This window comes from Schistocerca cancellata, chromosome 3 (assembly GCF_023864275.1).
Source record: "Schistocerca cancellata isolate TAMUIC-IGC-003103 chromosome 3, iqSchCanc2.1, whole genome shotgun sequence".
Taxonomy (NCBI): Eukaryota; Metazoa; Arthropoda; class Insecta; order Orthoptera; family Acrididae; genus Schistocerca; species Schistocerca cancellata.
The window spans coordinates 477,553,402-477,625,490 of NC_064628.1; positions in this window are offsets into that span (position 1 = coordinate 477,553,402).

Consider the following 72,089-nt stretch of genomic DNA (forward strand, 5'->3'; position numbering starts at 1 on the left):
GAAGCTACAGACTAAGCCTCAGGACAAACGTGTTGAAATTAAAACTGTATGTGAACAGAGGCTGAAAAGGCCGCCAGATAAGCCGGATTTAGAATCAAAGCCGGATGGTTTTTTCTGGAATGACCTGGATATAGACGAGGATTTATTATGGGAAAATAAAGAAACAGTCGAGGACAAGTGTAGACAGATAGTAGTGTCTGTTAATATGCACGACCTACAACTAAACGTGTTGATTGACACCGGAGCAGAATTGAGTGCTGTATCTGGGAAAATATTTGAGTTACTGAAAAACAGACCTGGCATCGTAGTTATGCCAGTAACAGGAGTGAAAATTATCGGTGCTACTGGGAAGGCCAGTAAACCGGTCACAAAACAGATTTTTCTCAACTTCGAGATATGTGGGGCACGATTTGAACAAGAGTTTGTAGTCGTGCCAGACTTAACTACGGAATTAATTATCGGGTTGGATTGGCTATTAAAGTACCGTGCAGTGATTAATTGCGAAAGCAAAACTTTGACATGTACGTCACAACATAAAACAATAGTAGTTACTTTTGACGAGGCAGGAGACGGTGTGTATAGGCAATACCAGCCTATACACATTGTTAACTGGCCTGATGGTATTGACGTAGGTAAGAATTTGAACAACTGTAATGTGAGGAATCTCGGCATTGACAATAGTGTAGAAAGTAAATTGGAAAGTATTGTAGACGGTGTATCGAACGTAACACACGAACAAAGACGAGGCCTGTATGAAGTGATAATGAGGAATAAGAGTGTGTTTTCAGACAAACCGGGACTTGTGGAAGGGTATAAATGCAAGTTGCATGTAATTCCGCACTAACCATTCTTCGTGAGACCGTATGCTATACCGCTGTCCAAAAAGGAAGCAGTGCAACGGGAGATAGATACGATGATCGAATGGGGAGTGATTGAAAGAAGTACGAATCCATACAATAACGGTTTGGTCATTGTAGCAAAACGGGATGGTAGTGTGCGTATTGTGATTGACGCACGCGCCTTGAATAGGGTCGTCCAACGCGAAACAGACAGACCAGAGAGTATGGAGGAGATTTTGCAACGTTTTCATGACGTTAAGTTCATGACTAGCCTCGATATGACGGCTAGTTACTGGCAAATAGAACTCGAAGAAGAATCTAGGTCATACACCGCCTTCTTGTTCGCGGGCGGGTGTTATCAGTATAGAGTACTGCCGTTTGGACTTAATATATCTGTGTCCGTATTCATCAGGGCCCTAGATAAAGTGCTAGGACCGGCTTTGAGTTCAAGATTAACTGTGTATGTTGATGATCTATTGTTGGCCAATGCCACTTGGCATGACCATTGTGACCTGTTAGATGAAGATTTTAGAGCATTGCGCCATGGAGGAATGACTCTAAAGCTAAGGAAATGCGAATTTGTGAAGCAGGAACTGAAATTTTTAGGGCTTGTAATTACCACTGCTGGTATTACGAAAGACCCAGAGAAACTAGTCCTCCACCCAAGTCTAGGAAACAGTTAAAAAGTTTTCTAGGGCTCACAGGATTTTACCGTAAATTTGTAAAAGGAAAAGTGTTTAATGATGAAATTTTGAATAACCTCTTACGCAAAAATGTTCCGTTTGTGTGGACTGACGGGTGTCAGGCCGCTTTCGAGAGATTAAAAGACGAGTTGTTAAGATCTAACATACTATTTCATCCTGATTTATCGCTACCCTTCCATCTGGGAACGGATTCGTCGAATTACGGGGTGGGGGTAGAGCTGTTCCAAGAAGCTGGTAAAGGAGAGAATAAGGAACACCGGACGATAGCGTTCGCGAGTCGAACTTTATCAATAAGTGAGCGAAACTACACGATTTCTGAGAAAGAGTGTCTCGCTGTCGTGTGGGGATTCAAGAAGTTCAAGGGTTACCTAAGGGACCGTAAGGTGATTATTCATACGAATCATAAGGCGCTCACTTATCTGAAGGATTGTAAACTACTTCACGAAAGACTGACTAGGTGGTCGCTGTATTTACAGCAATTTAACTGTGACATGTGTTACGACAATTGTGTAGCGGATGCGCTGTCGCGGTTGCCCGAGTCTAATCAAGATGTATTGAAAGATGAGGCAGATGGAGTGGTCAAATTATACTATTTTAAAGAAGTTGAGGGACGTAAATTAATAATGAACATCCGTAAGAATCTACGTCGTCATCAGAACGAGGACGGTTGTTTAAATATGGTGAAAACCCGATATGACGAAAGGAATCCAGAAGGAGAGAAATTAAGGAAGTATTACAAGATATACGATCATATCTTGTACATACGTAAGGATGAAGATAGTAATATTTGGCGGGTATGCTGGCCCACCAAATACGTCACGGAAATAATAGACTACTACCATTTGGCGTATGGTCACTGTGGACCAAAGAAATGTTCGGAAAAGCTGGGTGAAGTAGCGCATTTTAACAACATGTTAAAACGCGTTACTGACAGAGTGAAAACTTGCGATTTATGTCAGAAGGTGAAGTTTACCAACTGTACGAGTCGTGGTCCTATGCAAAGTATAAGTCCTAACGACACCTTTGAATTACTGTGCGTGGACTTGTACGGGCCTTTGCCCAAGTCATCAGGAAACTTTTCCTACATTTTAGTAGTGCTAGAAGCTTTTCCCAAGTTCATCAAACTATACCCGATTAAGAAAGCTACAGCCAAAGCGGTCATAGCAAGCTTGTGAACGAATATTTTGTTCATATCGGCAAGCCCAAGGCGATTCTATCAGACAATGGGGCACAATTTACTTTTAAGTTGTGGAATGAAGGCATGGCAAGTAATGGGGTCAAAGTGATCCATATTTCAGCTTACTGTCCAGCTGGAAATCCCGCTGAGAGGTATATGCGCGAGCTAGGCCGACTTTGCCGTACCTATTGCCATCACAACCATAGGGCATGGGGCAAATATGTCGCAGTATTTGAGAGAATTATGAATACCTTGAGACATGAGTCTACAGGATTTTCTCCAGAGAAAATCCTGTTAGATGACAGAAGTAAAAGTTTAGTGGAAGAGATAATCATATTCCCTCGACGGATTGACATTAGTATTGGTGTGAAAAAGATCGTTTGCGAGAAATAATGAAGCTAAAAGCCGATGCTCGCATACGTCGTCATGACGCTAAAGCGCGTTTTGCTAAGTTTGCAATCGGAGGTACTTGTAAAAGCTCATGAGAAATCGAGCGAGATAGACAATGAAACCTCTAAATTTAAGTTTGTGTATAATGGACCATATAAAGTCATTGGTATACCTCACACAAATGCTTATTGCTTAGAGTATCCAAGCTCTGGAAAACTATTAGGTAAACGGAACTTTGTAGACTTGAAATTGTACCAACCTACGATCGATTAATACCACACAATGAGTAATTTGTACAGTATGTAAATATAGAGTGTAAGATTTAAACGATTTGCTAGATTGCCATGCTTTTGCCTGACCAAGAGGACATTAAAGAAGTTGTAATTAATAAGTAATTAATTTTACTAAATGATTTAAGAGCGAGGGATTATTTGTCAGTTGAAAAATCCAAGCTGCTAGTTTAAGTTTTCAGCTGAGTCACAGTAGCTGAAGCAATGTAAATATGATTTTGTAAGTACCTGTAAGATTTCATGAATGTGTGTTTCACTAGTCATTGCCGATGTACTTAGATGCTGTTTTAAGTTTCAGGCTAGTACATGCTTGTGATGATGGACAGTGTTGAGATATCCACTGTGATAGTATTGAGGGACTCCTTGAGATTACTCGGTAGTGAGTTTTTCCTAAAGAATTCAGCGAAACGGACGTTCTGGAAATGCCGTTACACAGGCAAGTGAGATCAAGCGTGCCGAACAGGCGGGCGCAAAAATACTGGCGAGGCGGAGACGCTGTCGGCTCTTGTGCCGCTGTCGGCATTCTTTGCACTTGCGGGTACGAAAGGCGGAGTTGTTTTTCTTCCCGGACAGCTCATGTGAAAGAATTCTGTTGTCAATATTTATGTTTTTGTCCATCTGCTGTATATTATTTTCTTGTTTAGCGTTAAGTGGACTCTCATGACGAGAATATTAATTATGAAAAGTATATAAAATACGTATTCTATCTAATTAATTATTAATTTGCGTATTTTGATATACCTGTTGTTTGTGACCATGTACTCTGATTAATTTTGTAAATAGTAGTACAATTCTTGATACTGTTAAGAATTTTGATTTTTTGAACAGCTAAACCATTTTCTATGTTTTCTATGAATTTCAATATGTTGTCAACCTGTTTTCTTTTGTGAAAGATGACAGAGTGGAATAAGATACGGAGTGTCTCCACTCAATTATTATGGTCTAAAAATTGATTCATGGTTAATTAGACGAATGCTAAATTTTGTTGATGTTTTGAGCATTTGCATATCCGCAGTTTCTTTTTTGGGAAATTTTCTGAGTCTGTTTAGGTTACACGAACATCCTCAGACAATGTGGGGCACATGTAACGCCGGAAACGCATATCCTCCTATTTCCATCTATTGCACTGCGAATTTTTTTCCTTATTTTGTCACCTGAAGATATGACATTTCTGTCTCTTTATATATTGTAATTGTTTTACTGTTTGTATATATATATATATATATATATATATATATATATATATATATATATATATATATATGCATTTATGTTGGTTTGTTTTGTGAATATTATTGTATTTATACGCTGGGTGTGGCCTAGGGAATACTATGCTATCGAACGAATACATCGATAGGTCGTGTGGGAACCTAAGTGTTTAGGATTTTTGGTAGTGTTAACTCGGTCGCTTAGAGCGCGGGCAGAGGGAGAGTCTGGCTGGGGTGGTGCAGTGGAGCAGGTGAGTTGTGTGAAGCTCCCGCGAGTTGCAGCGCTTTCGGGGTTTGGCAGCATGTAATTGTGCTCGACTTGCTATGATAGTTTCTGACACGGTGTCGCGGACCGGAAGCATTAGCTGGCGCACATCAAGAGCCCGTTTCGTCTGGTGACCGTGTCGAGAAGAAGGCGCGCCAACATCCAGCTTCTGCAACAGCGATGGTCAACAATGAGTGACTGTCGCCACTTCCTCGATCGACGGCTTCAAACCTTCAATCAACCAACAAGGAAGACTGGAAGCACGTAAAGTTTTAGAACTGTATGGCAGAACTCAGCTTTTCAAACTTTTAAAATTGTTGCATCATAAAACTACAGCAACTTAGCATGAACGTTTGTTGCTCATTGTTCCAATTGCATTACCAAGCAGGGTCCCTTCCCTTTCCGGAATGAGCCCGAGTGTCGTTGAAATTCAAACGCCAGCATCATTCGATTTCACTGCTTTAATTTCAAAGTTCAGTTAAGGTATTCATAGCTGGCTACAATATTTAGATTACACAAGCACAAATTAAGAGTGCGAGTTTTGTTACCGTATTTTAGCTTACCTGTGACTGCAGCTCAGCTTGGTACGTACTAAATTTTACTATTGTTAATTGTTCAGAATCATTTAATTCAAGTTCAAAGTTAAATCTCTTATTTCTAAATTGCGTAGATTCAAGTTGCTTTTGAAATGATTGTTTAAGTAGTCCAAGACTAACTGTATTTTACTGAATTTCGATGTGCTTCAGAAAGAAAGCTCACTATTAGCTTCAGTCACTAAATTAACTTTCGATTTTCCGGTTTTATTAATTCTTTTGCTATATTAAGTCAGAGTGTAGCGAAATTTATTACTTCTGACAAACTTTCAGTTTTCACACTACACGTGTCAACCTTCAGTTGTCACGCTTCTAGTGCTAATTATATGTGTAACGACCTTTCTTTTCAGTTACAATAGTAATTGTCCTTAGGACTGGCGACCGTAATTTCCTCCAAATCTGAAATATCTAATTACCGCTAGTTAATTGTTAATGTTACGGCCGCACATTTACTTTCTTTATTAACTTTACCCCTTTTCAAAATTAATTTCCACCAGTTTCATTAGCATTTTTCCTTTCATTTAGATGTAACCCTTTCCTCTCTCTTTGCCGACAAATTAACTTTGGTGACGATTGCTTTTCCCAAATTTCCATTAGGTACACACGGTTTAATATTTCACTGTCATTAAGGTCGATAAGTGAGTGGGAGGTTACACACTCTGTAAATCCCCACGCTGTAGATACTTAATTGTCGTCAGCCAGGGTACCCGACAGCTCCACTACCTGCCCTCTAGCGAGTTATGCTCGCCTGAGCCGGCAGTCGCCCGCACTGCGTCACGTCTCCAAAAGAGCACAGTTGGCCGCCCCTGTCACTGATGTTGTACTACCCCTCAAGTTCATTTATCTGTATAGTTCTTCGTGTGTGTTTACAAGAAGCAGTCAACTGAAAAAGAGACATCCCAAAAATAGTAAGTAAATTGTTTATTATTTCAAAGGTAATCGCCATAATTGTTAACACATTTATTCCACTTTGAGACAACACATTCAGTGCCTTTATATATAAAACGTTTGCGATCGGTTGCGGAACCATGATTGTACCAACGTAGACACACATGTTTGCAAGGCTGTTTGCACTACGCTGCAGAAATTTCGCTGAGAAGTCCTTACACGACCTTCATACAGTCCCGATCTTCTACCATACTATTCGGATATTTTTGGAACCGTGAAGGAAGATATTCGTTGGCAGTCGATTTGCTTCGAACGAGGAGGTGCACGCCTCGGTATAATCATGATTGCGTAAACATTTTTTCTATGAAAGCACTGACCGTCTTGTCTCACAGGTGGATAAATTTATTAACTGCTATGGTGATTACTTTTGAAATATTAACGAATGTCCTTGCCTACATGTCAGGGCTTACATACGCACGTCGGAGTAGAGCTACGTTGCTTATACGCTGCAGCAACGCCCTTAGACGGAAACTTTTTAACACCACTTGTACGTCAAAACATGTGGTGCTTACAGAGTAATATTTCCCACAGCAGAAGTTGCTGCTTTCTTGTACGATCATACCCTATCCGTCATCGAAGTTTCAGTGAAGTGAGGAACACATAGTGAAATGGGACAGTTTGCACGCTTAACAAGGGTAACATGTGGCCTTCGTGGGTCAATTTCGGTGTATCTGAAGCGCAGAAGTCCGATATCAAAAGCCACATTGCCCACATCATACAGAGTATTGACACGAGCTGTTCCACTGTCCTGTATTTTAATAACTTCATTGAAAGACAACACTTGGACTCCGATGTCGAGTAAAGGAAAAATGTGCTGCAACACAGAAACATCTGTTGTTTTTTTTTCTTCTTTTTTCTTTATTAAAACTACCATATATGTACATAAGCACAAAAACAAAGTAATGAAGTGATGGAACTGTTTCAACACGAATTGTATCCTAAAATAGGCTGAAAAACACATTTCAATATATTGCCATTTGTAAGCTTACAAAATACAACATAAATAGTAAAATGACAATAGCCTCTTCAGTCCAGACAGAGACATAGAACCAAAACGCAATCATATATACAATTGACTGTCTTAACTAGAATGGCAGTTCTGTCATTTGATTCATAACCGTCGAAACTCAAAGTCATTTGGATCATACAAACGGATAACAAGAGATGCACAGAGAAAAAAAAAATTAATGAAAAGTTAATAACACCATTGAGATGTCAGGAGCAGTCCTAGGAACAGGTGTAACCCCTTATTCGTTGTGCATGTGATTTGTGTCCTTCCCAGCGTCGAGAATTACCCTACGACTTGTTTTTCAAAAATTATGCCTAACATGTTAGCAAACATCTTCCTGAAATTTGGGTAACATTTCATCTTCCAGCGTGCCGTTCTCACGCAAGCCTCGAAACTAATGAGATTATCTTCGCTATTGTGGATGATGATATATGTCACAAACTGACCTAACAGCCACATCATGGTGTTGTTCTTGGTAGCGGGAAAATGTTTCGTGTCCGGCCAGAGCAGGATGTCGGTGCAGTGGCTGGCTGGGCTGCTGCGGGTAATCAGACCCAGCCTCTGCTGCACCCATTTCCAATTAATGAGATGACCGCCACAAGTGAAGCGATGGTGTAAGGTGTCGACCAGACCACAGCGGATGCATTTATCACTGTCACATAAGCCGATTCTATGCAACCTTTCATTAGTGGGTATAACATCGTTTACCACTTTATACCACTTGGACGCCACTTCAGCAGTGTGGACGGTTAAACTTATTTTGTCCCAAACTGCTTTCCAATGAACACTCAGGTATTTAAGTTCAATGGGATTCTGGACAATTGGAGATGTCCATCTTTTTAATAAAAGGTGCGTCGCCGGTAAATCCTGCGTGAAATAATGTCCATCAATATAGCTTATATTAAAGAAAAAACTGCTTGACATGTCGTAGTTTGTAATTTATTTTACCTACATCAATGGGTGGGTGCATATCGGTGGGTTGTAAGGTTCGGAAGAGCCGACTAGTTACGCTGAGAGGTTCCTTGTCCAACAAATGGGTGATTCGTTTAATATATAACGGAGTACACTGTCGGTTAATGTCAGGCGTGTTGAGTCCCCCGGCCTGTCTGGAAGACGTCAGCGTGGTGTATTTCACTTTGAACAGATGCCCTTGCCAGATAAATCTATTATAAGGTTTCATCACGTATTTGGCGTGCATCTTGGGGACTGGAAATAGTTGGGCCATACACTATGCTTTACTGTATATATAACTGCTGAGGAGTCGTATGCATTGGAGAATGTTAACGGACCGCCAATTGCTTTCATAGATGGCACCTTGCATTTTATTGGTGACCTGCTTCCAATTATTTGCATTCATTTTTAGCGGGCATTTGTCGATAATCATCCCCAGAGTGGTGGAGCACGGCTGTGTCACTACTACTGTTGTTTTGATGAAGTGGTTGTAACCTCCCCCTCACTTATCGATCTTAATGACAGTAAAAAATTAAACCGCGTGTACCTAATGGAAATTTGGGAAAAGCAATCGTCACCGAAGTTAATTTGTCGGTAAAGAGGGAGGAAAGGGTTACATCTAAATGAAAGGAAAAATGCTAATGAAACTGGTGGAAACTGATTTTGAAAAGGGGTAAAGTTAATAAAGAAAGTAAATGTGGGGCCGTTACGTTAACAATTAACTAGCGGTAATTAGGTATTTGAGATTTGGGGGAAATCACGGTCGCCAGTCCTAAGGACCATTACTATAGTAACTGAAAAAGAAAGGTTATTACACATATAATTAGCACTAGAAGCGTGGCAACTGAAGGTTGACACGTGTAGTGTGAAAACTGAAAGTTTGTCAGAAGTAATAAATTTCGCTACACCCCGACTTAATTTAGCAAAAGAATTAATAAAACCGGGAAATTGAAAGTTAATTTAGTGACTGAAGTTAATAGTGAGCCTTCTTTCTGAAGCACATAGAAATTCAGTAAAATACGGTTAGTCTTGGGCTACCTCAACAATAATTTCAAAAGCTACTTGAAGCTACGCAATTTAGAAATAAGAGATTTAACTTTGAACTTGAATTAAATGATTCTGAACAATTAACAATAGTAAAATTTAGTACGTACCAAGCTGAGCTGCAGTCACAGGTAAGCATAAAAGTCCACGCTAAACAAGAAATAATATACAGCAGATCGACAAAAACATAAATATTGACAGTAGAATTCTTTCACATCAGCTGTCCGGGAGAAAAACAACTCCACCTTCCGTACTCGCAGTACAAAGAATGCCGACAGCGGCACAAGAGCCGACAGCGGCACAAGAGCCGACAGCGGCTCCGCCTCGCCTCTATTGTTGCGCCCGCCTGTGCGGCACGCTTGATCTCACTCGCCTGTGTAACGGCATTTCCAGAACATCCGTTTCACTGAATTCTTTAGAAAAAACTCACTCCCGAGTAATCGCAAGGAGTCCCTCAATACTATCACAGTGGATAACTCAACACTGTCCATCATCACACGCATGTACTAGCCTGAAACTTAAAACAGCGTCTAAGAACATCGGCAATGACTAGTAAAACACATATTCATGAAATCTTACAGCTATTTACAAAATCATATTTACATTCCTTAATCTACTGTGACTCAGCTGAAAACTTAAACTAGCAGCTTGGATTTTTCAGTTGATTAGATCATGATTAAAGTGATTAAAAATTAAATTGATTAATCAAAATTAATTACTTATTAATTACAACTTCTTTAACGACCTTGGTCAGTCAAAAACATGGCAATCTAGCAAATCGTTAAATCTTACACTCTATTTTACATACTGTACAAATAACCCATTGTGTGGTATTAATCGATCCTAGGTTGGTACAATTTCAAGTCTACAATGTTCCGCGTACCTAATAGCTTTCCAGAGCTTGGATACTCTAAGGAATAAGCATTTGTGTGAGGTATACCAATGACTTTATATGGTCCATTATAAACAAACTTAAATTTAGAGATTTCATGGTCTATCTCGCTCAATTTCTCATGAGCTTTTACAAGTACTAAGTTTCCGATTGCAAACTTAGCAAATCGCGCTTTAGCGTCATGACGACGTATGCGAGCATCGGCTTTTAGCTTCATTACTTCTCGCAAACGATCTTTTTTCACACCAATCCTAATATCAATCCGTGGAGGGAATTTGATTATCTCTTCCAATTCACTTTCTACACTTTTCTCAATGCTGAAATTCCTCGCATTACAGTAGTTAAAATTCATACCTACGTCAATAGCATCCGGCCAGTTAACAATGTGTATAGGCTGGTATGGCCTATGCACACCGTCTCCTGCCTCGTCAAAACTAACTACTATTGTTTTATGTTGTGACGTACATGTCAACGTTTTGCTTTCGCAATTAATCACTGGACGGTACTTTAATAGCCAATCTAACCCGATAATTACATCCGTAGTCAAGTCTGGCACGACGACAAACTCTTGTTCAAATCGTGCCCCACATATCTCGAAGTTGAGAAAAATCTGTTTTGTGACCGGTTTACTGACCTTCCCAGTAGCACCGATAATTTTCACTCCTGTTACTGGCATAACTACGATGCCAGGTCTGTCTTTCAGTAACTGAAATATTTTTCCAGATACAGCACTCAATTCTGCACCGGTGTCAATCAACACGTTTAGTTGTAGGTCGTGCATATTAACAGACACTACTACCTGTCTACACTTGTCCTCGACTGTTTCTTAATTTTCCCACAGTAAATCCTCGTCTATATCCAGGTCATTCCAGAAAAAACCATCCGGCTTTGATTCTAAATCCGGCTTATCTGGCGGCTTTTTCAGCCTCTGTTCACATACAGTTTTAATTTCAACACGTTTGTCCTGAAGCGTAGTCTGTAGCTTCGCCTCCAATACCGAAACCTTTTCCTGTAACTTGTCAACTAGTGTGTGTTGCTTTGCTATCAATTCATTAATTGTCACCTTCGTTGATTCCTCTTTGGTCAGATTGATCTCATCTGCCAATCTACCTGGAGAAATGTGCCCAGTAGTATCTGCAATTACTTCCTCTAGATCTGCGCAACCCACACTGCTATCGTCTGACCGTATAATGTCAGCTCTAACCTCATACACGCTGTAATCTATGTGCTTTTCTACCAATCGTGTCCGGCTATCACTAAAATTTTCGCAATCTTTCTCCTTAATACTTTCGCAATGTTTAAACTGGAGGTTTGCGTCGGATGGGTTGGCTACTTCTACCACTATAACTTTCGGTAAAGTCTGCCGGTTAGGGCCAGAACTTCCCGTTACTACTTCAACATCCAACTCCTGTGGGACGAAACACGACGAATCTTGCTCGTGCTCCCCATTAACATCAACTATTTCTAGTAAAGTCTGTCGGTTCGGGCCAGAACTTTCTATCATTTCACAAACACTATCTTCCTGCGGAACGAGACACGGCAAACCCAGCACGCGCTCCCCATAAACACTTCTCCCATACATGCCCCTATAATCTCTTAGTTCGTCGTATAAGCGACCGAACTGCCTTAACCAGACCTCATCCCTCTCTGCATCCCCTCGCTCCATGACGGACGTTTTATCCGACATCTGATCTTCTCTGAACACTTGTGAATCATTATTAAACTCAATCCCCAGTTCCGCGGTGGGTATTACAGCTGCCACTTTATAATCGATTTCCGGAACACTACTTAAATTGTTCTCACTGACAGTGAATGTACTTCCTACTACCGTGTATACAGCTGATCTACTACTTGTGGGCGCACTCCTTTCTCCTAACACTGGCACACTCTCCCGCCGTTGATTATTCCATACGGAATTTTCATAACGGCGACACCTGAGTTTTCTTTTGTTATTGGGCCTCCAAAATTTCTCCACGTCCTGTCGGCCCTCACCGGCGCGGCTAATGGTTTCCCTGTCTCGTCCCAGCAGATACGCTCCCTGGATGCTTCTGAGGCGGCTGATCACACTCTCTGGCGTTATTACTATTCTGCGAAGCCCGTATCACGCTAGTATGATACTGGTTTCCGTCGTTCCTGTTATTATTTGCATTGTACCGATTGTTATTACGGTCCGAACCATTATTGTTATTGCTGCCATGGTTGTGGTATGCATTATTCCCATGGTTATCGTTGTTGTGGTTGCTGTGGTACCCGTTGTTGTTACCACGGCCTCTACCACTGTCGCGATTATTGCGCCAATTGTCCTCGTCCTCAACTCTGTCCAGGAAATCATTGATTGTCCTGTGATAGCTTCCTACGTAGCGTTTTGTGTCATCTGGAAGCTTCCTGTAGAGTTCCCAGACTATTTCGGATTCCGTGCGGCAATCACGCAAATATTCCAACTTGCGGATCCAGCCCTCACAATACTCCTTCATCGAGCCGCGCGAACTCGCATCGAAAGGCCTCGATAAGACAAATTCGCGCCAGACACTTTGCTGTTTTTGCTCTGACCAGTATTCAGCCAGAAACAAATTTTTAAACTCGTCAAAAGTTAGGTTCGTAATGTTGAGGTTTAAGCCCCAACGCTTGGCATCACCAGCCAGCACATCAATAACCGCATTAATTTTTCTCTCATTAGTCCATGATCTGGGTAAAACTCTTTCACAATTCATAATGAAATCCGTCGCGTGTATACCGCCTTTTTTCAAGGGGTCGAACCGCTTCTCTTTCGTCAACAATTCCGAACTATGTGCACAGATTGGAACATCGCTCTGTTTTTCGTCAAGTTTCTTTTCTAATTCCGACACTCTCGTAATTACTTGGCAAGTGTTTGTCGCAAGCGTTTCTACTTCCCTTTTTTTTTTTCTTCGCAGGTATTAGCCTGCTTCGTCACTTCGGTATCTACTTCGGATACTAAAGCCTTTAAAGTTTCCACCTTCTTTTGATCCTCTGTTTTCACTAATTGAACTTGTTCCTTCACCTTATTCTCGATGATCGGAGCAACTGCTTCTCCTACACTTTTCTCGATTCTGCTAATTTCGGAATAAAAACGAGTATTTATGCTCGCAATTTCCGCCTGAACGCCTATCATTTCCTGTTTAAGATTACGGATTTCGGTATTAATAACAACAATATATTCTTTGATTTTGTCAACTTTTGTGTTAACAACTCCAACATTGTTGTTAACAACGTTAATAGCTTTGTTCTGATTGTCTAGCATCCGTTCCATTTTTTTAGACTGAGCTTCTTGCTTGGCAGCCTGAGCCTCTTGTTTGGCAGCCTGAGCTTCTTGCTTGGCAGCCTGATCTTCTTGCTTGGCAGACAGAGCTTTAATTTCTGCCGATTGACTCTTGATTTCGTTAATCAAAACATTCAATAAATCAGTTAAATTCCCGGAAACTACCGGTTTTACTTCCGTAGCGGCTTCCTCTTTAATTGTCCCCCGTATTCGTCATCAAGGGATTCAGATTTGATTTTCACTTCCGATTCCGAAACATTTTCTAAATTTTGGAATTCCATTTCTGTTCTCTGTTGCGTTTCGGCGGTCGCGTCTTTCATGCCAGCCGCCTGCCCCTGAACAATGGGTACCGTGGTGCGCGTTTCCCACTGTTCGACCGATTTTTCCTTACCCAAGTCTACCAAATTTTGGCAATTGTTGCCTTCACTCATTTTAATAATTTTCAATATAAATGCCAAACCTCAAATATAATTAGGATTACTCCCACTACTTATTCTCGCAGACGTAACGGCCTGTACGTAACCAGTACTTTGTTACGAGATTTGCACAATGCAAAATTCGTGTCCAGAACAACCTCAAGTCCGAAGATTGTTCTGTCACCAGGTCGCCACGTGTAACCTCCCCCTCACTTATCGACCTTAATGAAAGTAAAAAATTAAACCGCGTGTACCTAATGGAAATTTGGGAAAAGCAATCGTCACCGAAGTTAATTTGTCGGTAAAGAGGGAGGAAAGGGTTACATCTAAATGAAAGGAAAAATGCTAATGAAACTGGTGGAAATTAATTTTGAAAAGGGGTAAAGTTAATAAAGAAAGTAAATGTGCGGCCGTTACGTTAACAATTAACTAGCGGTAATTAGATGTTTGAGATTTGGGGGAAATCACGGTCGCCAGTTCTAAGGACAATTACTATAGTAACTGAAAAAGAAAGGTTATTACACATATAATTAGCACTAGAAGCGTGGCAACTGAAGGTTGACACGTGTAGTGTGAAAACTGAAAGTTTGTCAGAAGTAATAAATTTCGCTACACCCTGACTTAATTTAGCAAAAGAATTAATAAAACCGGAAAATCGAAAGTTAATTTAGTGACTGAAGTTAATAGTGAGCCTTCTTTCTGAAGCACATAGAAATTTAGTAAAGTACGGTTAGTCTTGGGCTACCTCAACAATCATTTCAAAAGCTACTTGAATCTACGCAATTTAGAAATAAGAGATTTAACTTTGAACTTGAATTAAATGGTTCTGAACAATTAACAATAGTAAAATTTAGTACGTACCAAGCTGAGCTGCAGTCACAGGTAAGCTAAAATATGGTAACAAAACTCACACTCTTAATTTGTGCTTGTGTAATCTGAATATTGTAGCCAGCTATGAATAGTTTAACTGAACTTTGAAATTAAAGCAGTGAAATGGAATTAGCTATATTACTTTAATGCTGGCGTTTGAATTTCAACGACACTCGGGTTCATTTCGGAAAAGGAAGGGATCCTGCTTGGTAATGCAACTGGGACAATGAGCAGCAAAGGTTCATGCTACGTTGCTGTAATTTTGTGATTTGAACAGTTTTAAAAGCTGAGGTCTGCCATACAGTTCTAAAACTTTATGTGCGTCCAGTCCTCCTTGTTGGTTGATTAAAGGTTTGAAGCTGTCGATCGAGGAGGTTGCGACAGTCACTCATTGTCGGCCGTCGCTGTTGCAGAAGCTGGATGTTGGCGCGCCTTCTTCTCGACACGGTCACCAGACGAAACGGGCTCTTCATGTGCGCCAGCTAATGATTCCCGTCCGCGACACCATGTCAGAAACTATCATCGCAAGTCGAGCGCAATTACACGCTGCCAAACCCCGAAAGCGCGGCAACTCGCGGGAGCTTCACACAACACACCTGCTCCACTCGCTACTCAAACCAGACTCTCTCTCTCAGCCCGCGCTCCACGCGGCAGAGTTAACACTACACACTTTGATTCTTCACACGACCTATCGATGTAATCGTTCGATAGCAGTTTTCCCTAGGCAAGACCCAGCGTAAAAATACAATTAATATTTACAAAACAACCAATTATACATCGACATAAGTGCATAAATATATATATACAAACAGTAAAACAATTACAATATATAAAGAGACAGAAATGTCATATCTTGAGGTAACAAAACAAGGAAAAAAAATAATAGTACAATAGATGGAAATAGGAGGATATGCATTTCCGGCGTTACACGGTTATACGACTTGTATGAACTGCTGGTCATAACAATCGTTTACACCGTATTGTTTCTTCAGCTAGTTGTACTTTTACGGTCTTTACATTCATTAACCTTCAGACATCCATTTTAGACAGATGCCGCTTTCACAGGTAAATAACGTTGATGGATTTCTTACGACAGAAGATTCTCCATAGTTTAAAATCATTTTATGTAGTTTTAGCCGCTCATATTTGTGAACTTCCCTTGTTAACACAAACTCTTTGTAACAAATGTCTAGGAGTGATAGATCACAGCAGGGAGGACAACTTTTATTTGAGAAAAAATGTCGGCTGACTCTTCTCGACGACGCTGGGTGTCGTTTAAGACTGGTCAGTCCCTGGGAAACGGTACGGAATAGGTTCTCTGTGTCCCTATATTTCAGTCAAATACACCGCGTGAAAGGCGGAAGGGATGAATCGCTTCTAAAATACGATCAAAAAGTTTCCATTTGATGGCATTGGCGCAGCTTGTATGGGACATAACGTGCGGCTCCGATGTGGGTACATAAGCCACGACGTACAGGCGGGCATTAACGTGACAGCCGGCCGAAGTGGACGCGCGGTTCTGGCGCTGCAGTCTGGAACCGCGAGACCGCTACGGTCGCAGGTTCGAATCCTGCCTCGGGCATGGATGTGTGTGATGTCCTTAGGTTACTTAGGTTTAACTAGTTCTACGTTCTAGGGGACTAATGACCTCAGCAGTTGAGTCCCATAGTGCTCATAGCCATTTGAACCATTAACGTGACATTCGTGTATTTTTGACGTGAGTGCGTTTAATAAGTTAACGTAAACTATGGCGACGTTATTACCAAAGGCGTCTAAAGAAGGCCAACGTGCTTCATTCAAAACTACTAATCAAGTATGAATTTGTGCAACTGAGACTGTACTAATACATCGTTTAAAAATTTTGGAAAAGGGATACTTAAAAGTCAACAACCTGAAGTACCAGGCTACCGAACAAGAAACACCGGTAGACCTCCATAAGAGAGTGAAGAATGTGTATGGGGCAGCATGTCGGTCTAAAACCACTTCTGTCGAAAGGTGCGCCGAGTTCCGTGCTGGTCGTGATTTGACACGAGACACCGGTCGACGTGGGATGCCAGCCTCATACATTATGGACAATAACATGCGGGTCGGTTGATGATGCGCTTATGGCGGACCGGCTTATAACCATTCGTGCGCTAGCATAGGATCTCGACATGTGCTTCGGTAGCGTGCAACGCATTATGCGGCAGCAGTCGGGCTACTGTAAGGTCTGAAGCAGTGGTTGCCCTGTAATTGAATGCCGAAAAAAACCGGCTGTTTCCCCGAAGCACCTGATGCGTTTATATGTTGAGCGTTAGACGTTCCTTTAATAAATTATTTCAGCCGCCGAAAGCTGGTGCCACCACTGGGAACTCGAGTGGAAAGGGTCGAAGATGCAATGGAGTCATCCATCGTCTCCTCGTCCTAAGAAATTCAGCAGTGAGCCATCAGCTGGAAAGGTGATGTTCACACTGTTCTTCGCTTACCGCGGCCCATTGCTATGGGATTTCAAGAAATTAGGTATCTCCATCACTAGGGAACGGAACTGCGCGACTTAAGAGAAAAAGACTCTAGAGCATCTGCCTTACAGTACAGATCTCTCTCCTTGCGATTATCACGTCTTTGGTTCCTCAAGAAAGGTATGATGCGTCGACGGTTTCTGTCGGCCGAGGATGTGGAGCAGTCAGTTACGGGCTTCATCATGCAGCAGGCCACAGTGTTCTATCAAATAGGTAACTACAACCTGATGCTGGCGCTGATAACCTCTTCCCAGTACTCACGGCAATTTTGATTGATTATCACACCGATTCTGCACTATACGGTCTGCGAACGAAAACACCTTGATCACCCCTTACGTCTTTCTCTATTGACAGATTCATTGTCTTGTGAAACTACTGTAACACTGTCTTGGTGCAAGCAGTACCCCGTGGTCTACGGATAGCGACGCTGATTCGTAATCAAGACGTTCTCGGTGCCGGATTCGAAACCCGCAATCTCTCAAATTTTAAATAATAATCCACATTGGCGGCCGAAGACTTCGGGCATAAAAATTCATCCTCATTCTGCCAACTGCTTTGTCAAAGGTGGAGGTGGAGTGGACAGACGTTCAGGGCACTCTCTGGTCCTTCGGCTGGAAACTGCCCTTGAAGGTGGAAGAATCTGCAAGGATTAACGGAGCGAAGATTCAGATGCTGATGGAAAGACACATAACGGGTATCCACAGGACATGTAGCCTGCAATTGAGAAAGTGTCATGATGATCTCTCCAATGACAATAGTTCCCCATTCGAATCTCTGGAAGGGGACTGCCAAAGGGGAGATCACAATGACAAGGAGAATGTTGTTCTCCGAATCGGGGCGAGGAAATTCAGAAGTTTACCGTGTTAGGAAAGCTAGAAAATCTGGGGATGGAATGCATCAGTAAGGTGAAATGGAAAGAAGACAAGGATGTATTGTCAGATGAATTATATCAACAGCAAAAGAAAATGCTATGACATGAGTTTGAGTCGTTGTGAATAGGAAGTGAGGGCAGAGAATATGTTACTGAGAACAGTTCAGTGATAAGGTTGTTCTTGTCGGAACTGACAGTAAACCAACAGCGACAACGATAGCTCAGGTATACATGCAAGAGTCGCACGCTAAAATTGAAGAGATAAAGTATATGGGGATATTTAAAGGGTAATACAGTACGTAAAGGGAGATGAAAATCTAATAGTCATGTGGGACTGGAATGCAGTTGTATGGGAAGGAGTAGAAGAAATGGTTACAGGAGAATTTTGGCTTGGGACAAGGAATGAGAGAGGATAAAGACTAATCGAGTTCTGCAATAAATTTCAGCTGGGAAACGCCGGAGTATGCGGGAATATATCATATTATATCGTGGTCCCACGGAGATTCCGAAATCAGTTGCTGGACTGTATAGTGCGCCCAGTAGCAGATGTAGGCTCAGATCACAATGTAGTAGTGGTGAAGAATAGGCTGAAGTGTTAGAGATTCAACAGGAAAAATCGATACGCAAAGAAGTGGGATACGGAAGTAGTAAGGAATGAAGAGACACGCTTGAAATTGTGTAAGGCTATATATACAGCAATAAAGAATAGCCCAGTAGGCAGTACAGTTGACGAAAAATGGACATTTCTGAAAAGGGCAATCACAGAAGTTGGAAAGGAGAACATAGATTCTAAGAAGATAACTGCGAAGAAACCGTAGGTAAAAAAATAAATACTTCAGTTGATCGATGAAAGGAGGAAGTACAAAAATATTCAGGGAAATTCGGGAACACAGAAATACAAGTCGATGAGGAATGAAATAGAAAGGAAGTGCAAGGAAGCTAAGACGAAACGGCTGCATGAATAATGTGAAGAAATCGAAAAAGAAATGATTGTTGGAAGGATTGACTCAGCATATAGGAAAGTCAAAATAGCCTTCGGTGACATTAAAAGAAAGTGTGGTTACTTTATCAGTGCAACGGGAATCCCACTGTTAAATGGAGAATAGAAAGAGGACAGATGGAAAGAGTACACTGAAGGTCCCTAAGAGGGGAAGGTTTGTCTGCTGTGATAGAAGAAGAAAGAGGAGTCGATCCAGAGCAAATAGAGGGTCCACTATTAACATCAGAATTTAAGAGAGATTTGGAGGACTTACGATCAAGCAAGGCATACGAGATGGATAACATTCCATCAGAATTTTGTAAAACTATTTCGGGGAGTGGCAACAAAATGACAATTCACGTTGATGTGTAGCATGGTTCAGTCTGGCGATATACCATATGACTTTCGGAAAAATATCATCCACACAATTCTGAAGACTACAAGAGCTGACAAGTACAAGAAGTATCGCACAAACAGCTTAACGGCTCACGCATCCAAGTTGCTGACAAGCATAATATACGGTAGAATGGAAACGAAAATTGAGTATGTGTTTAATGACGATGAGTTTGGCTTTAGGAATGGTAAAGGCACGAGAGAGGCAGTTCTGATGTTGCGGCTGATAACGGATAAAGAGTATAGAAAAATAAAGCTACGTTCATCGGATTTGTCGACTTGGAAAAAGCGTTCGACAAGTAACACACTGCAAGATGTTCGAAATTCTGAGAAAAATAGGGGTAGGCTACAGGGGCAGGCGGGTAATATACAAGAGCCTAGACGGAATAATAAGAGTGGACGACCAAGAATGAAGTGCTGGGATTAAAAAGGTTGTAAAACAGGGATGTTTTATTCCGCCCCTACTGTTCAATCTGTACATCGAAGAAAGAATGATGGAAATTTAAAAAAATGGTTCAGGAGTGGGATTATAATTCAATGTGAAAGGATATCAGCGATACGGTTTGCTGATGAATTTGCTATACTGAGTGAAAGTGAAGAAGAATTATGGGATATCCAGAAAGGATTGAACAGTCTAATGAGTACTGAATATGTACTGAGAGTAAACAAAAAGAAACTAAAGTAATGAGAAGTAACAGAAATGAGAACAGCGTGAAACTTAACATCAAGATTGTGGTCACGAAGTACATGAAGTAACCAATGACGGACGGAGCAAGGCGGTCATCAGAAACCGACTAGCATTGGAAAAAAGGGCATTACTGCCAAGAGAAATCTACTAGCATCAATCATAGGACCTAATTGGAGGAAGAAATTTTTGTGAATGTACGTCGGGAGCACAGCACTGTATGGTAGTGAAACATGGGCGTGGGAAAAAGGGAACAGAAGAGAATTGAAGCATCTGAGATGTGAAAATTATGTGGGCCGATAAGGTAAGGAATGAGGAGTTTCTGCACAGAATCGGGACGAAAGGAAGATGTGGGAACAACTGACAAGAAGAAGGCTCAGAATTTTAGGACGTATGTTAAGAAAACCTGGAATGACCTCCATGATACTAGAGCGAAGTGTAGAGGGAAAAGCCGGCCGGTGTGGCCGTGCGGTTCTAGGCTCTTCAGTCTGGAACCGCTCGACCGCTACGGTCGCAGGTTCGAATCCTGCCTCGGACATGGATGTGTGTGATGTCCTTAGGTTATTTAGGTTTAAGTAGTTCTAAGTTCTAGGGGACTGATGACCTCAGAAGTGCCGGCCGCGGTGGTCTAGCGGTTCTAGGCGCTCAGTCCGGAATCGCGTGACTGCTACGGTCGCAGGTTCGAATCCTGCCTCGGGCATGGATGTGTGTGATGTCCTTAGGTTAGTTAGGTTTAAGTAGTTCTAAGTTCTAGGGGACTGATGACCACAGATGTTAAGTCCCATAGTGCTCAGAGCCATTTGAACCATTTTTTTTTGAACCTCAGAAGTGAAGTCCCATAGTGCTCAGTGCCATTTGAACCATTTTTTGTAGAGGGAAAAAACCGTAGAGGAAGAAAGAGATACTACACATCTTGTTAGTAGACCCTGCTGGTTCGGTGGAATCTCGTCGACTATAGCAGACGAATATCGTATAAATTGTGTTTCCGTAAGAGTGTGCAAATATCTATCAGGACATAGAGAATGATCCACTAGACGATCTGAGATACGGAACCTGGGGTCGGAGAAGCCAACTTAAAGAGATCTGTAAGTAAACTTGGCTATCGCTCTTTCTATCATTATTGTTTACCATTTTACTGGCAACTAATATGCGTTCAAGCTTACACATACTGTACTATTTCCTGTAAGGAAAGAAGGAGGACAAGCCTGATTACTAGGAAGTCATGATGCAGGTTTGGTTTATTTTACTTGTGCATAATCTGGCTCTATTGTATCGTATTTACATTGTCGCGTGACAGGAAGTGCTATGAATCAACAACAGACCCATTCAGTACTCACTGCTATTCAGACACGTACAATACAATACGATGGAGCAGCACCGATACTGTATTTCCTGGTCGCTGGACTGGAAGGGAAGGTCCATGGCCTGCGAGGTCACCTGACCTGAATCCCCTTGATTATTTCCAGTGGGGATATCTAAAGTCACTTGTTTGTGAGACCGCAGTAGATACGGAGATAGAATTAGTTGCTAGGATTGTAGCTGTCTGTGATGGGATTCCAATCAAACCAGTGATATTACTCAAGGTGCGTCAGAATCTTGTTCACCGGTATCATGCTTTCGTTGAGGTTGAAGGCCGTCAGTTTTAGCTCATTTTGTAAGATACAGTACATTGGTAATTTGTGATAAGTTCCTATGGGACCCAACTGCTGAGTTCATCGGTCCCTAGACTTCCACACTACTGAAACTAACTTACGCTAAGGACGACAGTCACATCCATGCGTGAGAGGGAAGCCGCGAAAACCGTGGCAGGGCGCCTGAGACCGCGTGACTACCCCGCGCGGCGTTCATTGTGTTAATGATAGAATTTTCAGTTAACTAATGTAAACAGAAAAGTACACGTTAATGGGATTTTATTCCTATTACCTCCATAAAAAGGCTTCTCCGACCCCAGGTTCCCTACCTCAAACTGTTCAGTGGTGCATCCTCTATGTCCCATTAAATTTTTGCACGCTCTTACGGAAATACTCTGTGTATGAAACGTAGTAGAAAACACCGAGTTGAGTAACATAAATATGGACAACACATAGGAATGAAAGAGTTAAATTCTCCTTTCTAGCAGGTAAGAAGTTGTTTGATGCTGGAAAACAAAACTTTCTTCAATGAACGGTCTCTACTGGAATCCTGTACGGATGTAGGACTGTGGAAAAAGATCTTAAAAATGTTAGTCTGCGGCACAGCATCGGATTTAAGCTAAAAGTGGGCCACTAGAAACATCTGAAATGTTATGTTTTCAATGAATGTTAGCTCTTACGTGGAGAGCTAACTGAAAAATGACGAGGCACTCCAAGGCGTAGGCGAAGATCGAAATACATGGGATGGTCTTACCGGAAAAATAAACATGTTAGTGAGACAAATCCTTTGGTATCCATCCAGTAAATGTTGCCAGGAAGTCTTAGTACGGACTACTCTCATTCTGTATTATACGCTCATTGGATATTTATTCCATTCAACACGTCTTTTAGTTCTGTACTCGTACACACTACTGACGTAACGTTGACAGGACTTCTAAAGACCGGGCAAAACTTTCATATCAAGATTTTTACTAAAAATCCTCAGAAAAATAACTTTACCAATTAGGTCAACAGACCTTGACAATGAGGACAAAACTTCAGTTATATAAAACATCATCATCATCATCATCATCATCATTTAAGACTGATTATGCCTTTCAGCGTTCAGTCTGGAGCATAGCCCCCTTATAAAATTCCTCCATGATCCCCTATTCAGTGCTAACATTGGTGCCTCTTCTGATGTTAAACCTATTACTTCAAAATCATTCTTAAACGAATCCAGGTACCGTCTCCTTGGTCTGCCCCGACTCCTCCTATCCTCTACTGCTGAACCCATGAGTCTCTTTGGTAACCTTGCTTCTCCCATGCGTGTAACATGACCCCACCATCTAAGCCTGTTCGCCCTGACTGCTACATCTATAGAGTTCATTCCCAGTTTTTCTTTGATTTCCTCATTGTGGACACCCTTCTGCCATTGTTCCTATCTACTAGTACCTGCTATCATCCTAGCTACTTTCATATCCGTAACCTCAACCTTGTTGATAAGGTAACCTGAATCCACCTAGCTTCCGCTCTCATACAATAAAGTTGGTCGAAAGATTGAACGGTGCACAGATAACTTAGTCTTGGTACTGACTTCCTTCTTGCAGAAGAGAGTAGATCGTAGCTGAGCGCTCACTGCATTAGCTTTGCTACACCTCGCTTCCAGTTCTTTCACTATGTTGCCATCCTGTGAGAATATGCATCCTAAGTACTTGAAACCGTCCACCTGTTCTAACCTTGTTCCTCCAATTTGGCACTCAATCCGTTTATATTCCTTTCCCACTGACATTACTTTCGTTTTGGAGATGCTAATCTTCATACCATATTCCTTGCATTTCTGATCTAGCTCTGACATATTACTTTGCAAACTTTTAATCGAATCTGCCATCACAACCAAGTCATCGGCATATGCAAGAGTGCTTATTTTGTGTTCACATATTTTAAACTCACCCAGCCAGTCTATTGTTTTCAACATATGATCCATAAATAATATGAACAACAGTGGAGACAGGTTGCAGCCTTGTCTTACTCCTGTAACTACTCTGAACCATGAACTCAATTTACCGTCAACTCTAACTGCTGTCTGACTATACATGTAATGACCTTTAATTGCTTGCAAAAGTTTGCCTCCTATTACATAATCTCGTAGAACAGACAATAACCTCCTCCTAGGAACCCGGTTATTTGCCTTTTCTATATCTATAAAGCATAGATACAGTTCCATATTCCACTCATAACACTTCTCCATTATTTGCCGTAAGCTAAAGATCTGGTCCTGACAACCTCTAAGAAGCCTAAACCCACACTGATTTTCATCCAATTGGTCCTCAACTAATACTCGCACTTTCCTTTCAACAATACCTGAGAAGTTTTTACCCACAACGCTGATTAAAGAGATACCTCTGTAGTTGTTACAATCTTTTCTGTTTCCATGTTTAAAGATTGGTGTGATTACTGCTTTTGTCCAGTCTGATGGAACCTGTCCCGACTCCCAGGCCATTTCAATTATCCTGTGTAGCCATTAAAGACCTGACATTCCACTGTACCTATATATGACGGTAGTATCTGTTCCCGAAAGAACAGTTACCGTGGATGACCATGCAGCTTTGCAAGAAATGAAATTATAATTATATGGACACCCTAGCTGCAACCAGGCGTTGACGTACTTCATTGGGGACATGTTGAAAATGTGTGCCCCGACCGGGACTCGAACCCGTGATCTCCTGCTTACATGGCAGACGCTCTATCCATCTGAGCCACTGCGGGGACAGAGGATAGTGCGTCTGCAGGGACTTATCCCTTCCACGTTCCCCGTGAGATCCACATTCCCAACATGTCCACACCACTATATTCGTAGTGCGCCTAATAGATGTTTGCCCATCGTACTCATTACTCGTGGCAGATTAATCTACCAAGTCCCGTACGAGTTCGGGCATAGCGTGTGCGTTCGCACAAGAAGGTCAATGGCCGGGAAGCCATATTTTAACTATATATGACGGCAGTATCTGTTCCCGAAAGAACAGTTACCGTGGATGACCATGCAGCTTAGCTAGAAATGAAATGATAATTAAATGGACATCCTAGCTGCAAACAGGCGTTGATGTACTTCACTGGGGACATGTTGAAAATGTGTGCCCCGACCGGGACTCGAACCCGGGATGTATGATGGGCAAACATCTATTAGGCGCACTACGAATGTAGTGGTGTGGACATGTCGGGAATGTGGATCTCACGGGGAACGATCAAGGGATAAGTCCCTGCAGACGCACTATCCTCTGTGCCTGCGGTGGCTCAGATGGATAGAGCGCACGTGGCATAGCGATCACTGTCGACGGCGTTCGTTTCATCAATTTCTACGCACCATCTGGCTCCACAAAACGAAGAGAAAGGGCGATCTTTTACACCGAAGAGATAGCACCGTTGTTCGCTGGACGCTATGATAACTATATAGTGGGCGGCGACTTTAATTGTGTCGTCGACAAAAAGGACCAAGTACCTCATTATGTGCCATGCATGGAACTACGTGCGTTGATTACCGAAGTGGCGCTTCTGGATACCTGGGAACTGCAGCATGGCGATAGACCGGGTTATACGTTTGTAACGGGACACTCGGCGAGTAGACTTGATAGAGTGTATGTGACACGAGCTCTACGGACGGCGATACTGGATGCCGAAATCTGGCCAGCGGCTTTTACGGACCATATGGCGTACGTATGTACGATTTCACTAACGCGTCAGAAGATATGGCGGAGTAAGGGTCACTGGAAAATGAATTGTGCACTTTTACGTGACGCTGCATGTCGCCGGTCGATAGAGGCGGCCTGGGAGACCTGCGTTCGCCGCCAACGAGCATACACCTCGGTTCTCCAGTGGTGGATGAAATGCGCAAAACCAACGTTACGGCGAACGTTGATACGATACGGGCAGGACAATTCGCAATGGAACCGCACGTCGGCTGATTTTTATTTTACAGCCCTGAGGGAACTGATGACCCAACAACCATCGCCGGAAAGGCACATGGCCATGCGCAGGATAAAAGCCAAGTTATTACAGCTGACGAGACTAAAAATGGAAGGTATAATGGTCCGGGCGAGATTGGCGGACACAGTTACTGCCGAAACCCCCTCCATGCACCACCTAGTACGTGAACGTCAACGGCGACGCAGGACAGTGATCAGGGAACTGATCTCTGAAACTGGCCAGCCAGTTGTGAACCAGCGTGATATTGCGCATGTGTTTACTGACTATTTCCGCCAGTTATATGGACCTGTAGAAGTGAACCACGAGACACTACATGATGTCATCTCGGAAATGCCAGATAGAGGACCACCACTGGATGCAGAGACTTTAATCACGGCGATAATAGAGGACGAGCTGACAGATGCAATTGCCAGGGGGGCTCCGAATAAGTCCCCAAGACAGGACGGCTTCCCAATTGAATTTTACCGCGCCTTTGCATACCTCATGGGACGGACCTAGATTCAGATGTACAACGAACTCCTGTTACCACAGACTGAGATACCTGCCGAATTCACGGAAGGTATCATCATCCCAATCCCCAAACCACGCGGTGGCAGAAGGCCAGGAGATTATAGACCACTCACTCTCTTGAACTGCGACTGTAAGATTTTCGCGCGCATCCTTGGGGCTCGCCTGCGGTCTTCAATTTCTGATAGACTCCTCATACATCAAACTTGCCTCGGCGGTAAGAGTAACGTACATACGGCGCTCGGTGACTACCGAGATATCATCGCATTAGCAGCGGCATGCCGCGTGCGTGGAGCACTCGTCGCTATTGACTTCGATCATGCGTTCGACAGAGTGGTTCATACCTTTTTGCTTGCGGTGATGGTCAGATTGGGAATCCCACAGGCCTTCACTCTAGTGATCATGCGTCTGTTACACGGCGTGCGATCGAAGGTCTCGGTGAATGGGCGGAGCACTGACTACATTGTTATTTCAAGGTCAGTTCGTCAGGGTTGTCCCCTTTCGATATTTTTGTATGCAATGGCTTTGGAACCTGTCTATATGGTCTCCGAAGACGGTTGGAGGGAGTGCCGTTGCCACAACTGACCTTTCACTGCCGCGCTTATGCTGACGATGTGATGCTGGTGGCAAGGACAGGCGACGAAGTACGTACGGCGTTGGCATGGATACAGCGATATGGGATGGCGGCAGGAAGCGTGCTTAATCTACAGAAATCACGCTGCATGCATGTCGGTCGGGGATTACAACCGGGGGAGGAAGGCCCGCTCATGTTAGTTAAGACCGTAAAATGCCTAGGTGTTACATTCCACACGGATGTGCAGCGGACAGCAGCGGATAACTACCGACGCATATTGAAGCTGATGCGGACTATGGTGCGGTTACAGAAATTAAGAACGTTGGATATGATTCAGAGGGTGACCTATGTTAACGTATACCTAGCACCGAGACTCACTCACGTAGCGCATGTCCTGCCTTTAACGCGCACAATGGCATCACGGATACAAGCAACTTTCGGAACCTACGTGAGTGTGGGACACCTGTTTAAGATCCAATACACAACGCTTACGCTACCACCTGGAGAGGGCGGACTTGGACTAGTGAACGTATATGAAAAGGCACGGGCGTTATTCGTCAGTACGATTTTCCGACAGTGGCGCGGTCAATTTCGCAATATCTCGGGTGCGTTAGCCGATGTACTAGCGCCCACTTCAATGTTGCCCCCAGTCAATGTGGGACATATCTCACCGAAGCTGTCACATTTCAAGTTTTTTTTTTTTTTTTTTGGAGCTTAGCTATGTCAGAGATTCCTTCCCAACAACACGACTACCGACGACGCGAGATGTATACCAACTCTTACTGCGCCGGTGCCCCAGGAATACCCAGGAAAAGAAGTATCCAGACAAGAACTGGCGACAGATATGGCGCGTTATACGGAACGTTTACCTCCCAACGCCGGTACGCTCAACATGGTATGTGGTGGTAAATAGGAAGTTCGCAACGAATCAACGGCGGCACGCGATTCATTTGGCAGACACTCCACTATGTTTAGACTGCGCAACAGTGGACACTGATGAACGTCGTTTAGCATGTAGTGGGACGGCTCCAGTGTGGCACTTGGCACAACAGATATTGGCGTTCCTGTTACGCTCCGCCCCTCACACAATTTCATCAGACACACTTTTTTTCCCCCAAGAATCTTATTTTCCGGTCAAAAAAACCAATGCAGTGACATGGGTACGGCGAATGGTGGTGGGCTACGTGTATAACGAATCGGAAAAGAACAAAATTGATTTTTGGCATTTTCTCCTGGATGGACACACAAAGCTGCAACAGCATAAGAAATATGGGCAAGACTTCGCTAATTACTTGCGACTTACATTTACCGACCCGCCGGCCAGATGGGGTGTGACGGGTGAGAGATGAGATAGACGAAGAAGCCGAGATAGACATCGATCACACTTACGGACCCTTAGTTACTTTCGAGAAGACGACCCAGTCTTATACCAACGTCTGGAGAACGAGTCGATAGATGGCTCTCTTGCTATATCGAACGTCGGGTTGTGAGCAGGTGTCGCTCCCGACACGAATTTCATTTCATTGCTACAGGAGCATGTTTCATTTGTATTTGTACTATCCGCAATGTCTTCATGTCTTTCATTTGGGCATTTTCCGTTTTATTCATTTCCTTAATTAATTAATTTTCTAATTAGCCACTATTTGTCAACATATGGACATTGTAGGCATAATTTATGCGGTAGTACAACAAAATTTATGTCAGCAAAGGTGGTAAACTTGACATTGGAAAAAAAAGTTGGTAGAGCACTTGAAAAAAAAAAGATGGATAGAGCGTCTGCCATGTAAGCAGGAGATCCCGGGTTCGAGTCCCGATCGGGGCACACATTTTCAACATGTCCCCAATGAAGTACATCAACGCCTGTTTGCAGCTAGGGTGTCCATTTAATTATCATTCCACTGTATTTGATGAGTTCCGACTTAATTTCATCCACCCCAGCTGCTTTATCGCACTGCAATCTATTGACCATTTTCTCCACTTCCTCAAATGTGATGCTATTTCCATCATCATTCCTATCTCATTCTACCTCGGAATCTGAAACATTACTGATCGTATTTTCACCTACATTGAGCAACTCTTCATAAACAATTCAAGAAAAATTACTGATAATCGATCCACAATGTTGTCAAATATTCCTGAAAGCTCAAATAACAAAACGTTTTAGTGTTAATTCAAATACTTGCTCTCAACTCATTCATCGGAACATGAAGTATGAAAATTTAAATTTGCAGCAAATGTTATTCTCTTTCCAATAATATACAAATTTTGTCTGTCACTGGTTACTGTTACTGAAATATTTACAGAAAAATAAAATAAGAGAAGCAAGACAATATTTCCCCAATTGAAGTTACATAAAAGTCCCTTCACAGATATCAAGAAAAGAGTCTAAAAACAGGCAGGCCACTAACATCTTTAGAAGTGTTTGACTAGAATGCAACAAATAGTTCAGTTTACATAAATAGGAGATCATTAAAAGGGCGTAAACATGTAAAGCTGCTGGATTTGAAACTACCAAGCGTTGGGTAATGTGGTCCGGACGAACGAACCAGAAGTAGCTTAGGGCGGACCAGTTACGTTGCTCACGAGACTCCACCTTTTCTAAACAACCACTGAGAACGCGTCCCATCGCACGAAGATACAGTCATAGACTGATAAACGGTTATGTAATTTTTAATGAGGAAAAACTTAAGTCGTCAGAATCCACGCTGGCAGCGTAGACGAAACAGTAGTGAAAAGTGGCTAAATGATGTAACTGGGAAAGGCAACCACAACCATTTACAACTGATAGTAAAGACGTTCAACGGCCAACCGAGATTTCGGCGAACTTAGGCAATTCCAGGATGACAATGCGCAACCCTACACGCTCAAAATTTCTACAGAGACGCTCTAGGAACACTCTTCTGAGTTTAAACACCTACGCTGGCCACCAAACTCCCCTGACATGAACATTATTGAGCATATCTGGTTTGCCTTGCAGCGCGCTGTTCAGAAGAGATCTTCGTCGCCTCGTACTGATACGGATTTATATACAGCCCTGCAGGACTTATCGTGTCAGTTCCCTCCAGCACTGCTTCAGATATAAGTCGAGTCCATACTACGTCGTGCTGAGGCACTTCTGCGTGCTCGCACATTAGGCAGAGGCAAATGTACCCGTCTCTTTGGCTCTTCTATATCAAAAAAATGTCGCGTCACACTGGTTCCCAGAACTCCTAAAGACAGACGTTGACTGTGGATATAGTATCACAGACACAGCTCTTTGACTGTTCAGAGATGTCACTAAACCCTCCCGTCCGCCGCTCGTGGTCTCGCGGTAGCGTTCTCGCTTCCCGAGCACGGGGTCCCGGGTTCGATTCCCGGCGGGGTCAGGGATTTTCACCTGCCTCGAGATGACTGGGTGTTTGTGTTGTCCTCATCATTTCATCATCATCCAGGAAAGTGGCGAAATTGGACTGAGCAAAGATTGGATAATTGTACGGGCGCTGATAACCACGCAGTTGAGCGCCCCACAAACCAAACATCATCATCATCATCACTAAACCCTCCCAAAGATGTAAACAACCATGCATGAGCAGCGCCCACAGAAAACACAGGAACTTTCGATGACATGCCTCGCTCAGGCAGCCCAAGGGCTACTACTGCAGTGGATGACAGCCACCTACGGATTATGGCTCGGAGGAACCCTGACAGCAACGCCACCATGTTGAATAATCCTTCTCGTGCAGCCACAGGACGTCGTATTACGACAAAATCTGTGCGCAATAGGCTGTATGATGCGCAACTTCACTCCCGACGTCCATAGCGAGGTCCATCTTTGCAACCACGAAACCATGCAGCGCGGTACAGATGGGCCCAACAACATGCCGAATGGACCGTTCTCTTCACCGATGAGTGTTGCATATTTCAACGAGACAACCCTAGCAGACGTGTTTGGAGGCAACCCGGTCAGGCTGAACGCCTTAGACACACTGCGCAACTGCTGTTTTGGGGTGGCATTGCGTGGGGCCGACGTATGCAACTGTTGGTCAAGGAAGGCGCCGTAACGGCTGTACGATGCGTGAATGACATCTCCTCCGACCGATACCGATGGTGTAACTATGTCGGCAGGATATTGGCGAGGCTTTCGTTTTCATGGACGAAAATTCTCGCCTCCATCGTGCACATATTGTGAATGACTTCCTTCAGGATAACGACATCGCTCGACTAGAGTGGCCAGCATGTTCTCCAGACATGAACCCTATCGCACATACCTGGGATAAACTGAAAATGGCTGTTTATGGACGACGTGACCCACCAACCACTCTGAGGGATCCACGCCAAATCGCCATTGATGAACTTGTGGATAGTATGCCACGACGAATACAGGCATGCATCAATGCAAGAGGACGTGCTACTGGGTATTAGAGGTACCGGTGTGTACAGCAGTCTTGACCAAGACCTTTTAAAGGTCTCGCTGTATGGTGGTACTACATGCAATGTCCACACATGAGCAATAAAAAGGGCGGAAATGATGTTTATTGTTGATCTCTATTCCAATTTTCTGTAGAGATTCCGAAACTCTCAGAATTGAGGTGATGTAATACTTATATATATGAAGCCATCGCAGAACAGTACGAGCTTAAAGTAAAGCACGATTTTCATTTATTTTGTTGTTACTGATCTGCTGAATCTAATAAAACATGCCCCAGTGTATCTGCAGTAGTTTTCCTGAACAACCAGAGAAGCAAAGACGTAATTTCGTAAAATTTTTAATTTATTTACTTCTTGGCCAAATTTGTGTTTTAAAATGCAGATCATGGAACAAAGTTTTCAGCACGGGTTGTAGAGAATTTGATGGTAATACGTTAACTGAAGCTGTGTGAATGTGTCCCATAATCTACTTTTGTTAACACCATAGCACACGTGTATTCTTGTTAAACCGAAAAAAAACAAGGTTCAGTGTGAAGGAAGCTGTACAGTGTACATTCAGTTTCACAGTATATCCAAAACACATGTCTCCACCGAGCTCAGTGCATTTTGCTGTACGTTTATGAACGGATTTGGTTGCTCGTTTCAGTTTCACAGGGTTGTTCTTAATTTCGTCTATTGCACTCATAAAGAGAGCAAGTAATGCTTCTCGTCATCTTGGGGTTTAAGCTCTTTTTTCCGTGTTTGCTTTAACAATACGTATGTTTTTGGATAGAGTCCACCGTTAGCAAATCACAATTTTGTTGTTATGAATTCATAATTTATGTGTTTTTTTCACATATTTGTAATTACAATTTAAAAACTGACAGTGACATGTATACAAACAGTAAAGAACATTCTTTATCTTTCACAGATTGGAAATAAAAGTCCACTGAAGATGCTACAACTGTAGTGAAACATGTTTTGGTTAGAAAACAAAATTGCGTTTTGCTAAGGGCAGACCCTATCCAAATACATACGTAACGCTTCATGTGTATTGACTTTGTCCTCATAAACAAAACTAACTCGTTTCAAGGTTAGGAAACAACTAAAACAAATCACTAACGATTTCTAACAATGACATAAACGTTTCTACATTATTTATGTAAAGTAAACAAATTTATTTGTATAATGATCTTTACTTCTCTGGATGTTCTGGAAAGCTACTGCAGATACACGTCTGGAACAGCGTTTCGGCTGTTCAGTCTATACAGTGAAGTGTTGTGTATGACTCTGGATGAACAAAATTATTAGTCTCGCCAGTTACGATTAAGAGCTGCAGACGCAAACAATAAGAACGTACCACAACTATAACTTAACTGCGATCGTGGGATAATGTGCGAGTGCTTAGGCCCATAGAGTCTTGCTTGTAACACCAGCACGTATAGTTAACAGGAAGCTACGTGGAAAACTTATTCCGTTCAAAAATGGCTCTCAGCCCTATGGGACTTAACATCTGAGGTCATAAGTCCCCTAGAACTTTGAACTACTTAAACCTAACTAACCTAAGGACATCTCACACATCCATGCCAGAGGCAGGATTCGAACCTGCGACCGTAGCGGTCTCGCGGTTCCAGACTGACGCACCTAGAGACGGCCGGAGTGGTCGAGCGGTTCTAGGCGCTACAGTCTGGAACCGCCCGACCGCTACGGTCGCAGGTTCGTATCCTGCCTCGGGCATGGATGTGTGTGATGTCCTTAGGTTAGTTAGGTTTAAGTAGTTCTAAGTTCTACGGGACTGATGACCTCAGAAATTAAGTCCCATAGTGCTCAGAGCCATTTGAACCATTTTTTGACGCGCCTAGAACCGCTCTGCCAAACCGGCAGGCACTTCTTCGGTTGATGGGAGCTTTTCTCCTCTATCAGTTGAGGCATTACTGATGATACCTGGAATACGACCTCTCAATTTGCAGATATGGAAAGAAAGCGGCGATCTGTTGGCTAAAGAAGGGACAATATCATGGAGTGCTGAATTTAATAGGAATACGGGCCACAAGAAAGCAGAAAATTCAAAATGAGATCCTCCACCTTTAGCAGAAACGATAGGTTGATTCCCAAACTGCGATGTGCGCCTATGGATTTTTCCAGATATAAAAGTTTGTCCGAGAATGAAGCACCCGAATCCCTTAGAGCCCTGACAAACTTCTTGACTGGTCATGGGTGCTACCCCACCTACTGACATCGAACTGATAGAAGACAGACCAACGTGTGTGCCTGTGGTGAAGAAGATATGCCAGAAAATACTATCTGTGGATGTCCGCGACATGCCGATGTAGCTGATACTGATTGGCAGCAACTGAATCGCCACGGAAACTCGATATCTAGAAGATTCTACTTTGAAAAACAGAACGGAAGATATTGGACAGTAGTGCTGACGCTATTTCAAGAACGGCTTGGGTAGTGCGCTATGCTATTGAGGGGACATGCTCGTGAAAATAACCAAAAATTTGAAAAACATTTTCTCAGTCTATAGAAAAGAGCATTTCATGATCATTTCAGAAATGTATAGTTTATGGGCATTATCAATTTCCATTCGCTCTAAAACTGAGATTGAACGTAATGTTGCACAGGGACACGCCCATCTATCAGTTCGAAGTGCGTCAGAATACGTGATGCATTATTTTGTTCTTCCGTTTTTTCCGTCGTTAGTTACGGATCATTCACGCAGGTGTATTCTAGAAGGCACTGACGCCCAGAACCAAAGTACAGGCATGCCTAGAAGGTTATAGTTCGAATGTAAACAGAGATCTGATAATATATGAGTTAGGAATTTAATATGTGTGTGGTTTTGTAGTTATTTTGTGTTGTTTTGTTTCTGTGTGTGTTTCCTGTGCTACAAGTGCCGAGTGTAAAGAAATGTAGCCATAAACGAAAGTTTCGCAGCCGCCAGTTCCGAACACAACCGAATAATATACATCAGTTGCTTAAAAAGTCGCCCGTGGAAATTGTCTCTACGGGCAGTGCTTCTAGACATAAACTTTCGCTCTCTGGATGTAATAAGAACAAGCCTAGTAGTATTGTGAGCAGCAATAACGACGGAAATGTTATTGCGAACGTAAATGTGCTGTCAAGTCTTTTGAAGAGTGCTGTGAATTGTAAGCACTGCAGTTGTAAAGATAGTATTGACGATTCTGAGGGCATTTCAGCAAGGAAGGGTCTTTGAAGTCGGTTATTGATTGCCTATAACTCGTGTAAGATGCATAGAGATATTATGACATCGCCAGCCAGTAACTGATAGTCGACAGTACAGTGTAAGTATTCAGCTTGCTTAAGCAGTGCGATGTATTGGAAGGGGAAGGAGAGCTGCCCAGACTTTATATGCAGTGATGAATTTGCCTCCACCTCCATTGAGGTTTGACAGAGACAATAAATTAATGCATAATGCTTTATGTGGTGAAAGTGAACATTCAATGCAAAGAGCGGCAGAAGAAGGAGTAGCCTTGTCTGAGAATACAGACATTGTAGTAGCGTTTGATGGAACTTGGCAGAAGAGAGGTCATACTTCTCTGAATAGGGTTGTAACTGCCACAGTTATTGAAACTGGTAAGATACTAGATTATGATTGTCAAACAAAGCACTGCCAGGGTTGTTCAAGTAAATTTATTGGCACCCATGTTTGTGTAAAGATATTTGATGGCCCAAGTGGAAACATGGAAATGAAAGGAGTTCTAAACATTTTTAGAAGATACGAGGTCAGTCGTGGTGTGAGGTACGTAGGTTACCTTGGAGTGGAAACTGTAAAGAACGCACTACTGTTGTTAATGACAGGCCATATGGGACAAACTGATAGAAAAGCTTGAATGTGCTGGGCATGAAAAAAAAAATAAAATAAAGGTGCTCGGCTGAGATAATTATGCAAAGACTTCAGTGGAAAAAAACTGTCAGACGGAAAACACACAGGTGGCCCAGGTCGTCTTACAGAAAGTGAAATTGATTCTTTCACTCAATATTATTGACTAGCAATAAGGATAAATGTAGGAAATTTGGAGAAATTGAGACGAGCTGTTTGTGCGACTTGGTTTCACAGAGTATCAACAAATGATACCCCACAGCATGGTTTGTGTCCAAAAGGAGAAGATTCGTGGTTCAAGTACTGGTTGAGTAATGTTACAGGCATACAATATACCCACAAACATTCCTTACCACTTGCTGTAATGGAGGCAATAAGGCCTATATATAGGGATCTGGCAAATAACAACTACTTAGGAAATGTATGTATGGTCTCTCTCAGAATGCAAATGAAAGCTTCAACAGCTGTATATGGGAGAGAATACCCAAAACTGTATTTGTTGGGCCAACAGTGCTGAATATTGGTGTAATGGATACAATAATAACATTCAATGATGGTGGAATTTGAAGGATCAATGTGTAACACTTTCATGCCGATGTGCTCTTTGACCATTTATTATTGTATATATACTTGCTTTACTTTATGTAAATTTATATGTACACGATGTATGAATTAATCTGTTTATTTTGCTGTATAATTAATTATGTATATTATGTGAATATCGCTGAGTAATCGCTAAGGGGATGTTAGGGAAAGCTTAGGTTTTTGTCAATGAATAAGTATAGTTGGAGTAGCGGCGTCTCTGGACTGCGGGAGTATGTTACGTCAGAGCGCGCGCTACACAGAGAGAGAACTCTGGTGTGAGACTTGGTGAAGTGCGGACGCATGGATGGCGTGCACAGTACTGGAGGAGTGATTGTTTAGCGGCACGTGGCAAGTGATGAGCGTGGGCGGTGGAAATATTGGCTGCAGTGACATCAAGAACCCGCCACGACAATATCATTGACAATAACTGCCGTGCTCGCTAATTATCATGCAAAGGAGCCAGCAGCAGTATCGTCGTCAGCAACTTAGTCACGGTGAGAATGGACTGAAGTAAGATTGCTGCATCACAGCTTATTTTCAACTAGTTTTGTAACGGCGTTACTCACCTTTGTGGTGTTTTGCGAGTGAATAATTACCACAGTTTAATGAAACCTGTTTACCCGTGATTCTCCTAAAATCATTCACCAAGTAGGTTCCTGTCCTGTCCTATTGTTACAATAATCCGAGTACCATTTATGAAAAATGAAAATTGCAATGCCAGTTAATTTTGCTTATGAACTAAATGATTCAGTTAGATTAAAGATTTGAACTTAAAGCATTCAGTAATTTCCGTCACACTAACTTTAAATTTGGACTTTAATCTGAGGCGGTCTAATTGTTACAAATAGTAAATCAACTCATCAAATTAATATGATTCCTGACACTATGAACAAAAGCACTAACTAGAATTAATGAGTGAGTGCAGATATCAGTGATAATTCTAATTTGTTGTTAGTAAAGTGCTGGTTCACATTTTGACCTGCAGTCGTGTTAAAGTATAATAATTACCTTTTGATACAGTAATTATCAATTTCTACTTCCCTGTTCAGAAGTCAATAGAGTTTCTTTTAATTATTTTTTACCATTTTCCAAAATTCATATGAAAATAGTAGACGTTATTGTGAGGTAGCGGCATTGTCACTTACAAAAGTAAGTAACCATTAATATAAGTGTTATCTTATGTGTTTCCAAATTTCAGCTCTATTAGTTAATGATATTTCGAGTGGAAACTATTTTCTTTCTCGCTTTATTACGTAAATGTTTCAATTGTTTTTGCTAACGTGCGTGCAGCCCTCTGTTGACGCGCGTGTTCGGTTCTTGACATTGACCGATCGGCTCATTAATTCACCTGCCGAACAGATATTTTGCCCAATTCGGCTGGCGACCTTATTTCTTTTAGCTATAATTATTTGAATAACTCTTATTATTCTGTTCCGATCCATGTGGTACCCCTTCTCGTTGGCACACTACGTGAATGACAGCACAAACCTTTCGAACAACTATACTAAATTTTACAGTAATTAAGTAGGCGGAATAAGTTGTCCTAGAAATGATCTTGTTGTTGACCTCCCCCTCATTTATCGACTTTATACTGAATCTTCGAAACGGTAGCCTTTCCAAAATCTTATTCCAATTGTTTAGGCACGTGCTTACACGGTCATATATTTCTAACATTGTCGATAGAAGGGAAGGGGGACGTTACAAATGTTATGAATAAATTGAACATCCAGACGGGAAGGAATATGGATTCAGTTCTAACTGCTATTGTTAAGTTGGGAAACCGAAGTAGAGACAGCTGCAGAAGCTTCTACCAAGGAGTCTAAGATAAAGAAAAGAATGAAGAGAAAGAGTATGGAGGATAAGAAAACAGGAGGACAACTGGAGTATGCAACTGGATTGTTCTAGACGAGCATAGTAGTAAGTTAATAAATCTGTAAATATTCTTTTGCGATTTACCGAAAACTTGAATTTTCATTATTCAGGTACACTTTTCTCCTAAATGACTGAAGTTAAATTCACAGAAATTGGAACAGATATTTATAATGAGGTCCTCTACCTCATTTGCCTACTATTTCCTGAAAAATTTGTAACATGATGATGATGTTGGTGATATTTGAGCCACATTGTCCAATACTTTTCTTGTAGTGAAATAAATTACTTGTCTTTTTCACAGATCGGCATCAGGGAAGGAAGGCAAAAACACTTACGTGAATGTTTTCTGTACTCTAACCCTTTTTCTAAGCTGTGGAATCAGTGGTTTCAAGGAAAATGGTACCGAAGTGAAATAGTGTTCCGTTTTTATACTATTATAGATATTGTTGTCAATACCAAAATATAATAAATAACTCAATGATTTTTTGGGAAATGCTTTGACTGATGGCCCTAATTATGTGTAAGAATTTTGAGTTATCTCTCATTCATAGATCAGTAGCACTATGAGGGTTAAGCCCGTTCAGGGGCGTGTCCCCTTAACCCACCCCGTCTACTGCACTTTGTGAGGTTGCGACAGAAGATCGAGAAGCAACGCAGCGAGCGGAGCTGAGGTGAACAGCTGCGGCAGAGGAACTGCCAACATCGTACTCAGAGTCATCGTAACAGCACTAGAGAGAGCAGCTGTGGGCCGTGTCTCGCCACCTAAGGAACCAGAACCGGGGTGACTGCGACGATGCTCCCTTGGAACTGTGGCATCATCCCCAGGGAGGTAATAAACGGTAGAAGAGGGAGATACCACCACAATGCCCTCCAAGAGTCCAAGGAACCGGCAGGGTATGCCTATGGACTGCGGAGTGATGGATGCATTTTGGAATGTGACAAACAAAAACTGAAGTTATAAAACAGTACAGTAGCAGGCATAGAATTGGTAATAGGTGTAGTTTGTATTAATAGTAGAAAGAGTACTTTTAATTATTATTATTATTATTATTATTGTTAACAATAAAATAGATATGGTGATGTGAGGGAGTTTTGTGTAGGATAAAACTGAGTATAAATGTACACTGCATAATTTCTTGTAAGAATCAATACAACTGTGTTTAAATTACAGGCAACAGATTACAGTGGAATGGAACAAATAAATAAATAAATAAGTGAACAAATTTCTGTCTGCTTCCTCCTTACATCGATCTGTGTCCATCGACTCCTCCCCTCTTGCTGTCTGTTCACGTCCGGCTCATTCCAATAGGAGACTGGTGGTTCTTACCCCACCCAGTTCAACTGAAATCATTTCAGGGTTTAGGATGAGCTATTTACCCGTGGACTTGCCCACGTGCACGCATGTAAAATACATTTCACACATATGTATCATATTTTACACGTATTTAAATACATATAATTAGCGAATTTCGCCCCACAATTTCATTTTCAGACGTTTCACACATGCTAGTGTTTATGACGTCATATCTCCTGATCTCCTGAACTATGTGTCGTACAATTACATAATTTTTCTGGTGCACTCAGTGGTATAAATGAATTCCGTCTGCAATACTGTTGGTAGTAGGAAAGTAATAAATTAGAACATCATGCTTCATTCGATAGATGCATTGCATGAGCAATGAAAATGTGGTTAGCGAAAAGCTTTTTTCTTTGCATCATTCTGTTAGGTCCGGCAGCCAGAAAAAGTTTCGTAAACGTCTGAAATTATAAGTAAAGCTTAAGCGCTCTCACTCTCAAATACCGGATGACCAAAGTGTACGTATTCGCGCTTCGTGGACTACATTTCGTTTTCAACCCCACTCCCGCTGTTTCGAAACGTAGGTGGTCGTTACTCCAACAGGTATTTTTTTCCAGATCGTAAGTGATTTGCGTACCAAGTTTGGTTGAAATCGGTCCTGTGCTTTATGCGGAGATTATTCATTATTTATTCATTCGTCGGGGGCATCTACGACCACGTTAAGTCCTGTTGCACTTAGCATTAAGCCTCACTTTTCTTTTGAGTGTGAGTGGGTCTGCTTGCGCCCTTCTGTCCAAAGGGCACCGTGTCTTCTTTTCGGTTGCTCGTCTCAGGTTATACCGTTTGTCACTATCTTCTTTGGGAAAGAACTCTGTCAAAAGATCTTCGTGTTTTATGTGTAGCATCTGGAGGTCTTCTATGGTGTTTTCAAGCCACGGCATCGTAGTTTTTGGTTTTGAACCTAAGAAGAGATATACATTTTTGATTAAGTTGTTTCCATCCATTCGTTTGAAGTGACCATAAAATCTTTTACGGGTTATGTCTGTATTTTTTTTCTGTTTTACTGTAGACTTCCTTGTTGGATCTTGATAGATGCCATTCTTGTACTTGGATCCTAGGATTCTTCTAATGATTTTGCGCCTTTTTTTCTAGACTTTTTCCAGGAGTGTTTTATCAGCGTTTAGGCATAAGGTTTCGGCTGCATACAAAACTATTGGTTTCAAAACTGTTTCATAGTGACGTATCTTAGTGTTCTGGGAAAGGCATTTATCCTTATAGATCGTGCGAGATGTTTTGTAAGCTGTTTCTAATTTCCGTATCCGTTCCCTAAGGGTTTCCTTGTCCAGTCCACACTTCATGATGATCGCACCCACGTACATCCGGACGATGATCCCATATTTCGTACGGAGTTTCGGTGGAGGGTCTTTAATGTTGGTCATTACTTCCATTTTCTCAAATGATATTTGCAGACTAGTTTGTTCAGTGATTTCTTTTAACAGTTCAATTTAAGCTCTAGGGGTCTCTACGTCGTTTGAAAGAATGGCAATGTCATCGGCGAAAGCCAAGCAGTCTACCTCGATCACCTTCGCTTTGGTTCCATTTCGCAACGGGCTATAGTGGGTTTCCATTACTCTTTCGAACGAGGTTCTGATGATCTTTACAAGGAAGCAGTTGAAAAGCATTGCAGACGGGAAGAGATTATATATAATCATCTGTGAATTTAAGTTACGGTTTGTTCCAACAGAGCCGGCCGGGATGGCCGAGCGGTTCTAGGCGCTACAGTCTGGAACCGCGCAATCGCTACGGTCACAGGTTCGAATCCTGCCTCGGGCTTGGATGTGTGCGATGTCCTTAGGTTAATTAGGTTTAAGTAGTTCTAAGTTCTAGGGGACTGATGACCTAAGATGTTAAGTCCCATTGTGCTTAGAGCCATTTTTTTTTGTTCCAACAGATGCCTCAAGGTATGATTTATGTTTCGGTGATGTAAGTGTCTGATTCGAAATATCGAACCGATCATCAGAAGCATGGTGCATCAGAGTACCTGATGGAGCTGTATATATCTGATGCCTCAAACACTTTGACACTTCTACGCTTAGAACGAGTAAGATGGTAAAGCACTTTTTTCCATCAGAGTTAATATTCTGAGGAAAATGTTCCGTTTCATTTTTAGTGTCTTATAGAGTCTCACCTTTATAGCAGTACGGAAAATTTGATGATCTTTGAGACTTGTCACTTAACTGCTATGCAAAAATGTTTCACGAAAGTTTCATCGAACGGGAAGGTATTACAAAGAGTGATAAATAGTATGGTAACGTACTACCTAGAATGAAGGAATCTGCAATAGAAAATCTTACATTACTTATCAGAGTTCCAGGTGCCCAAGAAAATGAACGCAAAAGGAATCATACGCTGCACAGAAAACAGGTATCATTCATATTGCTGTTATTTCTTCACTAGTTTCTCATAAATGATAGGACTATCAAAATTCGCTGAACTTCTTGCTATGTTTTTATAACCTCTGAATAATGTCATTAATCATAAGTATTACTAATATCCTTGCATGTTTTTGTTTTTCTGTACAACTGTATCTACTCCTGGCTACTTGTGTTGTAAATGTCCGGATCAGCTTAAACCACCGTGAAAATAGAAGAGAAATTTTCAGATCTCAGCGGAATACAAGCATTCCATTAAATGGAACGGCGATACACGAATATTTGTGCCGGACCGGGAGTCGAAACCGGATACTCTGCTTTTCTAGAACAGTTTCCTTAACCACCTTGGTCATCCGTGCACGCCTCCGCTTCGGCCAAAATTCCCGCATGGCACACAGTACAGGTGTGAAGCCCTTCGTCCATAGACACCTATTTGCACGCACTTACTCAGATGAGTCCCTCAAGGGTTCCGACGAGTCAGTGCATCGGCACAGACATCACTTCGCCGTCAAGACGCATATATGTACACATTTATATGTGTGGGATCTGTTCTTTCCTACAAGTGCGAAAGAACAGACATCACACATACAAATATGTACTGTGGAAATAGTTTCCGTAAACTGTAATAGAGACCATTAACTTTTAATGAAATGCGAATGGTTTCAACTTAAATGAGTAATCTTCAGACTTTCTGACTGTCAGTGATATTACTCAAGACGCATAGCCTCTATCGTTCATCGGAATATCTTTGTTGATGTACTTACCGTGTGGTTAAATACATACGTAACATAAGAATTAGAAAAAAATAGCATTCTTGTTATTAAAAGCTGCAACAAGTGTCACTTTTTGAATGATTTATTTCACCGTAGTTGGTTTCTGATCTGGGCCTATAGTCAGAGGTTAGCGAGGGTTTCTCATACAAATTTTGCGTATTTGTCCGTTGTTTGCTGTGCAGCTGTAGTGTAATTCTTAATATTCACTTTGTTGTATTCTGGAAGCACTTTTGCTGTTGCTCACGTTTTGTTAATTGCAATATTTAGGATTGCTTACATTTGTTGATATTTGAACTTTCTGATCTTCTGACACACACTATTCTGTGGGAAATAATTAATGGTACATATTTTTAGGTATAGCATAACGTTCGGCAAAGGAAAAACGCCACACTTCCGCCAATCTCATATAGATTTTCATTCGTTGACGTAAATCAGTTCAGAAGAATGCCGGGATGGCTGGTAGGGCGATTTTCTGCCATGAAGTTTGTACTACCCGCCTCTATCGACTTTTGTACGATACCATTTTCTAAACACAATGGACTGCACTGTGAATGTTTATTATCCAAACCGGTATTGGGGTGTACAACCCATCGTCAGTAGCATATTATGTACCTCTGTATCAGTGACATGCCCGTCTGTTATAAATTCTTTATGTTGTTCAGTTTGATGTGCATCTCACAGTAAACAGGTTGTCACGTATATTATTGTTGTCAACTCTTAGGCAGTGGCACTGACTTGTAGACGGTACGTTCTGTTCTTACCTTGAGGTTCGTTTAGAAATTAGCTACCTCCAGGGACGTGGGATTTGGAAACGCCTGATTTGTTCCGAGAGAAAGTAAACCCCTCGCTACGGGCGTCGGACGCCGTTAAGGCTGGCAGGCAGCGATTGCGGGAGAGAGAGAGAGGCGCCGGGTGCGAGGAGTTAATTGCGGCCCATTACCCACTTAGTAACTGAGATCCTCTCACCGCAATAGTCTAGCGCTGCCTCAAGTTGCTGCGGTGGTGGGCTAGGGGCGGGAAAACAGCTTCCTAGAGCGAAACTTGGGCGCTAACGGAGGGACGGCAAAAACAAGTTGTTTCCAATGGAAGCTACTGGCTAGATAGTGAGAGTAACTGGGCTTTTAATGTTAGTCCTTTGCCTACAAACAGTGCAGTATATCTAAGAGATGCACACCTTGCTCTGTATTTGTAATAGCGAATACTGACTGATGTGAAAGTTTTCGACAACTATGAGCCGTTTGCGTGATAATTGAGCATGAGAGATTACTAACTACCACTCCCTTCACTATGAACTACTGTTCTAGGCAGCAGAAATGAATTTCAGATGAATACAACAAGCTACCCGAGTGGCGGATGCACAAGCATTTTTGCACATTTGAATCAACTGTACGAACGAATTACATTAAAACTGTTTCGTGGTGAAAATGTACGAAATTAAAATTAAGAATATCAGAACACTGAATAAAAATAAAACATTTTAGTTATAATTCATTACAGTTTAAGTTAGTGTTTAAGATATAATGCTTCAGATAAATGTTCCCAATTATAGACACGCTATATGAAAAACAAAACATCGCCGATGTATTAAATACAACAGTACTACGAACGTTGTTACAGGTCTTCAAAATAACAATTCATACACAAAAATTTATTACCTGCAATATTCTTGTTCTTGTTGAGTTTATGTGGCAACTTTAAACATTCCTATAAATCATAAACTAATTTGAAACATTCTGTTTTGTTTAGGAGGAAAACAGTTGCTTAAATATTTAAGATGTTTGATTACCTCATCTTCTACTTGATCAGTGACTGTAGTCTTAAATGCTATCGAAGGAACAACTTTGTTCTATTTTTCCCTCTTTTTAAGTGCAGTCACACTTCCTTCCAATGAGTACTTATGGACAGAAAAGTTGTCTGCAGCATCCCTGATGCTGAATGTTCCTGCTAATAAGCCGTCGACAGCGTTTTTCATTGGTTCCTCTTCCAATTTGCATTTGTTTGAAATAGCTATTCTGAAAATAATTCCCAAAACATGAAAGACCGCTTCAATATATCTATCTGTAGAAGTGATATTCGGACAGGGGTTGGAAAAAACCTTAGTGTCCCAGACTAAGGCCAAAACAATGAGTTTGTATGCACTTACTCCTATTCAATTACAGGAAACTTTAGTTGACCAAGGAATGCTACCTGCTTCTTAATTAATGCTCATTTTAATCAACATTACAACTATTTCGTTGAAGTTACCATGAGAGGCGTCGCACTAATAACACATGTTCACTTATCAGCAGATTTGCCACTACTGACAAGGACAGAAGGCACTTTTTGTGAGAAAGAACATGCAAGTGTGTTTCTCTACAACCTCTCTGCAAACTGTGGGCTTCTGCCTTATACCGGGTTATAATTAAAGTGCAGCTACTCACTGAGGTCCAGTATGAGCTGTAATTATCATATAACAGCTATACATAGTTGATATGCTAATGCATTAAGGTGGAACCCATTTACGTCAGAAAAAACACTGCCCGCCAGATAGAAATCTGGCGCTGTGTAGCACTTCCTCGACGTCTCCAGTGCTCTTATTGACGAAACTGGGAATACAGCGCTTAACAAAAATGTCAGTATAATGCCTTTTTCATTGGTTTGATCCTTTCTGCCCACGTTCCATTCCTAATCTACTATATAAGAAATTATTTCTATACGTGTTTTCTAGCGTTCACAGCGCCAAATCTGCAACTGGTGACCACAATTTTAACTAATTTTCTTCCAGCCGAAATCTGATCTGCATTAACACATTAGAGAATGTACAAACTATTGCTGCCGTAAGGCCATAAGAGTCCCACAAGGGCGGGTGGGTGCGCAAACAGTACATTCAGTCCGGTCTTCAGCCGACTGACAAGTACAACTAATTGAGATGACAAAAACACTGCCATAAAGATGATATATTTTTCATCTTTAATTTTTAAGTTATAAACAAGAACGCTGGCTTTCTTCGTCTTCAGTTTAAAACATATATAAGAAACCAGGCTTTCTTCATCTTTAATTTAAAACAGTAATAATACAAAGGTTCCGTGAAAGTGACAAGAAGTTCGTTTAAAATATATGAAGCATGATGTAAAAATCACTGACTTTAAAAGGAAGTGCTTCATTGCTGTTAAAAGTGGGAGGACCTGCCCTTGTGTAGGCAGTCTGCTGTTGAAGGGGAAAAATTGGTCGTTGAGGAGGGTAGCAATATGGTAGAATATAGATGGAAGACTGTGGCTTGATATCAATGACCTACGAGTGGTTGTTGGGAGACATTGAGGAAGGATTAGTTAGGTGGGGTATAGGTGAGGCTATAATTTGAAGGGAAAAGGAGAGTAGGGAATGAACGGGCAACAGGCTAGGGAAAATGGAGAGTTTAAACTTGAGTGGATGGGTAAATGTCAGGACAGAGTTCATAGTCTGGGAGGTGGAGACAGTTAGATTTCCTTTTAGAGATGATGTGGGGAGTATGTAGGTGTAGGGTTGGTGGGATTTGTCTGTAGAGGCGCGGAAACGTAACAGGGTTGGAAATTAGAACTGAAACTATAGAATTATTGGAGACAAGTACGCGGATGATGTACATTGATCGGTGGTGTACAGTGTGAGGCAGGTGAGGTGGAAATTTGATTGGGGAGAGACGGGAAGCTGATGAGATGGTAAAGGATCCTTGTGGGGAAAAGTATGTGGAAAATGAGGTAGAATGTATGACATTTAAGCATCTGGAAAGATTTACAGAATGTAGAAGGGGCAGATACTCATACAATATTCACGTAGGAAAGGATTGAAGAGATCAACGTTTTGTACGTGTGGAGGACAGTGCTGGGGTGAAATCCTGAAGTTTGCTTGTTACTGGTTTTACATTGTGGTCTGTCTGTTGGATGGCTAGTAGGTGACGTTTCCATTAACCTGGCAGTCGACGGTGAGTCCAAGACACTTTAGTGTGTTAGTTAACTGGATAGGACGTCTCGTATTTGGTAAGGCTGAGCTCATGAAAGTGGAAGGTGCCAGAATGTCGACCTATATTTCTTGTCTTGGTTTTGGAAGGATTGAGCTTGAGGAGCCTTTGGGGGTGGATTTGAAGGGATCGTTGGTATTTATGGAATGTATGATAGAGGGCGAGTGAATCGGTATCATCAGCATACTGACGGACGTGGACTGGTAGAAGTGTTATGGACATCTCAGCAGTGTCACGGAGATAAAGGAGAGAGTATACGATAGGGTCTTGGGGCACAACCACAGTGGGATGGAAGATACAGGTATTGGTGTTGTTAAGGATTGGCTATTTGAGAGGTAGGATGCAATAAGGTGGACATAATTGCAGTCAAGTCTTCGAAGAAGAACCTTATAATTCACGACACCCACAAAATGGTGGTGCCAATATGTCAATATCGATAATTTTTTGAGAAATGTATATGGGGCCTGAAGATGGCATATTGAACTGCCTAAGCTGGTAGCGATAATGAAATATAATAATTTCTCAGTCTGCAAGGCTTTTTGACGAATTTCTTTGCTAAGTATTTCACCAGCCGCTGTACCACGTCGACAGTGGATCAACAAAGACTAATTAACTAAATGTGAGTCCGTCTGGAGTTGTCATGTACGTTTGTAGATTTTCTATAGGTCTAGGGAGACAAAAATAGCGACGTCACGGTTGCTGTGTTGGTCGGATAGCAGATGGGTGATCTGCAGGAGTTGGCCATATTATGAGGAAGCCGTACTGATTAATGTGAAGGAGGTGGTGGTGGTTGAGGTGTTGATGGATGCATCGGGAGAGGGTGGATTCGATGACCTTATTAAAGACTGAGGTGGAGCAAATGGGCGGTAGGAGAAAATATCAGTAGGGGGTTTGTGCGGTTTGAGGTTGTGTAGCGACGAGTGATTTCGAGTAATTAATCACGATATGTCATGCGGCAATCTCAGTGGAAGGGTTTGGGTTTGGTGAATAGGTGGAAAACTGCTGTCATGTGTAGAGCCAACAGTGAAGTACAGAGGAGGTGGAGTTATGGTGTGTGGTATTCCTCATGATTTGGCTTTGTCCCCTTACTGCACTGAAGAAAACGCTAAGTGTAGCAGGATCTTCCTCTTCTTTCCAGGTATAAGGCAGAACTACCCTTACGTTACCCATTTGGTCGTGGTGTTCCTCCAACTATTCTTGCTTGGCGCTGATAATTTCTGGCCCTTAAGGGAGCCTCCCACTTTCCATTCTTTCTAGATGTGCGTTCCTCTTTAATTTAGATTTTCATCATTTAGACTGAAATTTTTTAGTTCTTCTCTGATATCATTATTCTTGTTTCTGTCCACTATGGTGCAACCTTTAACTTTTCACAGGAATTACATTTCAATCCTTCTAAAGGAAATGGACTGTTAGTCTTGTGACTGTGAAATGGAAACGCTAAGGAACTTCCACAGCCAAATCAAGACCAAGCAGACCTCATGTAGTGACGGACTGGGACCGTCGAGTACTGCGGAGAGTAGCTGCAAAAATCTAAAGTAATCAGCGGAAGGAATCACTAGTAAATTTCTATTTCCTATCATCGAACCAGCTATCACAGTGACTGTGCATACGGAGTTAAAAACAACGGGGGAAAATGGTCGAGCAGCTCGCCATGGGCCACGCATTTCTGTAGTCGATGCTAAGCGACAATGGAGTTGGGGTGTGCAGCGGCGCAACTGGGCACAGGACGACTGGAAACGAGTTATTTTGAGTGACGAATCACCATGTGGAAACCCGATGGATGTGTGTGGGTTTGGCGAATGCCTGGAGAACCTTACCAACCAAAATGGTTCAAATGGCTCTGAGCACTATGGGACGTAACTTCTGAGGTCATCAGTCCCCTAGAACTTAGAACTACTTAAACCTAAGGACAGCACACACATCCATGCCCGAGGCACGATTCGAACATGCGACCGCAGCGGTCGCGCGGTTCCAGACTGTACCTTACCAACCATTTTGCGTAGCTGCAACAGTGAAATGCAGAAGAGGTGAGGTGTTTCATGGTTAGGATGTGGTCCTCTAGTGAAATGCAGAAGAGGTGAAGTGTTTCATGGTTAGGGTGTGGTCCTTTTGCTAAATTCGGAAGGATACGAATACATTTTACAACATTGTATACTGCATAACAAAGAACCATGTCATAAAGCAGCATCTGTGAGTCAACTCTTTGTGGACAGTACCTTCGTGCGGCTGATACCGGTGGAGATTCGTGTCCTCCCTCGGGCATGGGAGTGTGTGTTTGTCCTTCGGATAATTTAGGTTAAGTAGTGTGTAAGCTTAGGGACTGATGACCTTAGCAGTTAAGTCCCATAAGATTTCACACACATTTGAACATATTTTTTGACAATATCTTCCCTTAAATTTAACGGCCTACATCTACATCCATACTCCGCAATCCACCATACGGTGCGTGGCCTAGGGTACTACGTACTACAACTAGCATCTTCTCTCCCTGTTCCACTCCCAAACAGAACGAGGGAAAAATGACTGCCTATATGCCTCTGTGCGAGCCCTAATCTCTCTTATCTTATCTTTGTGGTCTTCCGCGAAATGTAAGTTGGCGGCAGTAAAATTGTACTGCAATCAGCCTCAAATGCTGGTTCTCTAAATTTCCTCAGCAGCGATTCACGAAAGGAACGCCTCCTTTCCTCCAGAGAGTCCCACCCGAGTTCCTGAAGCATTTCCGTAACACTCGCGTTATGATCGAACCTACCAGTAACAAATCTAGCAGCCCGCCTCTGAATGGCTTCTATGTCCTCCCTCAATCCGACCTGATAGGGATCCCAAACGCTCGAGCGGTACTCAAGAATAGATCGTTTTAGTGTTTTATTAGCGGTCTCCTTTACAGATGTACCACATCTTCCCAAAATTCTACCAATGACGACTATCCGCCTTCCCCACAACTGACATTACATGCTTGTCCCACTTCATATTGCTCTGCAAATGTTATCCCCAAACATTTAATCGACGTGACTGTGTCAAGCGCTACACTACTAATGGAGTATTCAAACACTACGGTATTCTTTTTCCTATTCATCTGCATTAATTTACATTTATTTATATTTAGAGTTGGCTGCCATTCTTTACACAAATCACAAATCCTGTCCAAGTCATCTTGTATCCTCCTACAGTTACTCAACGACGACACGTTCCCGTACTCCACAGTATCATCAGCAAACAGCCGCACATTGCTATCCACCCTATCCAAAAGATCATTTATGTAGATAGAAAACAACAGTGGACGTACCACACTTCCCTGGGGCACTCCAGATGATACCCTCACCTCCGTTGAACACTCACCATCGAGGACAACGTACTGGGTTCTATTACTTAAGAAGTCTTTGAGCCACTCACATATTTGGGAACCAATCCCATATGCTCGTACCTCAGTTATGAGTCTGCAGTGGGGCACCGAGTCAAACGCTTTCCGGAAGTCAAGGAATATGGCATCCGTCTGATACCCTTCATCCATGATTCGCAAGATATCATGTGAAAAAAGGGCGAGTTGCGTTTCTCAGGAGCGATACTTTCTAAATCCGTACTGATGCATGGAGAGCAACTTCTCTGTCTCAAGGAAATTCATTATTTTCGAACTGAAAATATGTTCGATAATCCTGCAACAAACCGATGTTAAGAATATTGGTCTGTAATTTGGGGATCCGTCCATCTACCCTTCTTATATACAGGCGTCACCTGCGTCACTGAACCCCAATAGATCGCCTTTGGGACGAATTACAGTATCGACTTCGCTCCAAATCCGATCGTTAAACATCACAACATTCTCTCAAAGAAAAATTGGACGCCATTTCTCCACAGACATTCGGTCTCATTGAAAGTATCCCGAGTAGAATTCAAGATGTTATAAAATCCAAGTGTGGACATACTCTGTATTAATGACCACTAACACATTTCTGGTGACTTTGGATCAAAGAGTATATATCCGATGCAGATTGAAAGACACATTCTGGATCAAACGCATGTATGACTCACGCCATTTTGTACGTACAAGTATTTGTAATGTGCTACAGAGATGGAAATACTGAATATATTGATTCTTACAGTCTCGGTAACATAAAACTTGTATCTGGACAATTTCTGTCTGAATGTAAAAGACGAAGAAATGGCTTCATTGGAGAGAACACCTGAGGATTCAACTAACTGATTTTAAGGAAACAACAATTAAAATGTGAGTCAAATCATTTTCAGTGCAGAGTGTTGAGTATTGCTGAAAGCCATAAAAGACATATCGCGCATAGGCATCTAAATTTGTGCATGAGATGAGCCGTTCTAAGCTCTCTAACAAAGGTTGTGGCGTGTCAGGGTAATATGTACTCTGCATTGTGTGTGAAGTTTGTCTGCATCAGTGAGCATTGAAAAATATCTCCAAAGGCAACTTATGTCTCGTATACTAAAACGAGTGGCTGTTAGCTATCGAAGCCACTATTTACATATTCAGTCAGTCTGTTATCTGCTCTTATGCTGCAGAGTAACTGATACACAGAAGATTGGAGTACTTTCACATAGGCCTTTGCAAATAGGAAAAGGCCGTTACTTGTGGATACAGAATTCCGACAGGAAACCACAAACTCATTATCTAGCTGACCTGATTTCTATTTCAGTGGGATATACTCCAATCCCTAATGTCTGTCGATACCATCTCTCAGCCGATTCGCACTTTTACTACACCACAATATTTCTCGTAACTGGAACGTTAATGAGCTACATGACGGATTATTTAAGGCAGTAGATTTGTGTTGGATCGTACAGTGATACTATGTCTTGATCTTGATGTATAGCTTTAGTAGTTTCTTTTAAGTCAAATCATTACTTTCAACAAAGCACGGTTAACTCCCTCCCCTATATTCTATGTTCATCAGTGTCCCAGTGATCCGTCTCTACTGATAAAGGATATCGACGACACATAATTTCCAACATTCCTATATCGTCCGTCTGTGTTCGAACACTTTCTTCGTCATACATGTCCGTTAACTACCACGCAGAAGTGTTCACTGGAAAACATTTCGTACTCGCCGTTTTCAATACTATTGCTTACTTACGCAGAACACGAACATCGAGAAATATATATTCAATAATCACATACCCCGTATACTAACTTACATTCTGTGCACAGTATTGTCATGTCAGCTACGTCGCAAGTCTTGTATTTTGCAGTCTCCGCAATTAACAGCCGTCAATTGAATGCTGAACTAGTGGCAAGCAGACACTTGCGTCGATATCCACTGCTTAAAAAAGTTACAAAGCCGGTACTTGCAACCAGCACGCAAGCGTAGTCTGCATGTTAAACCTTTAGAGGCGTGCCTCAATCCTACCTCTCGTATAAAGATGGCTGCAGAAGCTATGGATGCGTGTCAGTGACAAGTAACGGCGTGGAATTAAGGAATTAAAGGACAAAACAGCAATGACTGAAACCACGGCTCATATAGTCGAAATTTTACAGTCTCCCTTTCGGGGGACCATTTCCATAAGTCATTGTTTTGTTGGCGTAGTGGTCTCGAAGGAGAACAACTTTCTAAATTCGTCAACCATTTGAATAAGACTACAGCCGTACTGGCGTGCCTAGGCAAATATACCTAGGCTAGTACATAAGTCCGGATACATTGCACAGAACATTGCTCCCTACTAAATTTGACAGACGTTCTGTGCAATACATAATGTGTTCTATATTTACCATCGTCTGGGTGTAGCATCGTTGGTTGTTAATCAAAACGAGTTGCGTTCGAGGATCAACCCAGCCAGTTCTTAAATTTTGAATAAAAATAATCAAAAATGGCGACCGAAGACCTCTCATATATAGAGTCATCCTCTTTCTGCCAACGGCATTGTCATAGAGATCGGTGTAGCGGACAGAGGAGCGGTCCAACTTCATACGTTTGATGCGGAAAACTCCCTTAAAAGCCTGAAGAATCAGCAATCATAAACGGAATGATTGAAAACCACTGCATACATGGCTTGTATCCACAGACTGTTGTCCTGCAAACGAAAAAGTGTGGCGATAATCTCTCCATTGGCAAATACACTCCTGGAAATGGAAAAAAGAACACATTGACACCGGTGTGTCAGACCCACCATACTTGCTCCGGACACTGCGAGAGGGCTGTACAAGCAATGATCACACGCACGGCACAGCGGACACACCAGGAACCGCGGTGTTGGCCGTCGAATGGCGCTAGCTGCGCAGCATTTGTGCACCGCCGCCGTCAGTGTCAGCCAGTTTGCCGTGGCATACGGAGCTCCACCGCAGTCTTTAGCACTGGTAGCATGCCGCGACAGCGTGGACGTGAACCGTATGTGCAGTTGACGGACTTTGAGCGAGGGCGTATAGTGGGCATGCGGGAGGCCGGGTGGACGTACCGCCGAATTGCTCAACACGTGGGGCGTGAGGTCTCCACAGTACATCGATGTTGTCGCCAGTGGTCGGCGGAAGGTGCACGTGCCCGTCGACCTGGGACCGGACCGCAGCGACGCACGGATGCACGCCAAGACAGTAGGATCCTACGCAGTGCCGTAGGGGACCGCACCGCCACTTCCCAGCAAATTAGGGACACTGTTGCTCCTGGGGTATCGGCGAGGACCATTCGCAACCGTCTCCATAAAGCTGGGCTACGGTCCCGCACACCGTTAGGCCGTCTTCCGCTCACGCCCCAACATCGTGCAGCCCGCCTCCAGTGGTGTCGCGACAGGCGTGAATGGAGGGACGAATGGAGACGTGTCGTCTTCAGCGATGTGAGTCGCTTCTGCCTTGGTGGCAATGATGGTCGTATGCGTGTTTGGCGCCGTGCAAGTGAGCGCCACAATCAGGACTGCATACGGCCGAGGCACACAGGGCCAACACCCGGCATCATGGTGTGGGGAGCGATCTCCTACACTGGCCGTACACCACTGGTGATCGTCGAGGGGACACTGAATAGTGCACGGTACATCCAAACCGTCATCGAACCCATCGTTCTACCATTCCTAGACCGGCAAGGGAACTTGCTGTACCAACAGGACAATGCACGTCCGCATGTATCCCGTGCCACCCAACGTGCTCTAGAAGGTGTAAGTCAAATACCCTGGCCAGCAAGATCTCCGGATCTGTCCCCCATTGAGCATGTTTGGGACTGGATGAAGCGTCGTCTCACGCGGTCTGCACGTCCAGCACGAACGCTGGTCCAACTGAGGCGCCAGGTGGAAATGGCATGGCAAGCCGTTCCACAGGACTACATCCAGCATCTCTACGATCGTCTCCATGGGAGAATAGCAGCCTGCATTGCTGCGAAAGGTGGATATACACTGTACTAGTGCCGACATTGTGCATGCTCTGTTGCCTGTGTCTATGTGCCTGTGGTTCTGTCAGTGTGATCATTAGATGTATCTGACCCCAGGAATGTGTCAATAAAGTTTCCCCTTCCTGGGACAATGAATTCACGGTGTTCTCATTTCAATTTCCAGGAGTGTACTTCCGGATTGGGCCCCCATTTAGATTTCCGGGAGTGAATTACAAAGGCGAAAGGGACGATGAGAAAAAGATTTAACAACCAACGATAGGGTACCATCGTATCTGTCGGAGTGTGGAATGTCAAAACTCTGACTGTAGCAGGGAAATACTATGGCCCACTCCACACATAGAAGTTGTCACTAAAGTGAGATGGATAGACGGTCACATCAACAGCAGCTAAAAATGGTGGGAGGATGGTTCATGGCTGAGACGGTAGGGCAGAGCGTTAGTTCCTGTAATCAGTTTACTAATATGATTATTATAATCAGAATCGACAGTAAATCAAAGGTTGCAACAATAGTTCATGTATAGGCACTGACACACAAGCAGAAAATGGTTTATTTCTAGTAATGATGAAGAGCAGGTTGAATTTTGAGAGATTCATCCAGAAGAACCAGTGTTTAAGGAAGTGGTATACTGAGAAACGATGACGAAGTGTGGTGTGTCTGAATGTAAACCGACGTAAAAACTGTGGAACGATGATTATGCATCTCCAATAAGGGCAGTTCGGAAGCTGGTAATGAGGAAAAACTAAATGTTTGACTAAGAAAGAAGTACAAATATGTTCAGAAAAATACAGGAATACACTTATGAAATTAAAAAGCAAAGCCGTCAGAATTAAGAGTGCAAGAAGAATTCCACTGTTGCACTCATAGTGAAGATCGGATAAGTGGTAGGAATATATTGAACGTGTCTACGAGGGCAGAAACTGTTTATGTAGTGATTCTTCATAGAGCAGGCAGGGTGAGAAAATACTGAGAAGAAGAATGGACAGGATAACAGAACATATGTTAAGACATCAGGGAATACGTTCCATGGTATTACGAGGGCATGCTATAAATAAAGCATCAGAATTTTTAAGTGAAAACATTTGAGACTTTTGAAATAACACAAATGTTATTTACGTTCTACATCTTCATTCCACTGCAATTTGCCGCTAGAGGACCCCGAATTGTAGCGTGTAACATGGCGGTGCGTAACATAACTGCATCGGTAAGTGAGAAACAACGTGCTATAATCGAGTTTCGAATTCGGGAAGTTCGCCCATACATAGAGAACATTCTCCTTCTCCATGACAGTGCCAAATTTGCACGAACGCTGCGACATCTGCAACAGTCTAACGCCCTGGGTACACCGTCAACGATCATTCCTCATACGTTCCCGATTCAGGCACATTTGTTTTCATACGTTTCCAGAAGTTAAAGAACACCTTCGAGGACTTTACTTTGATAGTGATGAAGCGGTGCAAACGGAAGTGAGACTGTCGTTCCGTCAACAATGTCAAACATTCTGCAGTGACGATATAAACGAACTGGTCTCTCGTTGGGAGAAATGTGTTCGTCACCAGTGTGTCTGTGTTGAGAAGTTAATATGCAGGCACTAAGAAAAACGAAGTATTATGGTAATGACGTTTAATTGAATTTGATTTAATAGCTTTAAATATTTTCACGTTAAAAAATTAAGAGGTATTATTTTTCAGTGAACCCTCGTATAACGAGCAGCGGAGGATGAAAGCTGTAGAGGAAGTCAGAGATTGGAGTATATCTAACAAGTAATTCAGGATGATAGGTGTAAGATCTCTGTGATGAGGAGGTTGACACGAGAGAGAAAGTCATTGTGGGCCATAAGAAAGCTGAGGACGATAGAGGGAAAAAAAATCAGCGTCTCCTGACTTTTCTTCGACTACATCATCTCCTCTTCCGTCTTTTCTTAATGAACGATGAATTTTTTGCGAAACTGTCAGTTTCACTATTCTCACATTCCTACTACAGAGCCCATAGTCTCCCAAAGTCCTGCCCCTACGACAGTGTTCCTCTTCCCAGATTGTCCGCCCCAGTAGCTGAACGGTCAGCACGTTGGAATGCCACGGACGGGGAGGCGGGTTTAATTCCCCTCAGGGACTGTGTGTTGTATTTGTCCTCATCATCATTTCACCCCACTGTCGACGCGCTAGTCGCCCAATTGGGCGTCGCACTCAATAAGACGGGCACTTGGCAGACGAACGTCCCGCCTGGGAACTCCCAGCCACAAACGTTATACTATTATTTTCATTTGTTAGAGTAGGATTTCCCAATACGTACCGAGTTATCCGTTCAGTATCCTCGAATCTCTCTTCATCTTCTGCTTTTGACATCGGCATGTAGACCTTACTTATTATTGTTAGCCTTGGCTAACTGTCAGTTCTGACGATAATAAACATGTCACTGAATTTTTCTAAGTAACTCACTCTCCGACGTACCTTCCAGTTCATCACGAATCCTTCTCCTACATTTAGACTGAGATTTTACATTTCCTGTTTCGGATTGTATAGCTTGCCTACAATATTCAGACATCTGACATTCCATGCTTTATAACACACGCTTGCGATGACACAAACCAATGTTACACTCTGGCCGGATTTTTTATTTTTAATGTTTACGCTCGTTACACCAAGCCAGGCGTTGTTTGGCATTTACCAGCGTGATGTGTGGCTTATGAGCTGCCGCTTGACAATTAAATCCAAGTTTTCTCACCTCCCACCTAAATGTCATAGCACTTGCAGTAGATCCTCATGCAGTTAGGAATTCCTATGTGATGGTCTGAGTAGATGTCTGCCCATTACACATTACGACCTCTTCAACTGTCAGCGGACTCTGTCAGCCAACAGACAAGATCGGCCTGTACGGTTTTGTGCTGCACGTGTCCCTTCACGTTTTCACTTCACTAACACATCGCAAACAGTGGACCTAGGGATGTTTAGGAGTGTGGAAATCTCGCGTACAGACACAAGTGACACCCAATCACCTGACCACTTTCGAAGTCAGTGAGTTCTGCGGAGCGCCCCATTCTGCTCTCTCACGAGGTCGCTGATATGGAGTACCTGTTAGTAGATGGCAGCACAATGCACCTAATACGAAAAATATATGTTTTTGGGGTGTTCGGATACTTCTTATCACATAGTGTATGTGCCAGAGCTATCGCAAAACATCTTTAACAAACTATGCGTCAACCCCTCCCAGGGGACACCGCCTTATCGTAGACACGTTCAGTAATGCTCGGGAGGGTTTGTGTGCTATGATGATTTCGGGAGCCGTACCGGCGGTAGCGTAGCTACTGCCGGGGTCACCCAAGCCGGAGTGGTCTCGGCTGAGGAGGCACACGAAGTTTGCCCGACACTGTAGGGTAGGGGGGCTCTGTAGGCTAGGTCGTCATTTCCTCTACGGGAGCTAACCCCGAAATGAAACCCCGGTCCTACAGGTTGAGGGTTGAGTGCTGGGTTGATACCCCCACCTCGTAAAAAAATTTGTTCTTGAGAATAATTCAACAAGGAATGCCGGACAGCCCATACATATACTATGCTAGGAAATAGGAGTATGGATTTATCAGAACTTAAATTTGGTACATGGAACGTGCGTACGCTGTTGCAAACAGGAGCGATAATAGTGTTGATGAAGAGGTGCTACGGTATTTTATGGGAGTTGTTGCACTGCAGGAAATCAGGTGGAAAGGAAAAGGAGAGATTTATAAACAGAAATTCTCCATCCACTATTCAGTAAAAGACGAAAGACAAAGAGAGTATGGAGTTGGTTTATAGTCTCCAAGGATATGCGTAGATCAGTTATTGCATTCACCCCATATAATGAAACAATTTGTACTCTGCGTATGAAAGACAAATTTCACAATGTGACCTTTGTGAATGTATATGCACCAACGGAAGAATCAGACGAAAATACTGTGCGCATTTGCTATGATCAACTACAGGAGGTGTGTGACAGAATACCCGGATATGATTCCAAAATAGTTCTTGGCGACTATAATACAAAATTGGGAAAGGAAGAGGCGTTAAGAAATGTATTTGGTAAGGAAAGTCTGCATGATAAAACTAACAATAATGGTATGAGGGGTACCCACTTTTCATCTGCAAACAAGCTGAAGGCAGTAAGTACCTGTTTTCCAAGGAAAAATATCGACAAAGTGACATGGAAAATACCCGGAACAAATGAAGCAGCCCAAATAGACCACATATTGATATCAAAGAGGTGGGCATCCGATATGGAAAATGTGTGCACTGTAGGTGCAGTAGGTCAATATGAGTGTTTATGTGTCCGGGATAAAGGCGCAGGCAATTGTAACAATGAACATATTGTAGGTGATTTGACTCACTATTATAGAAATAAATAAAGTACCTGTCCTGTCCATATGTCCTTTCTATTTAAAAAAAATACATTATATCATTGGTTGCCTGGGATGTACTCTGTGTGAGGCATCTGTGTGTGACCTTGAACGGGACTTTGCCGCTGAGCGTTGCCATGGCTGCCAGAGGAAGCAGTGCCAGAGTAAAGAAATGGACTATTGAACAACTGAAAGATAGGTCTACCGCTCAGGAGTACCAGAACAGACTGAGACTGAAGTTACAATCAAAAGATGGTGGAGATGATATAGACACAGAATGGAACTCTGTTAAAGATGACATTAGAACGAGAGCACATGAAATACTGGGGGAAGTAAGGAGATTTATTAATAAAGACTGGTATGATGAGGAATGTAGACAGGCAGTGGGACAGTGAAAGGAAGCAAGGCTGGAATGCTTACAGCAGAATACTAGATCAAATCAGGCATTATACAATGAAAAGAGCGTAGAGGCAGCAAGGATATGCAGGAGGAAGAAAAGGGAAACTATGAAGAGGAAGATAGTAGTGATGGTAGAGCACTACCAAAGGAATGAAAGCAGAACATTCTACAAGAAAATCAAAGAAGGAACTCAAGAATACAGACCGAAAATAACAGCTTGCAAGGTCAAAGAGGGAAATTTTCTGACAGATAAACAAGATGTTCTTGATAGATGGAGAGACTACGTCAAGGGAATTTTGGAGGGCAATCCTACCAGGAATGAGAAGCCACTCTACTATACCGCAGATCCAGAAATAGAGGAAACAACATTAGAGCAAGTACAGAAGGTAGTGTATTGTTTAAAAAATTATAAACTACTAGGAACGATGAAATAAGTGCAGAGCTGCATAAAATTGGGGAATTGATTTTCATAAGCGGATCCGCAAATTCATTAAGTTGATATGGAATCAGGAAAGAATTCCAAAAGAATGGACCTTAGGTGTAATACAACCAGTACACAAGAAAGGAGACAAGACTTGCTGTTCAAATTATCGAGAAATTACTCAGATGAATGTAACCTATAAGATCTTCTCTGGTGTTATCTACAACAGATTAGGACCATATATAGAAGAGATTCTGGTGGAGTATCACTGTAGATTTCGGCCTCATAGATCAACAACAGACCACATATTTGTGTTGAGGCAAATACATGGGAAGGAATATGAGTATAACATTGAGATTAATAACCTGTACGTAGACTTCAAGCAGGCCTTTGATAGTCTCGATAGAGCATAAATACTAAATGATTTGCTGCTGCTTGTTATATCATCGAAGTATGACTCACTTATTCAAGCAACATTGGCTGGTATCAAGGTTGCAATGCGAGTGGATTGAGAACTGAGGAATTGTTTTAGCATTAGTAGAGTCAGACAAGGGGACGAACTCTCTACAATGCTTTTCAATCCGACTCTTGAAGCAGCAATGCGGAAGCTTCAGATATCTGGTTACATAGGTACAAAGTCGACTCAGATATGTGCTTATGCTGATGATGTAGCAATTATTAGTAGAAGAAGGGTATCATTAGAGAGAACAATTTGTGGCCTGAAAGAAGCCACAGGACCTAGAGGCCTTTCTATAAATGAAACAAAGACTAAGTACATGAATTTCGCCAGGAAGGAAAACAATAACTGGGATAGACTGTCAGAAGACGGTTTCAATTTTGAACATGTGAAAAACTCTGACTATCGTGACTCTAATATTAGCTACACAAATTCCAAGTCAACTGAAATAAAACTGCTCATCCGAAGTGGTAACAGATGCTTCCACACGGTTAAGGAATTGTTGGCCTCTAGGTTACTAAACAGGCAGCTGAAGCTGCAGCTATATAAGATCATGATAAGGACAGTTGTAGCTTACAGATGCGAAACATGGACGCTAACGGGTGTTGATAAGCAACAGCTCAGGATATGCGTAAGGTCTATGGGGCAGTTCAGGATAATAATGGTTTCTGGAGACCTAGAACGAATACTGAGCTGGACCACCTCATACAAGAAGCTGACATCGTAAGAATTATAAAAAGTAGAAGAATAGCCCGGCTTGGCCATGTCCTCAGGATGGATACTGGAAGCCAGCCGTTGTGGCCGTGCGGTTCTAGGCACGTCGGTATGGAACCGCGCTGCTGCTACGGTCGCAGGTTCGAATCCTGCCTCGTGCATGGTTTTGTGTGCTGTCCTTAGGTTAGTTAAGTTTGAATAGTTCTAAGTCTAGGCGACTGATGACCTTAGATTAACGTCCCATAGTGCTGAGAGCCATTTGAACCATTTTAGGATACTGGATAAACAATTAAAAAGATTTTTGAATGGAGACCAATAGGAAGCCGACAGAGGGAAAGGCCACGAAAACGGTGGGTAGATGACGTGGAAGAATATATAAATCTCTCAGAGTCAAAGGATGGCAGAGAACCGTGCTGGTCAGGGCAGAACGGAGGAAACTTGTTGATGAGACTAAAACCCACACCGGGTTATAATGCCGTAAGAAGAAGAAGAAGGCCATGAGTCGATGTTGCTGTACAAAATATAAAGAAAAATGGAATGGAAATGAAGTTCCATGCTTCTTGACAGAGCGTAAGGGAACGATGCGGGAGACGCCCACCGCCGTTTCTAGGCATGGTCCTAATGGAGGTCGTTTGCCTTTGCCTTCCTCTGACCGTAATGGGGATGAGTGATGATGATGACGACACAACAACACCCAATCATCTCGGGGCAGATGAAAATCCCTGACCCCGCGGGGAACTGAACCCGGGACCCCGTGCCCGGGAAGCGAGATCGTTACCGCGAGACCAGGAGCTGCGAACTAAAGAAAAATGAAAAAGAAAATTCAGGATGAGTTAGGTGATGACCAATTAGGCTTTAGGAAAGGTAAAGGCATCAGAGGGATGGTTCGAACTTTGCGTTTGAGCATTGAAGTAAGACTTAAGATTTTGTTGACCTAGAGTAAAATGGTGTAAGGCATAGGAAATTCTCAGGGAAACGGATGTAAGTTATAGAGAGGGACAGGTAATGTTCGATATGCACAAGAACCAGGGGAAGAATAAGAATGGAAGACCAAGAACGAATTACGTCCGTTAGATAGGAGATATGACAGTATAATAGACAATCAGAGCTGCTATCCAGTGTGCGCAACAAAGAAGCAAAGACGGGAAATAAAACGTATGTTCAGGAGGGAATTAAAAAAGGTAAAAGGTAAAAGGTAAAAGCACATCAGTCATTAGACTGGATGATGACATTGGGATCTTCAGACAACGTGCGAAATTATTTCAGGACTTAAACGTAAACAGAAGAAAGACGAAGGTAAAGATGATCTATTATCTTGGACTGAAATTGACACATGGCGGAGAAAGGAAGACTGATATTAAAAGCTGACTACCACTGGAAATAACAGCGGTCCTGGCCAAAAGGAGCGTGGTAATATGTAACATGGACCTTAATTTGGGGCACAAATGTCTGAGAAGGTACATTTGGAGCACGTCATAGACCTTGATAAAGCTGAAAACGAAGTGTACTGCCGTCGCTATTTTCTGGGCCCTACTGTGGAAATAGCAGCTCTGCTACAGCTGTACTAAGAACCATGGAGAGCTGACAGATGGTGAAGCATTGGTATTCCGATTTCATCAATAGGCCTGTTTACCCACCACAAGACGGATGAACCTACGTCTAGCAATCCTAGCGGCGTAGCAGAAGTTCAGTGCTGCTGCTGGGCAGGATACAGGTTTACTGCATCATTTAGACACTGTGATGTTGGTTCTCATATAGTTCGAAACACTGCATCGCCATGACAAACGTGTCATTAACCTGTATACATAGTGGCTGATTTCAGCAGAGGTAGGACTGTAGCAGCACCCAGCACGACAGGAGAACCATACCAGTCATCAGCAGTATATGAGTGCGGGTTTCAGCCGGATGAGCCGTTTTCAGACACTCTATAGCAGCAGCAGCAGCAGCAGGCGACTTCTGACTTGGAGAGCATTGGTTCGTATCCGGGGCAGTGACCATCTCTTTTCAGAATAGTCGCTGCACCCGCCTTATTCAGATATTTGTTGGATACCTTCGAATCTCTGTCTTGCCCTGCTGCTCCCTGTAGTACCTTATTCCTTGATGTGTTAACTTATAACTTATATTCTTTTCAGCCTTCTTGTCGATATATTCCATAAGTTCCTGCGCTCAATGATTCTGCGTAGAAGCTCCTGATTCATTATCAGTGAAAGGGTCCTATACTCCCCTTTCATTATCATTTTATTTGCTTTACAGTCACTTTGTATCCTACAGAACAATTTGGGTGTTTTCGTTGCTAAATTTCATACCAGAGAAGACTGAGCTACGACTTTTTTCAGGCTTGCAAATGCGTCTATAACGCCATTATAAGTATTCCTTGTTTTTATATGTAACCCAACTCAAGACTATGATTCCTGATTCCATAAAATGTTTTCTCTTGTTTTCCTCGTCCAAAACTTTCTGGCATGCGTGAGTGAATGGATGTGAGTGTGTTTCATTTTTCTGTAAGGTGGTTTAGTCTGCTGCAGAGAATCAGCGGTAGTCTTACAGAATGGCCAACTTTTGTAGTTTTCAGGTAGGCAAACAGGTTTGTTCCCTTTGCGTGAATGTTGCCGGTGATAGGTTGGTGGCGGAAACCTCATCTCTGGGTATTCCTGGCCACGGGGTCGTGTGGGAGAAGTTTTAGTGTGATATGGGCAGTCTGCTTCCAGCTGTCCGAGCGTCTGCCGCCGAGGTCTCTTCGAAGAAGGGTGAGTTGACTTAACCGTGTGGCGCTTTGTCTCATAGCGAGATGGGAGCTTATTGGAATTCAGTCTTAATGAACTTGCACTTTGTGCAGCCTTTGGCCTCGCTTTTTGTCTCATAAAGATGGTTTTTCTGGGTCGCAGCAAGGAATGCAAGGCTTTTGAAGACTTTCAGTTTGATTCCTAATGCAGACTTTGGTCCGTAAGAAGAACGTAGTACAAAGGTGTTGCATATGTTGAAGCGATCTCATGTAGGAAGTGCGCCCTCGGTTCAGTGTGAATGTTTGTGTGCCCGTGACTGCATTTGTATACATTCTAATCTTTCACGAATCTTGATAATTTTTGCCTCTTTGTGAATTTTCTTTGTTTCATTACTGTATTCCCGCTGGAAACAAAACAAAAAAAATGGCCCTGAGCACTACGGGACTTAACTCCTGAGGTCATCAGTCCTCTAGAACTTAGAACGACTTAAACGTAACTAACCTAAGGACATCACACACATCCATGCCCGAGGCAGGATTCGAACCTGCGACGTAGCGGTCACGCGGTTCCAGACTGTAGCGCCTAGAACCGCTCAGCCACACCGGCCGGCGCTGGAAACCATCCACGTGGGTTAATATTAGAGTTTGTTGGCTCTCTGCCATTACCGTTTGTCTATTCAAATGTGTACTCTGTAAAATGTTAATTGTTCGCGACTGCATGGTTTAATGTTGCTAAGATTTGGCCGCGGTCCTTAGAAATTGTGTCTCCGCGAACCACCTGGCCGCATGAGTTAACTTGTGAGCCCCCTGCCTCTGTCCTAGAGTTCACTTACTGCTCTGACTTTGGAATGTAATGTATATCCTGTCCGGATTATTCAGTTGTATTTGTGATTTGTGATTTCATGTTAAGCGCGTATGCGTCCATATGTGGCCCTCGTTGAGGCTGTTTCTCCAAAAGTTCAGCTTTAAATGCAACCATGGTATTTAGATTTACTGTTTTATTTAATCGTTTCTCAACACAGCGGAACAAACCTCCTGGCCTCGTTGCATGTTGGTTTTGGGGTTGTCCTTGGTGTTCTTTGTGTAAAAGTGGGTCTGATTGCGAGTATTAAACCTTTCCCGTCTCCCTCTAATTACGAACGCGATTCTAAATTAAGAGATTCCGTTGTGATTCGTATAGCGTTTCACAAGCAGTTGTACGTATTTACCAGGCAACATCAGTTACATAGATGCCTTACATCAGTGTCTTAAGAAATAAATAATTTTCGTTCAAGTTTTATCCAGTGTAGCGATTTACGTCTCCTTTACCTAAGCCATTTACCTTGTAGTTTCCTTGTTAGCCTATCCATAGCGTTTCCATGCACACAGGTCCAATAATTAGTATTCCCTTTTTATGTAAAACAAACTCTTTAGAACAAATCTTGTTTTAAGGAATGTTGCTGCAAGCTCTCACAGTGTTCACACACGTTTTAGTGATTTCAATAATAGATTCATGTGAACAATCCCTGGATCAAATTAATAATTACATCCCATTTTTTATGAGTGAAATTACAATGAATGTTCTTTCATGGGATTTTTCTTATGACTAAATTAATTTTCGAACTCAGTCGAACCTTGTGTTTGTCGTGTGACTAGAGTTGGTGGCGACCCAATCTTTTACTTTGATTTTAATGTAATATAGCTTTTCCATTTGCGTGTGGGTCTTTTAGGCATCAGGATATAGCTCAGGGCTCCACTCATTTCATAAGTGCAAGTCACTTACTTCAGCGCACCTAATTTTGAACATCATTCTACAGCACTCCATCTCAAAAGATTCGATGCAATGGCATTTTTATGGAGACATACTGAGTCCCAACATGCTGAAGTAATGAATTAATACTTGAGGCAAAGTCGCGTCTTGAACCCAGTTCTCCAGCTTATTAGGCAGGCGTTCTATCCCCTATAACACCCCTAGTATCGTGGCCAATACCCCTCTGTGGGCTACTGTAGTCTAGTACCCTCCCTGACACAAACCTCAATCCGCACATCAGCCTATCTTAATTTACACCTTCTTAAATCGTCAGTATTGCCAAATTGGAGTAGCACCCCAACTTACTGCACAATGGAGAAATCATGCCTGTATCTCAGGTGTACGTGATCTATTGATCTGTTGCAATTACATATTCCTGGAGACATAATGTCTGAACTTTATATTGGACAAGGACAGAAGTTGTCATGAATTTTAATTCGTTACTTCAGCTTCTATCCATATCGAAGATAAAGCTCTGACTCAGTATGACTCCAGGAAAATGTAATTGCATTAGATGAATAGAACACCTATCCCTGAGGTACAGGCAGGGCTTCCTATTATGTACTAAGTTGGGGTGTTATTATAATATCGGATAGAGCCTTGGCGATGCTAACCATGTATGAAAGGGAAAATCAAGATGGGCTGAGCAATGAACTGAGGTTAGTGTTAGGGAGGGCACTGGACAAGGATAGTCCGTGCAGCAGTGTTAGCTGTGCATCCTGATGCCATGGCGGTGTAGTGCATGGCACAAATGCTAGCGAACAACGGACCAGAGTTCTGGTCCCAGCTTTGGCAAAAATTTTGATTCAATACTGATACTTGTATCCTTATCAAAAGATCCGATTCTCTTCCTCTCCAGGTTTCCCTTATACTATCTTACAGGTATAAACTCTCAGCTATTCTTTCACCATAGTTAGATTGTTGTTCCATACTAATAGATTACACGAGGACTTATCTACTTTCATGTGATAGTGAGCTTTTTATGTCTCCTTGCCTCAACCGTTACATGTTATAGCAGAACATCGATTCTCCTACTTCGTGGTAAGTTTAACACTAACCACTGTCCAGATAGCGCTCAATGATTTCGTCTTTCTTAGCTTTACTCTTATTTCATATTCAGTGGTCAGTAGACTGTCCACTCCGTTCCCTAAGGCCTGTAATTTGTTCTTCTCTTTCGCTGAAGAGAGCGATGTCATTTGAAAATATTACCATTCCTTGACTCTCAACTTTAATTCCTTTCCTTAATCTTTTATAACCGTCATTGCTTCTCCTACATAATAAATGAAAAGTGGGTAAGAAATACTGCATCACTGTGTTACACCGTTATACAGCTTATACAGGGTGATCCAAAAGTCGGGAAACACCCTGATAAAATCCAAATGGAGTAGGAAACAAGGAAACAGAGTCCCTACACACGAGGAACGGGAAGGGGGAAACTTTATAGGCTATGCCACCAACATGGCGGCCATCGTGAAAGCCGCCATCTTGGATTAAACTCCAAAATTTCAAATGGGAATGTGGTCATGTGACATATCAAACAGATGGAGAATTTCACCAGAAAAACAATGCCGTTGTTATTTTAAACATTGCTTTTATTCATTCTCGGGTTATAGCCAGTTCATGTGGCAGCGGTGGGACGCTCGGCAGCATGTGTGTTTTGTGCCGAAGAGACATTACGCCGATGTTACACAGTCCCAAGACACCACCACCAGTCATAGGAATGGCTCAATATGTTGTCCATTATGTTGGATTGTTAATGCTATCGTCCGAACCCAGTCCTGATGAACTTTGACCAACACATCTGGCTGAATTTGACCATACGCTGCTTTAGATGATGCAAATACCGTATTTTCACAGAATAAACCAGTGCTTTGACATGACCCCAAACATAAAAATCCAAAGGAGTCAAATCTGGTGAACGTTGTGGCCACTCCACAGCACCCCTACGACCAATCCACTCTTCAGGGAACTGCTCGCACATTGTGCCCATAATGTGGTGGGGCTCCATCATGCTGGAAGAATTCCGGAAATGTCCCGTCCTCTGTTAACAACGAGAGAAACACTTCTTCATCCAATAACCTCAGATAACCGTTGGCTGTTAACGTACCATCAATAAAAAAAAAAGGTCCAACGACTTTGGTACCCCACACACCACACCAGACCATCACGTTTTGTGAGTTGACCGTTTTCCAAGCATCAATCCAGTGTGGATTTCTGTCAGACCAGTATCTGTGATTCTTCTTGTTCACTTCACCATTGATAAAGAAATTGGCTTCATCACTGAACAGCACCTGATAGGGGAAACGTGGGTTTATCTGCAGCTGCTGTGTCACCCATTCTGCGTACTGTACCAGACGGTCTGTGTCATCCTCGCCCAGGTGTTGGAGCAGCTGACTTTTGTACGGGTGTCATTTGTGCTGCGATAAAATTCGCAGTATGGAGGTACGGCTAACCCCACATTCTTGTGACAGGCGACGAGTACTCTGTTGCGGACTCTTGCTAAATGATGCCAACACGCTCATTGTTGTTGCTTCATCGGTGGCGGATTTTGGTCTTCCAGCCTTAGGCTTATCTGCGACAGAACCTGTTGCTCGGAATTTGGCCAAAAACTTGGCAACTGCGCTGTGAGTGATGGGCTGTCTGGTTGGGTGACGACTGTTGAAATCCTCAGCAATGACCCATGTGCTACTCCTGATATCAAGATGATTTCAATACATTCATCATGTGTTAAGGACATTTTGTAAACTGTAAATAAGGAAACAATGATTAAAACGTTAGCATGAGTAAATGATACCTAACAGTTAAACATATGTAACATATCAGGCATGGGATAGTCACTTTGCACCGTTTCAGACTCCATTTTAGGATTTCTCAGTACGTAATACTTACGCTGCCGAGCGTCCCACTGCTGCCGGAAGTAATTGGCTATAACCCGAGAATGAATAAAGCTATGTTTAAAATAACAACGGCATCGTTTTTCTGGTGAAATTCTCCATCTGTTTGATATGTCACATGACCACATTCCCATTTGAAATTTTGGAGTTGAATCCAAGATGGCGGCTTTCACGAAGACCGCCATGTTGGTGGCATAGCCTATAAAGTTTCCCCCTTCCCGTTCCTCGTGTGTAGGGACTCTGTTTCCTTGTTTCCTACTCCATTTGGATTTTATCAGGGTATTTCCGGACTTTTGGACCACCCTGTATATAACCCATCTTTATCAATTGCGTACACCTTCTTTCCTGACAATATGGACCATCTAGCACCATGTTATACTGTCGCGCGCTTTTTCTAAGTCGATAACTCTTAAGTAAACTGCATGAAAGTGATAAATACTTAAAAATTTGTTGCACATGGGCACTACTGCACATCTAACTTACAGCTAAAAATGCACCAATATTACTTTCACGTAAAAAAAAATCACCAAAAGTTCAACACACTTTATAACCAATTTAAATATTTTCAAACCTAAAGCTCCTTCACGTGAAAAAATCAACAAAAGTTCTACGTACTTTACAACCAATTTAAATACTTTCGCACCTAAATTGGTTGTGTAACTTATTAAGAGACACACAACGCTTATTTCTTCTAGAACACTACTGCTCAAGACCGTGTATGAACCAGTCACTGATAGCGATCTGGTGTTAAAATACTATCTGAGACCCGATAACACCTAACACACACGGGTTATTTCCACTATTTTGAAGTGAAATCAATGTGTAACTCCAGTGACGTTTGGATATTAAGATTTAAGGGGAGTCAGAACGATGAAAATGACAAAATTAACGTTTTTGTTTTTTTTTTCATTATAAAATTATTTGGAGTTTTCTGAAAAAAATAAATCAAGTTACATCCTTCTAAGTGAATTCTAAGTGTGTTTTTTATCGCTTCAACGTTGACGCGCCGCGTAAACGGCTGTAGCGACTTGGTGTGTCACCTCTGACGGCACCGCTCGCTGGCTGCAAGCAGGGTGTCTTTGCGGAATTAGACAGTGTTTTGTTTTCCAACGTTGTATGGCTTTTTTCTGTGACAAGTGACTGTTCATATCGGTAAACATAAACGCAATACCGTGCGTGTTCACTTATGGAGTTTGCTTTGAATTGTTACCTGTTCAATTTTGCTTATCTGACGAATTTTACTCGTACCTGTTTTACGTATTTGGTTTGTGGATAGCAATATGCCCCGTTTCAGCAATCGAGTGTTTACGAAAAGGCACGATGAGTGGAAGAAGAAATATTTTGTTGTTTCGAAGCGAAATGCTGCTCAGACTGCTTCACCGACTACTCCAACTGAATGTGATAGAACTTCTTCCAGCAAGAAACTTTGTACAGCAAAGAAAAATTTGAAAACTATGAAAGTGACAGTAATGTTGTGAATGAAATAATTAACATTTCATTGCTCTCCAATACTTTTAAACTTAACATATTATGCCAAGTTTGCAAAGAAAGAGGACTGGAATTGAAAATAACTTCACACGTTGATTTGGCATGTAAAATGTTACTGAAGTGTAACAAATATGCTGCAGAAGTTTCGTTTTCTAATTCTAACAGTGTTCGTAGTAGTAGTAATAGTGGAAAGAAGGTGTATGATATAAATGTTAGGCTAGTGTATGGCTTGCGTTGCATTGGCAAGGACAGTGCTGCAGGGACAATGTTATGTGGAATTATGAACTTGCCAAAACCACCAACCAAGTTTCGATTTTATAACGAGTTGATGGGATCTTATGCTGAAGATATTGTTCAAGTAACAATGAAGAAAGCACTTGAAGAAGCTGTGACAGCTAATGGGAAATTTCGAGATTTAACTGTTGCTTTAGATGGATCATGGCAACGTAGAGGTCATAAATCTCTAAATGGAGTTGTGACAGCTACCAGTGGAGACAGTTGCAAAGTAATTGATGTTGCTATTCTCTCAATACATTGTAGATGTAAGGGCAATACCAAGGATGAACATAGTGAAAGTTGTTAAGGAAATTTTCATGGGACGAGTGGAGCAGTGGAAGTAGAGGGAGTGAAAGCAATTTTTTTCCACATCACAGGAGTGGTATAATGTACGATGCACTAACTATCTAAGAGATGATGATTCTGAGGGATATAAAGCTGTAGAGCAACTCAAACATTACGGCAATGAAATTCACATAAAAAAACAGGAGTGCATTGGACAGCCGGCCGGCGTGGTCGAGCGCTTCTAGGCGCTACAGTCTGGAACCGCGCGACCGCTACGGTCGCAGGTTGGAATCCTGCCATGGGCAGGGATGTGTGATGTCCTTAGGTTAGTTAGGTTTAAGTAGTTCTAAGTTCTAGGGGACTGATGACCTCAGACTTTAGGTCCCATAGTGCTCAGAGCCATTTGTATCATTTTTTGCATTGGACATGTGCAAAAGCGCATGGGGGCTTGCTTGCGCAAACTAAAGTAGACATTAGGATCCCAGAAGTGATGGCAAGACCCTTGGAGGAAGAGGAAGATTGACAGATAAAGCAATTGATAGATATCAGAGGTATTATGCGTGTGCAATTAGGCAAAATAGAAGAAGCATTGAGCATATGAGGAGAGCACTATGGGCATTATTTTTTCATACTGCATCAACAAATGGGCACACACAACATGCACTGTGCCCCACAGGTGATGACTCATGGTATAAGTACCAATCAGAAAAGAAATATGCCCATAAAACAGTTTGCCAAATGGTGTAATTGATGTAATTTTGCCCATATTAAGAGATTTATCACAGCAAAGTAAATTGGAAAAGCGTTTACATCGGAAAACACAAAATACAAATGAAAGTGTAAATAATTTAATTTGGATTAGGATTTCTAAAAGAGTGTTTGTACAGATAAAAACATTGCATTTAGGAGTGTATAATGCAGTGGCAACATACAATGAATGAAACATTATCAAATGTGATGTGCCGAAACGTTTAGGTTTCCAACAAGGACACAACACTATTTCCACAATGCGCCTAATTGATGAAGAAAGACTAAGAGGTGCCGGAAGAAGAGACAAAAGCGTACAACATGCAGCAAAAGGGAAGGAAAGACCAGTGAAAGGAAACTAACATTAGAGAAAGAAGAGAATGCTGATAATCCATCATATGTGGCAGGAATGTATTAAAAGTCTTTGGAAGCCATTTCCCATAACTTCAAAATTTTTATCTTTGAGGAACATTTTCTCAAAAACTGCTAACAGTATATCAATGAACTTCATACACAATGTTGTTTACTTCTGTTACTTCATTTTTATAACAAATTGTAAAAAAATTGTATAATTCAAGAGGTATAGAAGAAAATGTGCAAAACTTTAGACAAAAGAATAAGCACCTCTTTAAAAAAATTGTAAAACAAAAACCAATAAATATTTCTTAACATGCCATTATAACTTTGTAGAGAAATATTCGCTGAATATGTAGTCCAAATTTAAGAATACTATGTTTAACGGTTTTGGAAAAAATGTTCCTTCTATTTGCTAAAATTAACATGGAGGAGATTGATCGTTCTGGCTACCCTTAAGAGATCGTGAGAGAGTGATGTTGTTGTGCTGTAATGTCTAGGTTTCGCTACAAATGATTTGAATATGGGTATTCTGCTTATTGCGTACCTGTTTCTCTTGAGGTTTAGTGCCCATTTCGTATATTTAGTACCTAAATGTCATTAAAGTTACATATTGATTTCACTTAACATCTTGTAAGGAAAAGGAAAAAATTCATCGTTTCTCCAATGTCTGTTTTTCTTCTATTCAAGTGTACCCAATGCTGCAACTACAGTGTGCTAACGAATAAAGGATTATTCAACAGCTGGTGCAGTTTTGTTTAACAAGAATGCATTCATGGTTCCCCACAATATACAATATCTTGCTGTGTTGTGATTTGTGGATAAGAAGGGAGGGGACAGGGAAGGTTGAAAGGGTGCGTGGCTTCCCACTGATATGGATCATGTTGTTACTAATAACAGTGATGACGTCACTGATGATGTCACTGATAAGATTGATTGCATCACTGTATCAACAACGTCGGCCATGTGATGTAAGCAAACCGGGCTAAATTGTTGGTATGTACACAGAGTGGGCTTGAATTGGCACAGTTTTAGTACTAATAACGTCATCTTCAGTTCATTTCCTTCCGAAAGAATTCCAGTCAATCCAAGATTATTAGAATACTACATACTCATTTAATAGTTCAGTTTCCTCAGGCACTCTTTTTCTTCATCTTCTGACTGTGACATAGGTGTGTGTACCTGAACTATTGTTGATGGTATTGACTTACTCTCCATTCAGACGAGATAAATATCACTGAAGAAATCCACTTCATACTGATTTTTAGCCTCGTTTTTCTGTTACTAATGGTATTACGTCATATTCGTCTGCTCAGGAATCCGTACCAGTTTTATACTCACTTCACTACATCTACATCTACAGATACATGGATACTCTGCAAATCACATTTAAGTGCCTGGCAGAGGGTTCATCGAACCACAATCACAATTCCCTATTATTCCAATCTCGTATAGTGCAGCTCTGATTTCCCTTATTTTATCGTGGTGATCGTTTCTCTCTATGTAGGTCGGTGTCAACAAAATACTTTCACATTCGGAGGAAAAAGTTGGTGATTGGAATTTCAGGGGAAGATTCAGTCACAACGAGAAACACCTTTCTTTTAATGCTGTCCAGCCAAAATCTTGTATCATTTCTGTAACACTCTCTCCCATATTTCGAGATAACACAAAACGTGCTACCCTTCTTTGAACTTTTTCGATGTACTCCGTCAGTCTTG